General features: G+C 44.2%; 1 pseudogene; it reads right to left on the bottom strand.

Annotated features, from left to right (window-relative positions):
* Window positions 1-46,133: 46,133 nt before the first annotated feature.
* On the bottom strand, window positions 46,134-46,306 carry LOC122546966 (U2 spliceosomal RNA; annotated as a pseudogene).
* Between the last annotated feature and the right edge of the window lie 25,783 nt (window positions 46,307-72,089).

Genomic DNA, 72,089 nt, shown 5'->3' with positions numbered 1-72,089 from the left:
TTCAGTACAACAGAAGATGCTTTATTATCGGAGTGCAGTGCAAAATTCTCCATGTCCCTGAAAGTAGTCGTGTGTCTACTTGTGGTGACACTTCTCTTAAATCTCTGCTCTACATACAAAGGCAGTACTTTTCATGGGAATAATACAAAAGGTCTCTCAGCCACATGGTTGATTGTCGTTACATTGTTTAAGATGGGCAATTATCATTTTACAAGGCCCGGTGAATGTCGATGTCCTGCGATAACGAGTGAATGGATTAAAGTGACTGATTATCGGATTCTTCATGATCATGTGTCAATGGGAAGAGATTACAAATGAAGGGTTTTGACTGTTTTCAACTGGGAATTCACATCCCTATGCTAATACGGAGAGGAAGCAAGATAATGGGAGCAGGAGGCAGTTTAACAGGGTTGCGGCCAAGGCTATCAGTCTTGGCTGGGGAGGACAAATACCTTTACCTGAGGCTGCAGAGGAATCCACATGTATGGCGGCAATGGATTACTTCTCTAAGATTCCGTTATCCTACTGAGATGTTCTGTCTATTCAGTAAGTGATAATGTAGTGAGTCTGTTTCACAGTGGAGTGTTTAACTCTTGAGTGCCCAGTGTGTCTTGAAAGAGAATTAAAACATTGAACTGATCCCTTTTTGGCTTTATAATGTCCTCACCACAGTCAGTGACAGCAAACTCCTCCTGTCTGATATAAACCAGCCCCTCACTCACTGACACCAATCACCCCCTGTCGAATATAAACCACCCCACAGGCACAAATCTCCCCATGTCTGATTTCACCCTGACCCACAGACAGTGACAACATTTTCCTCCAATCTGATATAAACCATCCCCACAGTCACTGACACCAATCTCCCCCTGTCTGATATAAACCAGATCCACAGTCACTGACACCAATCTCCCCCTGTCTGATATAAACCAGACCCACAGTCACTGACACCAACCTCCCCCTGTCTGATATAAACCAGACCCACAGTCCCTGACACCAATCTCCCCTTCTCTGATATAAACCAGACGCACAGTCCCAGACACCAATCTCTCCTTGTCTGATATAAACCAGACCGACAGTCACTGACACCAATCTCTCCTTGTCTGATATAAACCAGCCCCACAGTCACTGACCGCAATCTCCCCCTGTCTGATATAATCCAGCCTCACAGTCACTGACACCAATCACCTCCTCTCTGACGTAAACCAGTCCCACAGTCACTGACACCAATCTCCCCCTGTCTGATGCAAACCAGCCCCACAGTCACTGACACCAATCTCGCCCCGTCTGATATAAACCAGCCCCACAGTCACTGACACCAATCTCCCCCTGCCTGATATAAACCAGCCCCACAGTCTCTGACACCAATCTCCCCCTGTCTGATATAAACCAGCCCCACAGTCACTGACGCCAATCTCCCGCTGTCTGATATAAACCAGCCCCACAGTCACTGACACCAATCTCCTCCTGTCTGATATAAACCAGCCCCACAGTCACTGACACCAATCTCCCCCTGTCTGATATAAACCAGCCCCACAGTCACTGACAGCAATCTTCCCCTGTCTGATATAATCCAGCCCAATAGTCACTGACACCAATCACCTCCTGTCTGACAAAAACCAGCCCCACACTCACTGACACCAATCCCCCCCTGTCTGATATAAACCAGCCCCACAGTCACTGACACAAATCTCCCCCCGTCTGATATAAACCAGCCCCACAGTCACTGACACCTATCTCCCCCGAGGTAAAAACAATGACTGCAGATGCTGGAAACCAGATTCTGGATCAGTGGTGCTGGAAGAGCACAGCAATTCAGGCAGCATCCGAAGACAGGCAAAATCGACGTTTCGGGCAAAAGACCTTCATCAGGAATAATTCCTGATGAAGGGCTTTTGCCCGAAACGTCGATTTTGCCTGCCTTCGGATGCTGCCTGAATTGCTGTGCTCTTCCAGCACCACTGATCCAGAACCAATCTCCCCCTGTCTGATATAAACCAGACCCACATTCACTGACGCCAATCTCCTCTAGTCTGATATAAGCCAGCTCCACAGTCACTGACGCCAATCTCGTCCTGTCTGACATAAACCAGCTCCACAGTCACTGACGCCAATCTCCCCCTGTCTGACATAAACCAGCCCCACAGTCACTGACACCAATTTCTGGATGTCTGATATAAACCAGCCCCACAGACACTAACACCAATCTTCCGCTGTCTGATATAAACCAGACTCACAGTCACTGACACCAATCTCCCCCTGTCTGATATGAACCATGCCCACACTCACTGACACCAATTTCCCCTTGTCTGATATAAACCAGACCCACAGACACTGACACCAATTTCCCCTTGTCTGATATAAACCAGACCCACAGACACTGACACCAATCTCCCCCTGTCTGATATATACCAGTCCATAGTCACTGACACCAATTTCCTCCTGTCTGATATAAACCAGTCCCACATCACTGACACCAATCTCCCCCTGTCTGATTTAAACCAGTCCCATATCACTGACACCAACCTCCCCCTGTCTGATATAAACCAGACCCACATTCCCTGACACCAATCTCCTCCTGTCTGATATTTACCAGTCCATAGTCACTGACACCAATTTCCTGCTGTCTGATATAAACCAGTCCCACATCACTGACACCGTTCTCCCCCTGTCTGATTTAAACCAGTCCCACATCACTGACAACAACCTCCCCCTGTCTGATATAATCCAGCCCTACAGTCACTGACACCAATCTCCCCCGTCTGATATAAACCAGACCCACAGTTAATGACACCAATCTACCCCTGTCTGATATAAACAAGACACACAGTCCCTGACACCAATCACCCCCCCGTCTGATATAAACCAGCTCCACAGTCCCTGACACCAATCACCGGCCGTCCGATATCAACTAGCTCCACAGACACTGACACCAATTTCCTCCTGTCTGATATAAACCAGTCCCACATCACTGACACCAATCTCCGCCTGTCTGATATAAACCAGCCCCACAGTCACTGACACCAATCTCCCCCGTCTGACATAAACCAGCCCCACAGTCACAGACACCAATCACCCCCTGTCTGATATAATCCAGCCCCACAGTTACTGACACCAGTTTCCTCCTGTCTGATATAAACAAGCCCCACAGTCACAGACACCAATCTCCCCCTGTCTGATATAATCCAGCCCCAGAGTCACTAACACCATTGTCCCCCTGTCTGATATAAACCGGCCCCACAATCACTGAAGCCAATCTCCTCATGTCTGATATAAACCAGCCCACAGTTACTGACACCAATCTCCCCCTGTCTGATATACTCCAGCCCCAGAGTCACTGACACCAATCTCCCCTTGTCTGATATAAACCAGACCCACTGTCCCTGACACCGATCTCCCCCTGTCTGATATAAACCAGACCCACCTTCCCTGACACCAAGCTCCCCCTGTCTGATATCAACCAGCTCCACAGTCACTGACACCAACCTCCCCCTGTCTGATATAATCCAGCCCGACTATCACTGACACCAATCTCCCCCTGTCTGATATAAACCAGCTCCACAGTCACTGACGCCAATCTCCTCCTGTCTGACATAAACCAGCCCCTTTTTCACTGACGCCAATCTCCCTCTGTCTGACATAAACCAGCCCCACAGTCACTGACGCCAATCTCCCCCTGTCTAATATAAACCAGCTCCACAGTCATTGACGCGAATCTCCCGCCGTCTGATATAAACCAGCTCACATTTTAAAATGTTTAATGTTCACTTTTAGGGTTAAAGAATGAAATTGATATTTTTAAAAAAAAATTATGGAATTTGGGAGTCCTCTGTCCCTTTAACAGATTACGAGTCAAGGTGAGTTTTTCTGCTTTTGGTTTAAATTGCAGAAGGGCTGAAGGACCTTTTACTGTGCTGTAGATCTCTGTAACTCTACGCTGTCCAGGTTGTGTGTGCTGCGAATGATGCAAAGCTTTTCCGAGGCTGTGCATCTGGTTGTAACGCACCTGCTTCCACGTTCAAACACCGAGAGCATTTAGTTCCTGATTAATTGTGTTGTACCAGATTTTGACTGTTTTTGGTTTGGTTTGAGTTGCGTTTCTCTGGCTCTCTCCTGATCCCCTGGAAAAGAAGTTTATAAATGTGATCACTGTCAGGACAGGAGAGAAGTTCAAATCATTCCAGTGCTGGTGAATTATTTGTCCTTGTCCTGTTCACCCCCCCCCCCCCCCCCCAGAGCTGTGAATGCCTGTCCCTTCCCCCCACCCCAGGCTCTCCCTCTTCCCTGGGTCAGTCCCACAGGCCCCTCCCATTCTCCACTGTCTCCGTCACTTGCACCGCAGGCCCCGCCCGCTCGCTGTGCGTCACCAGGAAAAAGGCGCATACGCCTCGTCCCAAACAAAATGGCGGCCACGGCCAAGCTCCCGGGAATTATACTCAGGGCTGAAACCGCGGGACCCGCTAATTCTTATTCGGTTCGCGGGACCTTTACTGGATATTACCAAGACGGATCGCACCACCTCTCCCACCGCTGGCTCTATTATTCCTACGGGACCACCCCCTCCCCGCCATTATCTGGAGACTGAAAAAGGGGCCTTCAGTCAATTTGCGCATGCTCCAACAGACTCAATCCAGCGCCTGCGCACTGGTGTCCTTTGGGGGGGGGGGTGCGTAGACATCGCGCGCCCTCTTCAGGAATGTCCTAGAACTTCATCCTGCAGCCAGGTTTCAGGGATGACCATTCAGTCAGACTGTGGTCTTCTCACTCACTTTCCTTCTCTTTAATTAGCTTCACAGATTATGTGAAGGGGACAATCTGTGGTCAGGAAACAGAACCAGGTATCATATTAGAACTGGAAAGATTGATTGTTATTTTATGATTTGAATATTGTTCAACTCTGAACTTGGAAGGAGAAAACACCAAGTGAGGAGAAACTGTGCACCTGTCCTGTGTGTGGATGAAATCATCTGAACTGTCAAGACATAATCACAGTCATGCTGGGGAGAAAGGATGGAAATATGAGGATGGTGAAGGAGGATTCAAATCCCCACCTCAACTGGAAATTCAGCAATGCACTCACACTGAGGAAAGGCCATTCATCTGCTCCAAGTGTGGGAAGGGATTCACTCAGTCTTCCCAACTGCAGGCAGACCATAGAGTTCACCCAGATAAAAGACCTTTTAAAATGACAAGACTGTGGAAAATGCCATAGAAATTCTGGGCACCTGATGTGCCATTGACGTATTCGAACAGAGGAGAGACCATTCAGGAGTTCTCACTGCGGCATTAAGTTCAGGCAATCATTTCAACTCACTACACACCAGCGAGATCACACTGGGTAGAGGCTGAGAACCTGCTCTCACTGCGGCGTTCCGTCATCCAGCTGCAGATATATTGGCAAACCCAGACTGTTCCCCTGAGCCGAATGAGAAGGCATTCTGTACCATATCCTATGTGCAAAAACACCGGTGAGTTCACACAAGCGTGAGACTATTTCGTTACGCTGTGTTTAGGGAAGGATTTACTCACTCTTCTGCCCTACTGGGTGGCCAGTGAGTTCACACTGAGACCAGGCCTTTTAAATGTCCAGACTGTGGGAATTGCTTTAAAGGTTCCAGGGAACTGATGTCCCACCAACATGTTCACAATGATGAGAAACCTTTCTGGGGCTCTCACTGCAGGACCAGGTTCAGTCAATCATCTGACATCAAACATCAGTGAGTTCATACCAGGGAGAGGCCATTCACCTGCTCCGTGTGTAAGAAGGGTTTGCTCACTCATTCAACCTGCTGAGACACCGACGTTTTCATAAGGAAATACAGCAATGACATTGTGCTGTTAACCACACCCAGGCCCAAGCCATGTTCACTGAGTCTGTTTATGCTCAGGTTAATTAACCCGTGTGAGACAGGTTTAATATTTTGGATAAAAGTCAAATAAATTAGTTTTGCATTAGATATAATGAGCCATTTTAGCATCTCTGACGCAAGTTAGTTCCTTTTTGAAGGGATCACCCACACTGTGGCATTTCACCATTGGCCCTACTGAAGGTTGAAGGTTCATGGATTAAGAACTCCAGAAATGGACTGGAGGACAGTCAAGTTTCTGTATTGTAAGGAATAGCTGGTGAGAAATAAGAGAAAACCTGACTGAAGTCTGGGCTTTCCTTGTCAGTGTACGTCTGGGGTGAATGATACCTGACTCCCTGATCTGTCTGACATTCAACCAGTTTGGTACAAGGTGGGCTCAGTTTCTTCGAGAATATGACAAATATTCCTCACAACTGAAGGCAACAAATGTAGCCATTAGAGTAGAGGGAAGATCTTTTAAAAAAAAGCTAGTGAATTATTGTTATAGAACTGAACAAAACCGAAATGTTGCTAAAAGAAAAACAAAATTGAACATTTCTGCCCTGCACTCGTCAGGATTAGAAGACAAGTAAGCAAACTGAAACAGGGAATACCAATTGATGAGTGATAAGGATTGACATGGAGGTGGAATAAAAACTATCAGGATTTGGGTAATCCAAGATGGAGGATGGGAAAAGGTTTGGCTGTAAGAACTGCTCGCTTTTGGAGTATTTTCGGTGTTGGAAGTGAGTTCCTCGAATTCCACAAGCAGTAATTACTGTTTTTAAGCTGTTGCATTGTTTTGGAAGTTTGGGAGAAAAGATCAAAATAATGACAATTTAAAAAGGAGGAAGTGAACAAAGGTAGTGACCACATGGTCAGGGAGAGAGAGAGAGAGAGAGAGAGAGAGAGAGAGAGAGAGAGAGAGAGAGAGAGAAAGAAAGAAATTTACACTGCTAACTGACACAGCAGTGAATCTGCACAGTTACTACCTTTGCTGTTTGAGTTCAAGTGTTTCCAGATATTGGAGTACGTTGAAGACAAATTGACAAACAATGAAATTCACAGCTGACATTCGAGGAACCTATGTTGGAGAGCACACAGCACAGGAGCAGATAAATGCATGGTTTTTAAGTGTAATATTGCTGTCATTTTTAATAGTGAGTGTTTTTTTTGAGATCTGTCCTTTGATTAAAATTTAAAAATATGAAACATAGATACTAAATTAGACTGGATTACTTTTTTTTTAGTGCATAAGACTATGCTATTTTCTGTAGGTTGTTAAGGTACAAAGATGGCCTTGAGTGGAGTGATGTGCTCTTCCTGTCAGCTGTTGGAGATTAGGGAGAGTTTCCTTAATACTGATGATTATGTCAGCAGTAAGTGTGTTTGGTTCTGAATCCTATCAGATCGCATCGATCAGTTGGAGCGGCAGTTTGAGGCAATGAGGAATTTACAGGAACAAGGGGCATCTGATGGATGGTAGTTTTAAGGAAGGGAGAAAAAGCAGGAAAATTAGGACAGGGAGGCAGTTAGTGCAAGAGTCTCCTGTGGCTAACCCCATCTCAAACAAATATGTTGTTTTGGAAAATATAGGGGGTGATTGCCTTTCAGGAGAACGCAGCATGAACAGCCAAGTTTCTGGGACCTTTACAGGCTGTAATGTAACGAGGGGTATGTCAGGTACCAAGCGATCGATTGTGAGAGGGGACTCTCTAGTCAGAGGCACAGACAGATGTTTCTACGGCCGACAGCGAGAAATCAGAATGGTGTGTTGCCTCCCTGTTTCCAGGATCAAGGCAGACTATTCTCAAAGGGCAGTGGGACCAGCAGCAGGTCACTGTGCACACTGGAACCAATGACACAGGAAGGAAGAAGGATGAGATGCTGAAGAGAGAAGATAGAAAGTTAGGCAGGAACTTTGAAAGGAGGTCCTCGAGGGAAGTAATATCTGGATTACTCCTGATGCTGTGCGCTAGTGAGGCTAGGAATAGGAGGATCGAGCAGATGAACGTCTAGGAAAAAGTGAAGACTGCAGATGTTGGAGATCAGAGTCGAGAACGTGGTGCTGGAAAAGCACAACAGGTCAGGCAGCATTTGAGCAGAAGGAGAATCGACATTTTAGGAAAAAGCCCTTCATCAGGAATGAGGCTGTGAGCCAAGGGGTGGAGAGATAAATGGGAATGGCGTGGACATGGGGAAAGGTAGATGAGAGTGCATTAGATGGATGGAGTTGGGGGTAAAGGTGAAAGATCGGAGGGGAGGGTGGATTGGATAGGTTGGAAGGAAGATTGACAGATAGGACAGGTCATGAGGGTGGTGCCGATTTTGAAGGTTGGGGCTGGGATTGGGGGGATGGTGAGGGGGTGGGAAAATGAGGAAACTGGTGAAATCCACATTGATAGTGTGTGGTTGCAATGTCACAAGGCAGAATGTGAGGCATTATTTCTCCAGGTGTCGATTGGTTTTGGGTTTAGTGATAGAGGAGGCCCAGGAACTGCATGTCCTCGGCGGAGTGGGTGGGGGAGTTGACAGGTTTTCAGCCACAGTGGTGGGGTTGGTTGGTGCGCCTGTCCCAGAGATGTTCTCTGAAGCGCTCAGCAAGTAGGTGACCTGTATCCCCGATATAGAGGAGACTGCATCGGGAGCAATGGATACAGTAAATGACATGTGTGGAAGTGCAGCGAAAGCTCTGATGGATGTGGAAGGCTGCTTTGGGGCATTTGGGAAGTGAGAGTTGCGTTTGGGGGCACAGGTTTTGCAATTCCTGTGGTGAGAGAGGGAAGTGCCAGGAGGGGAGGGTGGATTGGTGGGACGTGGGGTGTGGACCTGACAAGGGAGTGGCGGAGGGAATGATGTTTACGGAAAGCAGATAAGGGTGTGGAGGGAAATACACCTCTGGTGCTGGGGTCCATTTGTAGGTGGCGGAAATGGCGGAGGATGATCAAATGTATCCGAAGGTTGGTGGGGTGGAAGGTGAAGATCAGGGGGGATCCTGTCCTTGTTTAGCTGTGGGAGCCGGTGGGTTTGTAGAAGATGTCAGTGTTGAGTCAGTCAATGTTGATTGAGATGGAGCGTTCCAGGAAGGGGAGGGAAGGTGGTATCCGAGATTAATGTGTTGCTGCGGAGCTGGTGTATGGGAGAAAGATTCACATTTTAGATCATTGGAAGCTCTTCTTGGGTAGGAGTGACCCATATAAGAGGGATGAATTGCACCTGAATTGAAAAGGGACTAATATACTGGCAGGGAGATTGCTGCAAATGCTTGGGAGGAATTAAATTAATAAATTGGGCAGGGGGATGGGACCCAGGGCGATAGTGAGGAAAGAGATCAATCTGACACTGGTACAGTTGGGAAAAGGAGCAAGTCAAACAGTCAGGGCAGGCAGGAACGACGCAGAGAACAACGTAGGACTGATAAATCAAACTGCATTTTCATCAATGCAAGAGACCTAGCAGGGAAGGCAGATGAACTCAGGGCATGGTTAGGAACGTGGGTCTGGGATATCAGAGCAATTGCAGAAATGCCGCTCAAGGATGGGCAGGACTGGCAGCTTCATGTTCCAAGATACAAATACTACAGGAAGGATAGAAAGGGAGGCAGGAGAGGAGGAGGAGTGCCATTTTTGATTAGGGATAACATTATGACTGTAATTAGGGAGGATATTCCTGGGAATACATCCGGGAAGTCATTTGGGTGGAAGTGAGAAATAAGAAAGGGACTATTACCAATTTGAGATTGTACTATAGAGCTCCACATAATCAGTGGGGAAGTGAGTAACAAATTTGTAAGGAGATCTCAGTTATCTATAAGAATAATAAGGTATTATGGTAGGGACTTTTAACATTCTAAATGTAGACTGGAACTGGAATAGTGCAAAGGGTTTAGATTAGATTAGATAAGGTTAGATTAGATTAGATTAGATTACTTACATTGTGGAATACAGGACCTTCGGCTCAACAAGTCCACACCGATCCTCCGAAGAGCAACCCATCCAGACCCATTCCCTTACGTTTACCCCTTCACATAACACTACAGGCAATTTAGCGTGGCCAATTCACCTAACATGCACATCTTTGGACTGTGGGAGGAAACCAGAGCACCCGAGGAGTGGAATTTGTTAAGTGTGTACACGAAGATATTCTGATTCAGTATGTGGATGTACCTACCAGAGAAGGTGCAAAGCTTGGGAAATAAGGCAGGGCAGGTGTCAGTGGGGGACCACTTTGGTGCCATCGACCATAATTATATTAGTTTTAAAATAGGACTGGCAAAGGATAGACAGGATCTAACTGTTAAAGTTCTAAATTGGATAAAGGACAATTTTGGCATTATGAGGCAAGAACTTTGAAAATGTGATTACATGCGGATTTTTGCAGGTAAAGGGATGGTTGGAAAATGTGTAGGCTTTAAAAATGAGATAATGAGACAGTATGTTCCTATTGGGGTGCAAGGCAAGGCTGGTAGGTGTGGGGAATGCTGGATGACTCGAGAAATTGAAGGTTTGCTCAAGAAAGGGAAGGAAGCATACGTCAGGTACAGACAGTAGAGATTGAGTGAATTCTTCAAGTATAAGGGCAGTAGGAGTATACTTAAGAGTGAAATCAGGAGGGCAAAAAGGGGGCATGAGATAGATTTTGCAAATGGGGTTAAGGAGAATCCAAGATGATTCTACAAAAAAAAGCATTTAGGACAAAAGGGTAACTAGGGAGAGAATAGGGCCCTTCAAAGATCAGCAAGGCAGCCTATGTGACAAACTGCAAGAGATGGGATGGGGATATTAAAGGAGTATTTGCGGCAGTGTTTACTGTGGAGAAGGGCATGGAAGAAATAGAATGTGGGGAAATAGATAGTGACATCTTGAAAAATGTCCATATTACAAAGGAGAAGGTGCTGGATGTCTTAAAAGAGATAAATGTGGGTAAATCCCCAGGACATGATCAGGTGTACGCTTGAACTCTGTGGGAAGCTAGGGAAGTGATTGCTGGAACCATTGCTGAGATATTTTTATCACCGATAGTCACGATGAGGTGCTGGAAGGCAGCAGTTTGACTAACATGATGCCACTATTTAGGAAAGGTGGTATGGAAAGCTAGTGTGCTATAGCCCAGTGAGCCTGTTATCGTTTAGGGCGGGGTGGGGGGAGGTGCGTTGCAGTTGAAGGGAATCCTGAGGGACAGGATTTACATGTATTTGGAAAGGCAATGACTGATTAGGGATAGTCAATATGGCTTTGTGCATGGGAAATCAAGTCTCTCAAACTTGATTGAGTTTTTTGAGTAAGGAGCAAAGAGATTTGATGAGAGCAGAGCAGGAGGCGTGATTTATATGAACCTCAGTAAGGCGTTCGACAAGGTTCCCCATGGGAGACTGGCTAGCAAGGTTAGATCTCATAGAATACAGGGAGAACTAGAAACTTAGATACAGAACTGGCTTGAAGGTAGAAGACAGAGGATGGTGGTGGATGTTTGATTTTCAGACTGGAGGCCTGTGACCTGTGATGTGCCACAAGGATCAGTGCTGGATCCACTGCTTTTCATCATTACATTTAAGATTTGGATGTGAACATAGAAGGTATATGTAGTAAGTTTGCAGATGACACCAACATTGTCGGTGTAATGGACAGCGAAGAAGGTTACCTCAAAGTATAACAGGATCTTGATCAGATGGGACAATGGGCCAAAGGTTGGTAGATGGAGTTTAATTTAGATAAATGCAAGGTGCTGCATTTTGGAAAGGCAAATCAGGGCTGGGCTTACACACTTCATGGTAATTTCCTGGGGAGTGTTGTTGATCAAAGAAACCTTGGAGTTCATAGTTCTGTGGAAGTGTAGTCCCAGGAAGACAGCATAGTGAAGAAGGCATTGAGTATGCTTCCCTTTGTTGGTCAGAGCATTGAGTATTGGAGTTCGGAGGTCATGTTGCAGCTATACAGGGCAATGGTAGGCCACTGTTAGAATATTGCGTGCAATTTCCCTCGTAAAGGAAGGATGCTGTGAAACTTGAAAGGTTTCAGAAAAGATATACAAGGATGTTGCCAGGGTTGGACGGTTTGAGCGACAAGGAAAGGCTGAAGAAGCTGCAGCTGTTTTCCCTGGAGCGTCGGTGGCTGAGGGGTGACCTTACAGAGGTTTGTAAAATCATTGAGGCATGGATAGGATAAATAAGGTTTTCTTTGTCTAAAGGCAAATGTGACATTGATGTTCCAGGTGTGATGCAACTGGTTAAACCACTCTGCATTAAGCCTCACAGAATTCACTTAAGCACTACGGTTGAAACACAAATAAAAGAAAGTGGCATTAAGAATAACTAAACGATCGGAAAACATAACCTACTACTTGATACAGTAACTTACTAATTTCCTGTTCCAATGTTGTAATATCTCATAAACACACCCCTTGGCAAAAACGTAAATTCAAACTCATATTCGTACAGGCAGGAGAGAACAACATCCAGAGAAATGCCCGAGTGCTCAGTTAGGAATCATTTACTGAAGCTTGCAACCTTCTGATACTCAAAACATCTTGGGAATGCTACAGCTAGACCAAAACTGGAAGAACCTGAACTGGCCACTCCTTTTCCATTGTTAAACTTTTTTAAAGAAAAAGCTACAAACACTCTGGACTTTTCGGCACCTCTGCCCTTACAATCTCTCTTCAAAAAAACACAGGACAAAATAACATATTTAAGATAACAGCATCCTCACATCACCACACTCCCACTCCCCCTGCCCCGACTCACACACACAAACAGTCTTTCGCTATCTCTCTCTCACACACACACGCAGATGCATGGTCTCTCTCTCTCTCTGTCTCTCTGACTCAATCTCTTACACACACACGCTCAGGCACAGTGTTTTTCTCTCTCTCTTACACACAGAGACACACACACTCAGATATGGTCTTTCTCTCTCTCTCTCTCTCTCTCACACACACACACACTGAACTATTATCTTTTATTTATTGTATTGTAATTGTACTGCAATATTAATAAGAGACAAGGATGATTTCATTTTAAAAACCTTAGTCTTAATCTATTATTACAGTTGCATCAACTGTAACCATGCAAGTATTCACGACAGCATCCTGTTTCTGTCCATTTACTCCTGCCACCAAATCCCTCCATCTTACATTATCCAAGTTGTGACAAGACTTCCGCATATACATTTTCTCATCCTGCCACGTGTAACATTTTCAAATTGAATGGCTGCAGTGACAAGCTCCATGTAAACCATCTGGAAGTGCAGCCCTTACATTTCTCCAAAAGCTTTAATGGGTTATGATCAGTACAGACAATTGACCAAGACCCATTACTGACAATACAAATGTTGAAATGTTGGAACACCAAGCTCAAGGTCTCCTTCTCAATCGTGGAATACTTCTCATGAATATTCAATTTCCTGAAGAAATACCCAATGGGGCTTTCTATCTTCTCATTGTCATCTTGTTAGAATACAGCACCAACACTCATATCACTCACATCAGTAGCCATCTTGAGTAGCTTTGTGCAATTCGGCGTAGCTAACACTGGGGCAATGGTTAACACAGCTTTCAGGTTGGCACATGCCTTCTGACATTCTACTGTCCACTGAAATTTCCTGCACTTCTTCAATTAGTCAATCAGTGGAGCAACCACGCTATTACAATTTGGTACAAACTTCTGGTAAACCTTTTCACTCCCAGAAGTCATAGTCCTGCTGTCGTTGTCAATGGCATGGTCGGGGCCATCTGCCTATGCCTGACAACATGACCGAGGAACATGCCTCGGACTTTGGAGAATTCTAACACAAGCCCTTCCTGAAGTAGGGCTTATGGCCGAAACGTCGATTCTCCTGTTCCTTGGATGCTGCCTGACCTGCTGCGCTTTTCCAGCAACACATTTTCAGCTCTGATCTCCAGCATCTGCAGCCCTCACTTTCTCTCGAATTCACACTTAGCCAGGTTTATCACCAGCCTGCCTCCCAAAGTCAATTGAAAACTTCCAATAAATGCTGCAAATGTTCCTTCCGTGTGTGACTAAAAGATCACAACGTTGTCGATGTACACCGTACAATTGGATAACCCAGAAATTACTTTATTAGTTAGCCTTTCAAATGTGGCTGGCGCATTTTCCAAATCAAATTGCATGACTTAAATGAATTGGATGCGAGCAATAAGAGGTACAGTTAATAAGTTTGCAGATGACACCAAAATTTTAGGTGTCGTGGACAGCGAAGAGGGTTACCTCAGATTACAACAGGATCTGGACCAGATGGGCCAATAGGCTGAGAAGTGGCAGATGGAGTTTAATTTGGATAAATGTGAGGTGCTGCATTTTGGAAAAGCAAATCTTAGCAGGACTTGTACACTAAATGATAAGGTCCGAGGGAGTGTTACTGAACAAAGAAACCTTGGAGTGAAGGATCATAGCTCCTTGAAAATGGAGTTGCAGGTAGGTAGGATAGTGAAGGTGGTGTTTGGTATGCTTTCCTTTATTGGTCAGTGTATTGAGTACAGAGTTGGGAGGTCATGTTGCAGCTGTACAGGACAAGGGTTAGGCCACTGTTGGAATATTGTGTGCAATTCTGGTCTTCTTCCTATTGGAAAGATGTTGTGAACCTTGAAAATGTTCAGAAAAGATTTACAAGGATGTTGCCAGGGTTGGAGGATTTGAGCTATGGAGAGAGGCTGAATAGGCTGGGGCTGTTTTCCCTGGAGCGTTGGAGGCTGAGGGGTGACCTTATAGAGGTTTACAAAATTATGAGGGGCATTGATAGGATAAATAGACAAAGTATTTTCCCTGGGGTTAGGGAGTCCAGAACTAGAGGGCATAGGTATAGGGTGAGAGAGGAAAGATATTAAAGAGACCTAAGGGGAAACGTTTTCACACAGAGGGTGGTACGTGTATGGAATGAGCTGCCAGAGGAAGTGGTGGAGGCTGGTACAATTGCAACATTTAAAAGGCATCTGGATTGATATATGAATAGGAAGGGTTTAGAGGGATATGGGACGGGCGCTGGCAGCTGGGACAAGTTTGGGTTGGGATATCTGGTCGGCATGGACGGATTGGACGGAAGGGTCAGTTTCCATGCTGTACATCTCTATGACTCTATGACTTTAAGTTGGTAATGTCCATTCATTGTTACAAAAGTCAAAATTGTCTTCACTCCTTCGGATAAAGGTACCTGCCAGTATCCTCTGGGCAAGTCCAAATTACATATATAAGTTGCTTGATCTACCTTTTCAATACAGTTTTCTCAATGTCGAATTGGATATGAATCAGACGCTGCAAGTGCATTAACTTTGCAATAGGCTGCACGCAATCATCTGGTTGTGGCACCATTACTATGACTGAGCTCCAATTGCTGCAACTCCCTTTCATGCTGTTCTTTTGGAACATGCGTTCAAGTTGTCTTTGAACCTATACCAACTTTCTTTGGTGTAAATCTATAAGGATATTGCTTAATTGGAACAGCATTTCCTATATCTATATCATGCATAATTAAATTAGTATTTCCCAGCTTATTCCCACATATCTCACTATGCAATATTAATAACTCTTTCAGGTCACTTTGATTTCTGGTGGAAGGTACCTCAATAATTTATACCAAATTTTGAGAACATCCTCATTGTCCATTTTAATTTGAGGAAAGTCCAATTCAGAAACCTGTGAACTCACTTCGTCACGCGTGTTGTATCCAGTAACACATTATCTTTTTATTTTCCTTCTCGATTGTTATGGAACAGACCAAACCCCTTGAAGCATTTCAAAAAGTTAGCCCAGACCCTAACTTTGCTATTCGTTTTGGGAAGGTGTACAGTTGATATTCAAGGAGAGAATCAGCTGGTTAAGCCACCTCATTGTAATCCAAACAGGATTTATTTAGAAGATTACTGAATGAAACACAAAGAACAGAAACAGAACACCGAATAACTTATCCTATCCTAAAACCTAACAGTGTATCCGTTCCAAGATATTTGCAACATCCCCACAAGCACCCTTTGGCACACAAGGTCATATCAAACATAAGTTATCACAGGACAGACACCTGAGAGAGGTTACCAACCTGGACCTGCTTCTTTGGGTCCAGCAGTCTTTCTTCACACGACTGCTAAAAGAAACTAAACCAGAGTTAAGCTGAGCTGGGAGAACTGGCCGCTCCCCTTTCAATATACAAGTGTTTGTTTTCTAACATTGAAAGCATTCTGCCTGAGGCAGTATCTGTTAGCTATTGTCAAATTGGCCCTGAAACCCTTCCAAACTCAGACTTTTCCGAACCTGTGTTTTTATGACCTCCAGAAGAAAAAAGACCGAATGACAACCTAACCTTGTTAAAGTAACAGCTTTGTCACAGTATCAAATTATAATTTGAGCATATTCACATGACACACTGAGATTGCTTTCTACCTGCAGTAGAATTATCAAATAATTCACCTCACTCAACTTTATTTCACTTTGATAAGTTCCACTAAATCTTGCTTTTATAGTTTCAAGTGTAAGTAACACTAACATTTTATCCATGTTCAAAAAATTGCAAATTTTCAATCTCTTCTCTGCTTCCTGCTTCATCACGTGCTGTGCAACGTTTAAATGCTATCTAGCTAACTCCCACTCAATTTAATCATTCCCTAAAATTTGATACACAGTTCAATTATGTGGTAGCTGAACTCGAACTCACTAATTTCTCCTTATTTAATTTCAGTGGTCCTCTCAGCTCATGCCCCAACACTCATTCAAATGGACTGAATGAGGCAGATTCATTTAGTTCATAGAACATAGAACAATACAGCACAGAACAGGCCCTTCGGTCCACGATGTTGTGCCGAACATTTGTCCTAGCTTAAGCACCCATCCATGTACCTATCCAATTGCCGCTTAAAGGTCACCAAAGATTCTGACTCTACCACTCCCACAGGCAGCGCATTCCATGCCCCACCAGTCTCTGGGTAAAGAACCCACCCCTGAAGTCTCCCCTATACCTTCCACCCTTCACCTTAAATTTATGTCCCCTTGTAACACTCTGTTGTACCCGGGGCAGAGTGCAGTGGAGGCTGGGACATCCCTATTGGCAAGATGTGCAAATGGAATTCCTTTATTCAGTTGGTTGGATTATCTTGAATATAAGCCCTCAATATGGTCTTTTCTAAATTTGCTAATGGTCTTTGAAGTTTGATGCAACCTTTCTAACACTCCCTGCCATAAATTTGATGTAAAATTTGATCCTTGATCTGGTTGTATCTCTGTGGGTAGTCTTTATTGAGTTAAACACTGGAGTAACTCTTCTACAATCTTCTAGCAGTGGTATTGCACAAATTGAATAGCCCCTGCAAATCTAATGGGCTCATCTATTATTGTTAACAAATACTGATTCCCACTTTTTGTTTTATGTAGGGGACCTACTGAATCAGTTAAGACCCTTGTAAGACCATAAGACCATAAGGCATAGGTGCGGAAATAAGGCCATTCGGCCCATCGAGTCCACTCCGCCATTCAATCATGGCTGATGGGCATTTCAACTCCACTTACCCGCATTCTCCCCGTAGCCCTTAATTCCTTGTGACATCAAGAATTTGTCAATCTCTCTCTTGAAGACATTTAGTGTCCCAGCCTCCACTGCACTCTGCGGCAATGAATTCCATAGGCCCACCACTCTCTGGCTGAAGAAATGTCTCCGCATTTCTGTTCTGAATTTACTGCCTCTAATTCTAAGGCTGTATCCACGGGTCCTAGTCTCCTCGCCTAACGGAAACAATTTCCTAGCGTCCTGCCTGTCTAAGCGATGTATTATCTTGTAAGTTTTTATTAGATCTCCCCTTAATCTTCTAAACTCCAATGAATACAATCCCAGGATCCTCAGCCGTTCCTCGTATGTTAGATCTACCATTCCAGGGATCATCCGTGTGAACCTCGACTGGACACGCTCCAGTGCCAGTATGTCCTTCCTGAGGTTTGGGGAACAACACTTGCCACAGTACTCCAAATGGGGCCTACCCAGAGCTTTATAAAGTATCAGTAGCACAACAGTGCTTTTATATTCCAACCCTCTTGACATAAATGACAACATTGTATTCGCTTTCTTAATCACGGACTCAACCTGCATGTTTACCTTTAGAGAATCCTCAACTAGCACTCCCAGATCCCTTTGTACTTTGGCTTTATGAATTTTCTCACCGTTTAGAAAGTAGTCCATGCTTGTATTCTTTTTTCCAAAATGCAAGACCTCACATTTGCTCACATTGAATTCCATGAGCCAATTTCCTGGACCACTCTTCCAAACTGTCTAGATGCTTCTGCAGCTTCCCCACTTCCTCAGTACTACCTGCCTGTCCACCTAACTTTGTATCATCGGCAAACTTCGCTAGAATGCCCCCGGTCCCTTTATCCGTATCATTAATATATAACGTGAACAGCTGCGGCCCCAACACCGAACCCTGCGGGACACCGCTTGTCAATGGCTGCCATTCTGAAAAAGAACCTTTTATCCCATCTCTCTGCCTTCTGTCAGACAGCCAATCCTCAATCCATACCAGTAGCTCACCTCGAACATCATGGGCCCTCACCTTGCTCAGCAGCCTCCCGTGTGGCACCTTATCAAAGGCCTTTTGGAAGTCTAGGTAGACGATATCCACTGGGTTTCCCTGGTCTAACCTACTTGTCATCTCTTCAAAGAATTGTAAAAGGTTCCTCAAATGCAGGGATGGGTATTAATGTGCTGGTTTTATTCCTGCCTGAGGTTTTCCAGGTGCATGACATGTATGACATTTCTATTAACTTTAAACTCCATCTTAATGCAGTCTAGGCCAGTAAAAATGTTCTTGTATTTTGGTGAGTTTTATCACTCTTACAATGACCTACATGTAGCTCAGGTGCTACATGCCACACCTCCTTTCTATAAGCTCCTGGTAATGAATTTCTGCCACTTTCCCATCTGCCTGAATATGTGATCGTCTCCATGTCCTCATCAAGACATAATTTTTAGGTTAGTAACATTTGGGAATGCTTTCAGATTCTACTTCTGTGTATGCTTTTCAATATATTGCTTCAGTGTTTCATCTTTCCGTTGTAGCTCAGGTAATTTCTCTGAACTGAAAATATCCATTTGTTCGTCATCTGTTCTTGTTTTGTCTAAGCCATTCAATCAAATCTGGTCTCTGATAATTCTGCTTGAACTTGCTTATCTGCACTCTTTGTTTTCTTCTCCTGTGTCAACTGGTGGCTTTGTGACTTTGTTATCAGTCTGTTTATGTTCTCCAATTTGTTTCATGATTCGCATAACAATGATGTTCATTGTATTTTATTTAGAGCATGAGATAATCCATCCACAAGAATGTTCTATTATGGCGTTCTATTAGAGTGAGAACTAACTTTTCACTGCCGAATTCTAACAGCAGACCTTGTCCCAACAATAATCTTCACTTATGACTGAAAAGTCAATGTTTCTGGCAGGACACTCCATGAAAAGCTTATGCCCCAAACGTTGAATCTTCTCCTTGGATATACTGCCTGACCCGCTGTGCTTTTTCAGCGCCACGATTTTTGACTCTGAGCTGCAGTCCTTTCTTACTCCTTTTCCCTTTGTTGTCTGGTCTGGAATAATCTGAGAGGTACAGATGCCCTTGCAAGGAGTTTTGTGGTCCTGGAACATGCAGAGGGAGGAGTGAAAGGGCTGTTGTATAGAGAAATGCAGAGTTTGTTGGGTTGAATTGAGATGTGGGCGAGGGTATCCCAGTTGGAATGCTGAGATTTGGAGGTGACATGACAAATTCTTGAATTCTGTGTCCTCTCAAATGGAGAGTCCCTAAATCATCCAACAAGTGTGTCTTGGGCATGTTGACAGAATGGAAACATGTGACTTGTGAATTTACTTCCTGCATGGTGAGATTCCTACAGCCAGGCAGCCAGTGATGGACCAAAGGGTCCGCTTCAGGAATGCTATGGTATGACAGCCCTGAACATCGACTAGACATGGTGAGAGTCCCTATTGGCTGAGAGAAATGAATGGGAAGATTTCCATTGGTTTGACATGAGCTATAAGGGTGACCTTAGACGTTAAAACTAAAGACAATAACTCATAATGACACTCGTTAATTGTTAGTGAGAAATTGGTGATAGAAGCTGTCCCTTATGAATCAGACTTTTCATCAAGAAGCAAAGTTACATTGCATGGAGGCACGCAATCTGAAATACATCAGAGCACCTTCCAGCAACTGGAGCATGCTGGTGGCCTCTGGCAAAGAAAGTATTTTCAAGGAAATATGATGTGCTTCACATGGCTACAGACACAGAAATGTACATGCACACATACACACGCGTACACACAGATACCACACACACAGACATATACCCATACAGAGACACAAGAGACACAGATATGCACACAACCCCACACATAGACACACACAGACACACACGCACATACAACCACACAGAGACAGACACATACATACACAGATACACGCACACGGACACATGCACACACAGGCACACACCACCACACAGACACACAGACACACAGAATTGCAGACACACACACAATCACAGAAAAAAATGACGTATTGTGTTAAGAATGAGCAAAGCTGCACTTCAATCATCACATCTTGACACTTGGGAGGCGATGTGTCATTGAAATTTGAGAGGTTATGTCTCCATATTATTTTTCCGGTGGGAGGATGAGTGATATTTTGAGTTAAATGGGGAAGCACTAATACTGTCCATGGGTTTCTCAGGGCAATATCCTCTTAAAAATAGAAGATAGGAGCAGGAGGAGGCCATTCAGCCCTTTGAGCCTGCTTTGCCCTTATCATGATCATGACTCATCGTCCAACTCAACAACCTCATCCTGTTTACTCCCCTTTGAACCCATTTGTCTTAAATGCTATATTGAGCCGCATCTTCAATACATTCAATGTCTTAGCATCAACTAATTCCTGTGATAATGAATTCCACAGGCTCATCAGTCTTTGGGTGAAGAAATGTCTCCCTCATCTCTCTCCTAAATGATCCACCCCAAATCTTCAGTCTGTGTCCCCTGATTCTAGACACCCCCACCATCAGGAGCATCCTCCCTGGATCTACCCTGTCTCATCCTGTTAGAATGAGATCCACTCCCATTCGTTTAAATTCCAGCGAATACAATCCTAAGCTGGACAATCTATCCTCGTATGTTATTTCCAAGCAAGAACACCCTTCCTCAGAAAATGAGACCAAAACTGCACACAGTGTTTGAGGTGTGGCCTCACTAAGGCTCTGTATAACTGTAACAACACATCCCTGCTCCTGTGCTTGAAACATCTCACAATGAAGGCCAATATAGCATTTGCCTTCATTACTGCCTGCTGCACCCGCATGCTTACCTTCAGCGACTGGTGCACAAGGACATGTAGACCGTGCAGCACACTCTCCTCTCCCAATTTACAGCCAGACAGGTAGTAATCCACCACCTTGCTCTTGTTTCCAAAGTGAATAACCTGACATTTATCCAAAATAACTGCATCTGCCATTGATTTGCCCACTCACCAAATCTGTCCAGACCATGCCATAGGGTCTCTGCATCCTCGTCACAGTTCACCCTCCTATCCAACTTGGTATCATCTGCAAACCTTAAGATATTAAGAGATTGTATAGAGATATTTCTCTATACAACAGCCCTTTCACTCCTTCATTCAAATCATTAAAATAACTGCTAATAGCTAGGGTCCCTGTGGCACCCCACTAGCTACTGGATGCCAATTTGAAACGGACCCTTAAGCCCTACTCGGTTTCCTCTCTACCCATCTGTTTTCTATCTATCTCAGTACACCTACCCCAATCCCATGCGCATTAATACTGTACAGTGATGTCTTAAGTGGGACATTATCAAACACTTTCTTAAAGCCCAAATATACCATATTGACCAGTGCCCCTTTGTCGATTCTGATAGTTACATCTTCACAGAATTCCAATAGATTTGACAAGCATGATTTCCCCTCCATAAATCCATGCTGACTCTCTTTGATCTTGCCACGGCTTTCTCAATGCTCTGCCATAAAGTACTTGATAAATGATTTGTTAATTCTCCCCACTACTGATCTGAAGCTCACTGGTCTATAATTCCCTGGTTTCTCTGTACCTCTCTTTCTGAGTATTGGAGTGGCAATAGCTGCCCTCCAATCTGCAAGGACTGTACCAAAAATTAATGATTCCTGACAACCAAAGCATCCACTATTTCTAAAAATCTGGGATGTAGATTTATCAGGCCCTGAGGATTTATCGGGTTCAATCCCCTCAATTTCCCAGCAGCATTTCTCTATTAATATTGACCTCCCTCAGTTCTATCCTCTCACTAAATCTTGCATTCTCCAGGATTTCTGGTACTTGATTTGTATCTTCGAGTCAGAGGGTCCTACAGCACAGAGAGACGTCGTTTAGCCCAAACTGGTCCATACTGACCAAAATCTCCACCCATGCTAACCCCATTTCCCTGCATTTGGTCCACATCCTTCTAACCCTTTCCTATCCATGTATTTGTCAAAATGCCGTTAAATGTTGTTAACGTACCCACCTCAACCACTTCCGCTGGCAGCTCATTGCCTATTCGTGCCAGCCTCTGTGTAATCAAATTGCCCCTCAGGTTCCCTTTTGTACTTTTTCCCTCTAAACTTAAACTAATGCCATCTAATCATCGACTCCCCAACCAAAGCAAAAAAGACTGAGTGTATGCCTCTCATAATTTTGTACAGTTCTGTAAGGTCCCCTCTCAGTCTCCTAGACTGCCAAGAAAAGAAGTTCGAGCTTGTTCAGCCTCTCCTTATAACTCAGACCACTGAGTGCGAGCAACATCCTTATAAATTTCTTCTGCACTCTTTCCAGTTTAATAACATCCTTCCTCGAGCAAGGTGACCAATACTGAACACATGCTCCAACTGCAGCCTCACCAACCTCCTGTACAACTGTCCTTTTTTGTGAAGACAGAACTAAAGTATGTATTCAGTTGCTCAGCTGTTCCTTTGTCCTTTGTTATACATTTCCCCATTTCTATCTGTGGGGACCTGCATTTGTCTTCACCAATCTCTTTCTCTTCACGTACTGTAGAACCTTGTAGTGTCAGTCTTCATGTTCCCTGTAAGCTTACTTTCCTTATTACTGTGTTTTCCCCATCTTAATCAATCCCTTGGTCCTTCTTTGCTGAATTCGAAACTGCTTTCAAACATCAGACGTATTATTCTTCTTGGCCAATCTCTATGCTTCTTCCTTCAATTGGATACTATCTAATTTCCTTTTGGCCCTGTTACCCATTTTGCTTTTGTGCCAGACAGGAATAAATAGTTGTTGCAGTTCCCCCATGATTTTGTTGAATATTTGCCAATGCCTATCTACTGTCGCACCTTTAAGCAACTTCCACTAATCTATCAACGCCAACTCATGCCTTATATACCTTCATAGATTCCTTTATTAAAATTCAGAACCCTAGTCTCCAAATCAGCTGGCTCACTCTCCATCCTGATAAAAAAAGTTGTATCATGTCATGGTTGCTCTTCCCCAAGGAGCCACACACAGCTAGATTGGCAATGATTCCCTTCTCATTACACAGTACCCAGTCTAAGATGGCCTGCTCACTAGTTGGTTCATCCACATGTTGGTTCAGAAAACCATCCCATATGTAGGCCAGGAATTCCCCCAAGTAGACATTGTGGCTAATTTGATTTGTCCAATCTGGATGCAGATTAAAATCACCCATGATCACAGATGTCTCCATATCATTAGCTTGGCTAATTTCCTGTTTAAGGAGAAAGTGAGGACTGCAGATGCTGGAGATCAGAGCTGAAAATGTGTTGCTGGAAAAGCGCAGCAGGTCAGGCAGCATCCAAGGAGCAGGAGAATCGATGTTTCGGGCATACGCCCTTCTTCAGGAATGAGGAAATTGTGTCCAGTAGGCTAAGATAAAACGTAGGGAGCAGGGACTTGGGGAGGGTCGTTGGAAGTGTGATAGGTGGAAGGAGGTCAAGGTGAGGGTGATAGGCCGGAGTGGGGGTGGGGGCGGAGAGGTCAGGAAGAAGATTGCAGGTTAGGAAGGCGGTGCTGATTTCGAGGGTTGGGACTGAGACAAGGTGGGGGGAGGGGAAATGAGGAAACTGGCGAAAAGTGAGTTCATCCCTTGTGCTTGGAGAGTTCCTAGGCGGAAGATGAGGCGTTCTTCCTCCAGCCGTCGTGTTGCTATGGTCTGGTGATGGAAGAGTCCAAGGACCTGCATGTCCTTGGTGGAGTGGGAGGGGGAGTTGAACTGTTGAGCCATGGGGTGGTTGGGGTGGTTGGTCCGGGTGTCCCAGAGGTGTTCTCCACATGTAGGCGACCTGTCTCCCCAATATAGAGGAGGCCACATCGGGTGCAGCAGATGCAATAGATGATGTGTGTGGAGGTGCAGGTGAATTTGTGGCGGATATGGAAGGATCCCTTGGGGCCTTGGAGGGAAGTAAGGGGGTAGGTGTTGGCGGAAGTTTTGCATTTCTTGCGGTTGCAGGGCAAGGTGCCGGGAGTGGAGGTTGGGTTGGTGGGGGGAGTGGACCTGACAAGGGAGTCACGGAGGGAGTGGTATTTTCGGAACGCTGATAGGGGAGGGGAGGGAAATATATACCTGGTGGTGCGGTCCGCTTGGAGGTGGCGGAAATGACGACGGATGATACGATGTATATGGAGGTTGGTGGGGTGGTAGGTGAGGGCCAGTGGGGTTCTGTCCTGGTGGTGATTGGAGGGGCGGGGCTCAAGGGCGGAGGAGCGGGAAGTGGAGGTGATGCGGTGGAGGGCATCATCGAATTTCCTGTTTAATACTATTCCAACATGACCACTGCAGTCTGGGGGTCTCTGTATGACACCCACTAATGTTTTTGTCCTTTGGTATTTCATAGCTCCACCCACACAGACTCCACATTGTCGAAGCTAATGTCCGAAAAAGAGATGAGCAAAAATACGTGACCAGGAATTGAGATATTTCTGCTCAAATATTGATCTTGGTTTGATGCTAATTAGCCTTGACAATGCTTCTCCAGCAGTTGGAAGTGAGGGCTGATAGTAGATCCTTCACCCAACACCTTCACTCATAAAACGTTAAGGCACACAAAAGATTGATTGAGGGTACTTAGTTTAACATCATTTATTGAAAAAAATGGTCGAATGTTTAAAAAAGGATGTTACAGCAGAAAACTGAGAATGGCTTTATAAAATGGAAATCTTGCCTGATAAAAGTATCGGAATTCTTGGAGAAAATGGAGGAAACCGTGATTGTAATATGTTTTGATTTTCTGAAGGTGTTTGATAGCACCCATGCATAAGATTACTGAATAAGATAGGAGCCTTGGCTTTGGAGGTACTGTATTAACACGGAGAGAGGATCTTTGAAATCCCAATCAGAAAAGTTTGATTAAGAGTTTTATTTTACAGAATGTCAATCTGTGGAGTACCATATAAATCTGTTCTGGGGACAAACAAAATTTACAAAGTATTTTGATGACTTAGATGAGGAAAGTGAGAAGATTGTAGGCAAGTTTGCGAATGACTCAAAAATTGGAGCAGAGACAAGTGGTGAGCATGACACAAAAAGAAGTTTGCGGAGGGACACAGATAGGACAAGAGAGTGAACAAGGAGCTCTGCATAATAATGTAATGTGGATTAAATAAATGAAAACAGACATAAACAGTGAAGTTATGCATTTTAACGGGCAAGATAGAGATTGAATTCAGAAATCTACAGGGAGTCAGCATCTCCGAACCACAAAAAGTTAGCTTTTAATTTCAACTGTCAGTTAGGATGGCAAATGTCATGTTGGGGTTTGTTTACAAACTAATGGAATATTGAGATTAGGAACAGTCAGATAGAGCAGCTAATGTGTGGCTGAGGAGCTGCTGCAGGGGTTAGGATTCCCATTTTTCAATCACTGGGATCTCTTCAGGGATAGAAATGACCTGTATAAGAGGGAGCTGAATTGGAAGGGGACCGATTTTCTTGTGGGGAAATTTGCTAGCAGTATGCTGAAGGTTTTAAGCTAGTAAGGGGGATGGTGGGAACCAACAAGATAGTGAGAAAGAGAAATGTTTGAGGTGAGATGTGGTGAGCAATTCTAGGGGTCAAGGCAGACAACAGTTTGGCAAGAGCGGGGTAAGACTGCGAAACTGCATTTACTTCGATGTAAGAGGCCTGACATGTGAGACAGATGAACATGGGGCATAGATGGGAATGTGGGACAAGGATATCATTATCATTACAGAAATATGGCTCCGGGATGAACAGGACTGGCAGCTTAATGTTCCAGGAGATAGTTGCTGTAGAATGTATAGACAGAGGAGCAAGAGAGGAGATGAAGTGATGTTTTTGGTTAGAAAGAACATTACAGCTGGATGTAGAGAGGATATTTCTCGGAGACTGCCCAGTGAAGTTATATGGATGAAAATTAAAAATAAGAAAGAGGTGATGACCTTGTTGGGATTGTAAAATGGGCTTCCTAATAGTCAGTGGGAAATTTACAAGCGAGTATGTAATCTGTAAGAAAAAAGGATAATGGTAGGGAACTTTAACTTTCCAAACAGAGTTTGAGGTAGTGTTAAGATCTTGGAATGTGGAGACATTGGTTAAGTGTGTACAAGAAACCGTTGTTATTCAATATGTGGATGCACCTTCTGGACAGTTTCGCAATTCTTGGCCTTCTGTTGGGAACCAAGGCAGGGCAAGTGACTCAGGTGTCCATAGGGGCAGGCTTCAGGGAAAGTGATCATAATTCTATTGGTTTAATAATAATGATGAGAAAGGATAACATTGATTTAAAAATGAAAGTTTCAAATTAGAGTGTGGCCAGTTTTGATGGTATTCGACTTTGAGAAGTTGGTTGGGGGAGGTTATTCACAGGTAAAGGGATGGCTGACAAGTGGGAGGCCTTTAAGAATGAGACAAACAGAGTTCGGTGATGGTATGTTTCTGGTTGTGTGAAGGGCAAGGCGTGGGAAAAGCTCAATGATGGGGGAAATTGCAACTCCTGTCCAGAAAAAGAAGGGGGCATTCATCAGATATAGACAGCTGGGATTGAGTGATCCTGAGAAGGGTATAAGGGCAGTAGGAGTATACTTAAACAGGAAATCATAAGGGAAAAAGGGACATAAAATTGCTTTGGCAAAAAGAATTAAGGAGAATCCGAAAAGATTCTAAAATTATTTTAAGTTTAAAAGAATAACTAAGGAGAGAATACAGCCCTTAAAGATCAACATGGCTTTCCATGCATGGAACCACAGGAGATGGCAGAGACACTAAGCAAGTATTTTGTATCAATATTTACAGTAGACAGGAGCATGGAAGCTAAGAAACTTGGGAAATAAATAATGTGATCTTAAAATGAGTTCATTTTACAGAAAAGGAGGTGTTGGAGGTCTTAAAGTAGAAAAATGGAAATAAATCCTGGAGACCTGATCAGGTATTTCCCAGAACTTTGTGGGAAGCTAGGGAAGAGATTCCTGGACCCCTTGCTGAGATATTTGTATTGTTGATAATCATAGATGAGATGCCAGAAGACTGGAGAGTGACTAATGTGGCAGCATTATTGAAGAAAGTTGTATGGAGAAACAAGGGAACCATAAACTGGTGAGCCCTTCACACCAGAGATGCTGCCAGACCTTCTGAGCATTTCCAGCAGTTTCTGCTTTTGTTTCTGATACACAGCATCCACAGTTCTTCCCGTTTTTATTTAGTAGTTAGAGAGCATTACGTTTTGAATTGGAAGCCTGTTAGAACATAACAACATCCGAACATAAGAAATACAATCAGGAGTAGGCCATCTGACTCCATGAGTCAGTTCTGCCTTTCAATAATATCGTGGATCATCTTTCAATGGACTGAGACTCCACTTACCCACCGCTCACTATAACCCTTCATTCCTTTACTCTTCACAAATCTATCTTCACCTTTAAATCATTCAACAGGTTAGCCTCAGCTGCTTCACTAGGCAGGGGATTCCACAGATTCACAACCCTTTCGGTAAAGACGTTGGCTTGACCAGCTATCCTTAGTAGCCACACACGCAGATGACAAGCAACATGAGTTCGACTGCGACAACACTACTATTGGGACAAGCCAAACAGAGAACAGCCAGGGAATTCCTAGAGGCATGGCATTCATCCACAGATTCAATCAATAAGCACATCGACCTGGCCCAAACACAACGGCCACTGCAGCGGACAGCTGGAACTGACAACCAGAAGCGGCAGATACAAACCACTATAAATGCCAGAGGAAACATCACAGAAGCACTTCACAGGAGGCTCCCAAGCACTGAGGATGTCACCTAGACAGGGGATGAAACGTCTGCAATACAAATTCCCAGCTCGGCGAACAGAACCACAACAACGAGCACCCGAGCTACAAATCTTCTCACAAACTTTGAGCCTCCCTGCTTCTGTCTTATCTATTGCATTTATAATTTTACAATCCCCTCCCTCATTCTTCTGAATTCCAATGACCATAATCCCAGTCTGCTCATAAGCCAACCCCCTCATTTCCAAAATCAACGTAGTCAAACTCCTCAGCAAACCCCACCCCAGTGCCATCTCATGGAAGGCGATGAAAAGTGTACAGAGTACACCAGGCGTGGCCACACCAGTGCCCTATACAGCTGCAGCAGAAAGTCCTAATTTTAAACTCTATCCACTGGCAATGAAGGACATTATTCCATTTGTCTTCCTAATTAGCTACTGGACTTGCAAACCAGACTTTTGTGTTTCATGCACAGGAACACCCAGGTCCCCCTGCACAGCAGCATTCTGTAATTTTTCACCATTTTAAAGTAGACCACTTTGTTATTATTCCTATCAAAATGGATGACCTCATGTTTACTAACATTGTCCTCCATCTGCCAGACCCTTGCCCACTCCCTTTACCTGTCTATATCCTTCTGCACACTTTGCTCTATCACTCATTTAAGTGGCTTCTGCGAACTACAACACACTACACTTGGTCTCTAACTCGAAGCAATCTCCCTGAATTGTAAATAATTGCAGTCCCAACAATTATAAACAGTTGCATACTCATTCACTGATTCCTGAGACACATCACTAGCCACTGATTGTCAACCAGAAAAACACCCACTTATCCCCAGTTTTTGGGTTCTGTTAGTTAACCATTCTTCTGTCCATGCTTATGCATTGCCCATAACACTGTGCATCTTTATCTTATGCAGCATCCTTTTGTGCAGCACTTTGCTGAATGCCTTTTGGAAATCCAGATACACCACGTTCACCAGTTCCCCATTGTCTACCACGGTCATTATAATCTCAAAGAATTCCAATAAATCAGTTAAAGATGACTTGCCTTTCATGAACCCATGATTCATTAAATAAATGTAGGTGTTGCATTTTTGTAAGTCAAACCAGGACAGGACTTATATAATTAATGGCTGGGCCTTGGGGGGGTTTTGCTGAGCAAAGAAACCAAAGGGTGCAGATGCATCATTCCTTGAAAGTGGAGTTGCAGGGAGACAGGGTGGGGAAAAAGGTGTTTGGCATGTTTTCATTCATTGGTCATAATATTAAGTGTAGGAGTCGAGATGTCATGTCTCAGCTGTACAGAACATTTGTGAGGCCACATTTAGAATTATTATAGACAAATCTGGCTCACCGTTTCTATGAAGGATTTTGTGAAAGTTGAGAGGGTGTAGAAAAGATTTCCAAGAATGATGCTGGAACTGGAGTGTTTAAGGTATAAGCTGAGGCTGAATAGGCTGGGGCTTCTCTTTTCCCTGCAGTGAGAGAAAAGGAGGCAAAGGAGTGGCCTGAACAAGACTTATAAAATCATGCGGGGCATTGATATGCTGAATAGCTAAGGCCTTTTTCCTCGAGCGGGGGAGTCCAAAACGAGAGGACAGCGGTTTAACGTGAGAGGAGATACGTTTGAAAGGAATCTGAGGGGTAACCTTTTCACGTGTATGTGTGGGAAAAGCTGCCAGCGGTAGTGGTGGAGGCAGGTTCAATTACTGCATTTAAAAGGCACCTGGATGGGTGTATAAACAGGTAACATTTAGAGGAAGATTGGCCAAATGTTTGGCAAATGGTACTCAGTCAGATTGGGACATCTGGTCAGTGCAGTTGGACCGAAGGGTCTGTTTCTGTGCTGGATATCTGTATGACTATAATGTTTGTTAAAACTGAAAAGAACCTGTATTCTTACCACAGCTGGAATACTATGACCTGTTCTTGGGACTCATATCACAAAGAAAAGGTACACTGGAGAGAGAGAGACAATCCACATGAGGTTCAGTCGACTGATCCTGAAGATGGAGGGACTGTCTTGAGAGTAGAGATTGAGTCGTTTGGGCCTGTACTCATTAGAACACAGAAGATTCAGTACTGACATTCTGAAACATCTATTATTTTCAGGAAACTTGATGGTGTAAATGCAGAAATGTTGTTTCCCCTTGTGGGAGAGTTTCGGACCAGGGAGTAGAATCTCTGAATTAGAGGTCACAAATTTCGGGCAGAAGAGAATTTTGTCTCCCAGAATGTAGAGAATTTGTGGAATTCTTTACCACAGAAGACTGTCGAGGTTGGGTCATTCAGTATTTTGAAGGCGGAAATGGACAGATTTGGATTTGGGAATTGAATCGATGCTGACAGTTAAAACACTGGAAAGTGGAGGTGAGGGTTATCAGCTCAGTCATGATGTCATTGTTTGGAAGACCAAACCCCATTGGCTGAACAGGCTGCTTCTGGTTCTCTATCATTGACCTTTGCTCTAAGTTAGTCTTTTCAGAATTATCTCGGCCTCATTTCAATTAACCTCCATTTCATGTTTGAAGCCCGGCTGCTTTTCTCCCTGTTTGATGGCATGGCATTCTGCCTCGAATGCAGTGATTGCATTTATAGTCCTCCAGTTCTGTTGAATATTTGTCAAACACAACCACAACTGTCACAGAAAAGGTTAAAGACAGATCAAAACTACATTTAAACTACCATATCAAACGCATTGTCGGTATGCATTGCATGGAAAACACACATTGCATATTAAATCTCTCTCAGCACTTATCCAATAAACACTGCAAGGGTTGTTCATAGATGATTTGCTTATGTGTGTATGTATGTCTGTGCCTGTAGATGATAATCTACTTGTATAACAAAGTTTCGATGCATCGTGTTGTTCCCTTTTCATTCTGGTATCAAGCATTTCAAAATCAGAATGACAGTGGGTAGGAGTTCAAGCCCCTTTACACGGCTACATCAAATGTTTTCTGTGATTGTACAGCTCATGTAATGTGCTGGGTAAAACTCCCTCTATATTGTGCTGTCCAATGCAAACATGTCAAATACATTTTGGTTTGGACACAGTGTAGAGCTGCATCCAGGATTCCCTAAAAAAAAACCCTCCAAGAGCAGGTACAACACAGAGTCGACACAGAATAAATCACCCTCTACAATATTAAACATTCCATGAGATGTGCAGTAAAAGTTAATTATAGACTAAATATGCATTGCACTGAACCATTAAACATTCCTCAGTCAAGAATAATACTGCTGAGTTACAACGAAAACACTATCACAGTAAAATCTTTCCGATCAAGCATTTCCAGATCACTCAATACTCAGACAGACTTTTGAGAAAATCTGGTTGTACTGACTCAAATATCTCGAAAGAAATGGATGAATTTGGCTGAGAGCATATGTTGGTGAGCTTCATGTTATTAAGCAAAACGTTGTCCGATTGTGGAGAGGCAAAACAAGGCATCAGATATAAAGGAAAATGGGGGGAGGCAGGAGGGGAAGAGAGAAAAAGAGAGACAGAAATATTAGCTGTGCCAATGTATCACTTAATTATAGTTTCTTTTTGACTAAACATGACAATTGATACCTCTGTCATTCAACAATCATACAACTTATGTGTTAAAAAGTCCTAAGTTCAATTAGTATTGGAATCCATTGAGTTATTTGCATTTTTTCCACAATTCGTGGGTGCTGTGCTTGTGGGGAAATATAAATTGCGGTTTTGTTGTTCTGTAATTTATTCTGAGAATTCTATTTCTGTATTTATTTACATAAATGCTAAATTGGTTTCAAGGAAGTGATGGTGACAGCAAAGCCAGATGAAAGAAGTGATTTGTTGGTAAGATTCAAATCGAAATACGTTTATTTTAATAATGTTGACCATTTTCAGAAGTGAATACAAATTTATGAAGACAAATTGTAACAGATTTTATTTATTTCTGGATGATAAACACAATTTAAAACTTTGATTTAGGTTAAAAATTCAGTGCTGAAAATTCTGCAATTAAACTTCAATGTTGAACTGGATCTACTCGGAATGTCGCTGCTGAAAATGTGTTGCTTATGCCCGGAATGTCGATTCTCCTGCTCCTTGGATGCTCCCTGACCTGCTGCACTTTAGCAACACATTTTCAGCTCTGATCTGCAGTCCTCCCTTTCTCCTACTCTGAATGTCCCACTAATGTATATTGTAGTCCGTTTAGACGGTGCAACATCACTCAAAGTACATTTTAGAATATTCACGTGAAATACTTGAAATGACATCAGGAACTGTGCAACAATTACATTTAATTGATATAGTTGTTGTGAGGTTTTGTTAAATGTATTACTTTCTGTTAAGGGTCAGCAATGAGTCCCTACCCCCAATTGCCCATTGAATAAGTTGCTAAAGCCACTTCAGAACACAGTCAATTACTTCCCAGTGGGTCTGGAATCTCATGTTGGCCAGACCATGGAAAGGTGATAGATGCCTTGTCATTCGTGAACCAGCTGTTTTTGTATTTTTTCCTTTGACTCGGGTTACATGGTCACCATTGGCTTTCTTTCCAATTCCAGGCTTTCTTAGAATTCAAATTTCACTCTGGGCAAACGATGGTATTCCAAACCCCGTCCATTCAGCATCAAACTGGAGATTGGGAATATTGGTGTCATGGTGTCACCGCTGTGATCCTAATAATGGGAATGCACAGAAAGCGGTCACAAACAGAAATGCAATCAATCTGACACTTTACCTCATGAACAAATATTGGAGTGCAATACTGGCAAGAACTCTCCTGCTGTTCACAGCAACGTCACAGGAGACTTTGCATCCAATCATCAATCTAAACTGTGTACCGGACTCTGTCTGAAGAGCCTGACTCACCATAATTTGCATTTTTTGAATTCTTCACTGACTTATGAGAAAGTTAGTCACATATCCCAAGAAGGTGGTCATCAGCTACCTTTTTGAAGACCTGCCATCTTGCTCGGCTAATTATGGTTGATCTTTCTTAAGAAGCTTTATTACAACCAATAGACAATAGACAATAAACAATAGGTGCAGGAGTAGGCCATTCAGCCATTCAAGCCTGCACTGCCATTCAATATAATCATGGCTGATCATTCCTAATCAGTATCCTGTTCCTACCTTATCTCCATAACCCTTGATTCCACTATCTTTGAGAGCTCTATCCAACTCTTTCTTAAATGAATCCAGAGAATGGGCCTCCACTGCCCTCTGGGGCAGAGCATTCCACACAGCCACCACTCTCTGGGTGAAAAAGTTTCTCCTGAGCTCTTTCCTAAATGGTCTACCCCGTATTTTTAAGCTGTGTCCTCTGATTCGGCACTCACCTATCAGTGGAAATATGTTTCCTATTGCCAGAGTGTCCAATCCTTTCATAATCTTATACGTCTCAACCAGATCCCCTCTCAGTCTTCGAAACTCAAGGGTATACAAGCCCAGTCGCTTCAGTCTTTCAGTGTAAGGTAATTCTGCCATTCCAGGAATTGACCTCGTGAATCTACGTTGCACTCCCTCAATAGCCAGAATGTCTTTTCCCAAATTTGGAGACCAGAATTGCACACAGTACTCCAGGTGTGGTCTCACCAGGGCCCTGTACAGCTGCAGAAGCACCTCTTTGCTTCTATACTCAATTCCTCTTGTTATGAAGGCCAGCATGCTATTAGCCGTCTTCACTACCTGCTGTACCTGCATGCTTGCCTTCATTGACTGGTGTACAAGAACACCCAGATATCTCTGTACCGCCCCTTTACATAAATTGATTCCATTGAGGTAGTAGTCTGCCTTCCTGTTCTTGCCACCAAAGTGGATAACCATACATTTATCCACATTAAACTGCATCTTCCATGCATCTGCCCACTCACTTATCTTGTCCAGGTCACCCTGTAATCTCCTAACATTCTCATCACATTTCACCCTGCCACCCAGCTTTGTATCATCAGCAAATTTGCTAATGTTATTTCTGATACCATCTTCTATATCATTAACATATATTGAAAAAAAGCTGCGGTCCCAGCACGGATCCCTGCGGTACCCCACTGGTCACTGCCTGCCATTCCGAAATGGAGCCGTTTATCACTACCCTTTGTTTCCTATTAGCCAACCAATTTTCAATCCAATATAGTACTTTGCCCCCAATACCATGCACCCTAATTTTACTCACTAACCTCCTGTGTGGGACCTTATCAAAAGCTTTCCGCAAGTCCAGGTCCACTACATCTATTGGATCTCCCTCGTCCAACTTCAGAGTTACATCCTCAAAAACTTCAAGAAGATTAGACAAGCATGATTTCCCCTTCTTAAATCCATGCTGACTCTGTCCTATCCTGTTACTACTATCCAGATGTGCAGTAATTTCATTCTTTATAATAGACTCCAGCATCTTTCCCACCACTGAGGTCAGACTAACTGGTCTATAATTTCCTGCTTTCTCTCGCCCACCTTTCTTAACAAGTGGTATAACATTAGCCACCCTCCAATCCTCAGGAACCGACCCCGAATCTATTGAACTCTGGAAAATAATCACCAACACATCCACGATTTCCCGAGCCACCTCCTTCAGTACCCTGGGATGCAGACCATCAGGCCCTGGAGACTTATCATTCTTCAGACCTAACAGTCTCTCCAACACCAAATCCTGGCAAATATAAATTCCCTTAAGTTCAGGTCTTTCAGCCACTGTTACCTCAGGGAGATTGCTTGTGTCTTCCCCAGTGAACACAGATCAGAAGTACCCACTTAATTTCTCTGCCATTTCTTTGTTCCTAGTAATATATTCCCCTGCTTCTGTCTTCAAAGGCCCAATTTTTGTCCTAAACATTTTTTTGCGTTGCACATACCTAAAAAAGCTTTTGCTATCCTCCTTAATATTCTTGGCCAGTTTACCTTCGTACCTCATTTTTCCTTTGCGTATTTCCTTCTTAGTAATCCTCTGTTGCTCTTTAAAAGCTTCCCAGTCCTCAGTTTTCCCACTTATCTTAGCTATGTTATACTTTTTCTCTTTTAACTTTATATGTTTCTTTACTTCCCTCGTCAGCCACGGCCGCCCATGCCTCCTCCTGGGATCTTTCTTCCTTTTAGGAATGAACTGATCCTGCAACTTCTGCATTATACACAAAATATCCGCCATTGTTCCTCCACGTTCATCCCTGCTAAGGTATTGCACCATTGAACTTTGGCCAGTTCCTACCTCATAGCTCCATAGTTCCCTTTATTAAATAGAAGTACTGTCACTTCCGACTGTACCCTCTCCCTCTCAAATTGCAGATTGAAGCTTATTGTATTATGGTCACTACTTCCCAATGGCTCCTTCACTTCGAGGTCTCTGACCAATTCTGGTTCTTTACACAATACCAGATCCAGATTTGTCTTCTCCCTGGTCGGCTGCAGCACCAGCCCCTCTAAGAATCCATCTCTGAGGCACTCCACAAAGTCTCTTTCTTGAGGACCAATACCATCCTGATTCTCCCAGTCTACCTGCATGTTAAAATCCCCCATAACAACTGTAGTGACATCTTTGCGACAGGCCAATTTGCTTTGGCTGAGACGACTGCCCTCTAACAAGCAGAGCCATCTTTCAATGTGTGAGGTATGACTGCAGGCAGCAGGGAGGTTGTCACCTGATACCCATTGAACCCAGTTTTGCTAGGCTCCATAATATCACCCTCTGTCGAATGTGACCTTAATGTGAAGGGCTGTCACTCTCCCCTCATATCTGGAATTCAGTTCTTTGTCCATGTTTAAATCAAGTCTGTAATTCAGACATGAGCTGAGTAGGCCTTGCGTAACCCACATTTCCGCAGGTTATTGCTGAGCTAGTGCTGCTTGATAGCACCTCCCTACATCTAACTCATGATTGAGCATGGACTGATGGGGCAGTAATTCGCCAGGGTGGTTTGACCTATTTTTCTGTGCACAGGACGTGCCTGACCTATTTTCCACATTGTCCATGCCAGTGTTTTAGCTGTACCGGGATTGCTTGGCTAGCACAAGTCATCAGTATTATTGCCAGAACTTTGTCAGGCTCCATAGCATTTGCAGTAACCCCTGCCGCACCCCCCACCCCACCCCACCGGCCAACAGTGTCTTGATTTCACATGGAGAGAAGCGAATTCCCTGCTGACAGGTATCTGTGATATTGGTGATCTACGAAAGATGCCGAGATGGATCACACAATTGGCACTTCTGGCTGAAGATTGCTGTGAATGCTTCAGCCTTAACTTTTGTGCTGATGTGTTGTGCTCTCCAAAGCAGAGCAAGGAAATATCTGTGGAGCTTATTCCTTCAATGAGTTGTTTAATTATCAACTTTAATTCATGTCTTGATGTGGTAGCACCGTGGGCTCAGACCCCTGTTTCCTGAATGAATGGTCGAGGCACAATATCTCCAGACTATAACTCCAACCCCCACTCCATAATGTGGATATTCACAACAGAAGATCGCTTATCCTTTGTATTGTGTAGATTCCAACAATGCATCGTATATTCGCTTAAATTGTTAGTCTCGAAAATGCTTTACTTCACAGACTTTAGGATATAATGTTCTGGTTTCAATTCTTCTCTCCGACAGGCAAGGCCATCGATGTCACACTGGCTTTCCTCCTCACTAATTGCAAAACCAAACGTTTTTCACCTCATCTTTGAACTTACTGATCAAAATTGCTACATTCTTGACTAGACCGTTCATATACGCTGCAAACATCAAAGGATCCAGCAACCAGTCATGTAGTAAGCCACTGGACACAATATGTCTTCACAATGACTACCTTCGACCATTACCTTCTGCCAACAAATAAACCTTCGAATCATTTGCCAAACTGCACCAGATCCCATGAACCCTTACCATATTAAACATGCAAGAGCTAGTCAAAAACCTGATTGAAGTCAAGAAGCATTGCACTCGACTTTTTACACTCGATGTCACATCTCATTGCCTCTCCGGAAAACAGAATCAACCACTTCCGATATGATATCACTTCCACCAAAACCATGCTGAATTTTATTGCTTAAACCTTACAATTCCAACTTTTAATGAATGCTGTCTCTTAGATTTACTTATTAACTTCCCTCAAGCTTTCTACTTTTAAACATAGGTTTATGAGTGAAACTACACATTGTCACTTAGCTCCTTTCACCCGATGTCAACTCTTCTTATCTCTCTGACAGATAATTTGCTCTAGCTGAAATAATCTTGTGTCTCTTCTGTTTCATTCTGGGAAATGGGAATGGTATTGAATACAGTGTTGAAACCAACAGCAATCTGTCCGTTTGTTCTTGACACTGTCAGTGTGTGTTCCCCATCAGAGACAGGAAGACTTTGTGCTGATAATACGGAAAGTAGCGCCTGATGTACCATTCTCAGCTGGCACACAACTTCCTGTTTCTATGTGCCAGCAGCAAGCCACACATCTCACTTCTGATCAGAAAATAAACCCAGGGGATGCAATCTGGCGGAAACATCTGCCAATGTGGCCTATATCAGGACACCGAGTATGAAGTGATTACATTGAAGTGACATTTGCAAATTGACCTTTCGATCTCTGTTTCACGGTCTGATTCCAGGACATCATTGGACGAGTCTCTCGACCATCTAACAAGCTCATTCGATTCACTAACTCTGGGACATATCGACATGCATCTTGTCATGTCTTTGATCTTGTACTACTTGTTACTCTCTTTTCAGATTTAATGTTCCCAGTTTTTGATTCTGTCTTCTGTATCCATCACCTTCCCAGCCGAATACATTCTGTTTGATCTGTTTCCTAAATTTTGATCAACTAAACAAATAATACAGTTTTGTACAGACAGGTATGTTGGTGTGTCAGATTAACAGAATCAATATATGGAGAGATCACCTTGGCTGTATCTAACTCTGGCCGACATTGAATTCAAATAAAGCACAGCACTGTATGGTTTCAATCTTTGCAAATCCTCTCTCTTTGAAAGAGCTTGTTCTAACGGTTAATTATTTTCTTGATTATTTCAGAAACTATGACTAAAAATTCCTATTTTTAACAAAGTTTCAAATATTATTAAAAGTTGCAGCCCTGGCATTTCCTGCAGTGAACTTTGTGGTGTTTAAATGTTCTGGTCAAAATGTGCTTCAAGCAGAAGACTTAAACATTGGTTTCTCCGAGTTCCCAGCCATTGCACTTGCAGTTCCATAATAACTGCAAGCTATTGCTAAGCCCCAGAGAGAACAGAATGTCCAGGCCCCGTACACATCCAAGCGCCATGATGTAGGCCTCGAAGCCCTCCGTTTCTTCCTGTCACGCCAAGCCAAGCAGTACATGCTCAACCTCAACTATATTTCCTTTCAATCCTCCCACTTCCTCCAAACGAAAGGGGTCGCCATGGACACCTGTATGGACCCTAGCTATGCCTGCCTCTTCGTCAGATATGTGGAACAGTCAATCTTCCACAGCTACACCGGTATCATTGCCCATCTTTACCACCGCTACATTGATGACTGTATCAATGCCACCTCATGCTACCACTAGGAGGTTGAACAGTTCATCAACTTTACTAAAACCTTCCACCCTGACCTAAACTTCACAGGGACCATCTCGGACACCTCCCTCCCTTTCCTAGACCTCTCCACCTCTATCTCCAGTGACCGACTAAACATTTACTGGAAGCCCACTGGCTCCCACAGCTACCTGGGCTACACTCCTCCCACCCAACCTCCTGTACAAATGCCATCCCTTATTGTCAATACCTCTGCCTCCACCGAACCTGCTCCCAGGAGGACCAGTTCCTCCATAAAACATCCCGGATAACCTCCTTTTTCACAGACTGCAATTTCCCCTCCCATGTGGTCGACGATGCCCTTGAACACCCTCCCTCCAATCGCAACAGGGAGCCCTCCTGGCCCTCACCTTCCACCGCACCAACCTTGCATGCATCATATCATCCACCGCTGCTTCCACCACCTGTAAACAGACCCCATCACTCGGGGTATATTTCTCTCCCTACCCCTATCTGCATTCCGGAGAAACCATTCCCTCCGCGACTCCCTCGTCAGGTCCATGCCCCTCCACCAGCCCACTCCCCACCCCGTCACCTTCCCTTGCCATCACAGGAAGTGCAAAACCTGCGGCCACACCTCCCCCCTCACCTCCGACAAGGCCCCAAATGATCCTACCACATCCCGGAGAAATTTATCTATACTTCCACAAATGTCATCCACTGTGTCTGTTCCACCTGCTGTGGTCTCTTCTACATCAGGGAGACAGGACACTAACTTGCGGATCATTTCAGAGAACATCTCTGGGACACCCGTGCCAACCAACCCCACGGCCCCGTGGCTGACCACTTTAACTCCCTCTCCCACTCCACCAAGAACAGGCCAGTAACATTCTGTTCATTTCCAATGAATAAATACAAAATAACCGAGCCTGAATTTGGGATGATATTAACAGGATTTATTTTGATCTAAGCATGAACAGATTATTTTGACAAAACAGGTGTAGAGATGCACTTCCTGAAAAAGCAGCTCAAGTGGTATAAGCTGGCACCAAACCGAGTTTGGTCAATACTGAGGCAAAAATACAGCATACAGTCTTGAGTGAAATAAATAAAGAAACTGTGTTAGCTCCGGAACAAGATAGAGTGTATTAAATATGAACAAAGACACAAGTATTTTAGGATATAATAGAAAAGTAATTTATAGTATATTGAAATGCAAACAGAGATGTGAATTTGTGTCTCGACATTCTTCCTAGCTAAATTAATCATTTCAGAAATGCCTTTGTTAAATTTCATGAATCATTCGTTGGTCCATTCCACGAACCTTGCGAGGTCCTTGTTAAATTCTGAACCATCGCCTTCCAGGTTCACAGTGGTTGCGAGTTTCATGCCAATGTCTTAGTTAAAAATTTAAAGCAATCACAGCTCCAAACATTTACAAAATATCACTATGGATCTTCCTGGAATCCAAAAAAATTGTCCCTTTGATCAATGATTTCAAACAATTACTCACATATCTGTTGTGAAGGAGGTTTTCAAATAACTTGAAGTGCAAATGGTTCACATCAGTCGGAATACAGTAACATTTCATGTGTTACCCCACACAAAAAGAAATCAAGCAATATTCACGAGTTGCTCTCAGCAAGTCTATGATGGACTGTTTTATCAAACAAAATCATTTCCAATGTTATGAGCGCTCGTCTATCTTCTGTGCAATGGTCTGAATTTTAAGTTGTGTCTGACTGCAGATGAAACTGGCTGATCTGGGTAAAAGTACAGTTTGTGCCTTTCACGTTGTTAATGTATATTGCTGACTTTAGTTAAATAACGTGATGTTGTCCCAGGCATCGTCTGGCACCATTAATTAGACCATTAATTTCCACATCACTAGCCAGACTATCAGGTGGAGTGCATTGATCTCATTGAAACGAATGCTTGGAATATTTCCGGTATGAATCATGTGAAGTGAAGCCTCTGAACGAGACATAGAACATAGCACAATACTGCACAGAACAGGCCCTTCGGCCCACGATGTTGTGCCGAACATTTGTCCTAGCTTAAGCACCCATCCATGTACCTATCCAATTGCCGCTTAAAGGTCACCAATGATTCTGACTCTGCCGTTCCCACAGGCAGCGCATCCCATGCCCCCACCACTCTCTGGGTAAAGAACCTACCCCTGACATCCCCCCTATACCTTCCACACTTCTCCTTAAATTAATGTCCCCTTGTCACACTCTGTTGTACCCGGGGAAAAAGTTTCTGTCTATCTATTCCCCTGATCATCTTATAAACCTCTATCAAGTCACCCCTCTTCCTTCGCCTTTCCAATGAGAAAAGGCCTCGCACTCTCAACCTGTCCTCGTACGTCCTATTCTCCATTCCAGGCAACATCCTGGTGACAAAGCAGCAAAGATTTCTTTTATATTTCAAAAGTATACTTTATTCATAAAATAATTTGATGGTCTGTACAGTTGGTCATGCCATACATATGTAAACATGTACATACAGAAATCAAACCTTATCATTTTTATACATGTCTGTACACTTTTTGATCATATGCCCATATAATTAGCTGAGGCGTCAGCAGAGCCCAAATGACTGCATGGGCCCCCTGTACTTCGTGAGGCAGGCAGACTTTACACAGTGGTCTTTCCCCACCGTGCCTTGGCGGCAGCTGCCCCAAGCTTCAGCGGTCCCTCAACACGTAGTCCTGGACCATGGAATGTGCCAGTCTGCAACACTCAGTCGGGGTCAACTCCTACAGCTGGAAGATCAGCAGGTTTCCGACCACCCAGAGAGCGTCCTTCACCGAGTTGATGATCCTCCAGGCACAGTTGATGTTCGTCTCGGTGTGCATCCCGGGCACAGACCGTAGAGCACGGAGTCCCGCGTCACGGCGCTGCTCGGGACGAACCTCGACAAACACCACTGCATTACTCTCCAGACTTCCTATGCGTAGGCACATTCCAGAAGGAGGTGGGTGACAGTCTCGTCCCCCCCCCCCCCCCCGCAGCCGCTTCGAGAGCAGCGTGCGGTGCGGCTGAGAGTCCGGGCGTGCATAAAGGATTTCACAGGAAGAGCCCTTCTCACCACCAGCCAAGCCATGTCTTGGTGCTTGTTGGAAAGTTCTGGCGATGAGGCATTCTGCCAAATGGCTTTGACAGTCTGCTCAGGGAACCGCTCGATAGGATCCGCCCTCTCCTTTTCCCGAAGGGTCTCAAGGACACTACATGCTGACCACTTCCTAATGGACTTGTGGTCAAAGGTGTTTTTCTTGAGACATTTCTCCACGAAGGACAGGTGATACGGTACGGTCCAACTACTCGGAGCGTTCCGCGGCAGCGAGGCCAGGTCCATCCTTCGCAACACCGGGGACAAATAGAACCTCAGTACGTAGTGACACTTGGTGTTTGCGTACCGGGGATCCACGCACAGCTTGATGCAGCCACACACAAAGGTGGCCATCAGGGTGAGGGTGGCATTGGGTGTATTTTTTCCCACGTTGCCCAGATCTTCATACAGTGAGTCCCTTCGGACCCGGTCCATCTTTGACCTCCATATAAATTGGAAGATGGCCCGGGTGACTGCAGCGGCACAGGTTCTGGGAATAGGCCAGACCTGTACAACGTATAACAGCAATGACAGTGCCTCACACCTGATGACCAGGTTTTTTCCCGCGATGGAGAGCGACCGTAGCTTCCATCTGCCCAGTTTCTGCCCCACTTTGCTGATACGCTCCTCCCAAGACTTGGCGCACGCCCCAGCACCTCCGAACCAAATACCCAGCACCTTCAGGTGGTCGGTCCTGATGGTGAAGGGGATCGAGGATTGGTCGGCCCAGTTCCCGAAGAGCATGGCCTCGCTCTTGCCTCGGGTTACCTTGGCCCCCGAGGCCCGTTCGAACTGGTCACAAATGCACATGAGTCTGTGTACGGACAGTGGATCCGAGCAGAAAACGGCGACGTCATCCATGTACAGGGAGGCCTTAACCTGCAGGCCCCCGCCTCCAGGAATAGTCACCCCTCTCAGGCTCGCATCCTTCCTGATGGACTCGGCAAATGGCTCTATGCAGCACACAAACAAGGCAGGAGAGAGGGGGCAGCCCTGCCTGACTCCAGATCTGACTGGGAAGTTATCTGATTCCCGTTGATTGAGACTGCACTGACAGTGTTGGTGTAGAGCAGTCTGATCCAATTGCAGATTCCCTCCCCAAAGCCCATTTTGGAGAGAACATCTCTCATATACCTGTGTGATATCCTGTCAAAGGCTTTCTCCTGGTCCAGGCTGATCAGGCACGTGTCCAACCCTCTGTCCTGCACGTAGGCGATCGTATCCCTGAGGAGTGCGAGACTCTCAGCGATCTTCCTGCCCGGCACAGCACAGGTTTGGTCAGGGTGAATCACCGACCCTAGAGCAGACCTGACCCGGTTGGCGATTACGTTTGACAGAATTTTGTAATCTGCATTCAACAGTGAGATTGGTCTCCAATTTTTGAGTTCCTCCCTCTCCCGCTTCCGCTTGTAGACGAGGGTGATGATGCCTTTCCTCATGGATTCACTCATGGTACCTGCCCGAAGCATACTGACATACACCTCCAGCAGGTCCTGGCCAATCAAGTCCCACAGAGCGGAATAGAGCTCGACTGGTAAGCCGTCGCTTCCGGGAGTTTTGTTCTTTTTGAAGGACTCGGGGGCCTTGGTCAGCTCGTCCAGAGATAGCGGCTGGTCCAGCCTCTCCCGTGTTCTGTCGTCTAAGACCTCCGTGATAGAGGACAGGAACGACTGGGAGGCCGTGCTGTCGGTCGGCTTCGCGTCATACAGACTGGCATAGAAGGATTTACTGATCCTCATGACGTCAGCCTGAGATGACGTTAGCGAGCCATCTTCTTCCTTCAGGCTGCTGAGCACAGAGCTCTCTTTGTGCACCCTCTGGAAGAAGAAACGTGAGCACGTCTCGTCCTGCTCCACCGAGCGGACCCTGGACCGGAAGATTATCTTGGAGGCCTCCGAAGCAAAGAGCGAGGCTTGCTGGCCCTTCACCTCCTTGAGGTCCTCCGTGACATCCATCCCCATCGTCTGCAGCAGGAGCAGGTCCTACATACTTTCCTGGAGCTGGGACAGTTTTCCCCGCCTCTCTCTCGCCTCCTGAACACCTTTGAGGATGAAGAACCTATTGATGTTCCCTTTTACTGTTTCCCACCAGTCCGCTGGGGACTCAAAGAGGGGCTTCACGGTTCTCCAACCTGCGTGGTCCCTCTTGAGCTCCTCAATGTTGCCCTGGGTCAACATCTTGGTGCTGAAAATGTGTTGCTGGAAAAGCGCAGCAGGTCAGGCAGCATCCAGGGAACAGGAGAATCGACGTTTCGGGCATAAGCCCTTCTTCTTATGCCCAAAACGTCGATTCTCCTGTTCCCTGGATGCTGCCTGACCTGCTGCGCTTTTCCAGCAACACATTTTCAACTCTGATCGCCAGCATCTGCAGTCCTCACTCTCTCCTCAACAGCTTGGTGTTCAGCTTCCACGTTCCCTTACCAGCCCGCTGCTCGTCCTGTAGGTGACAGTCGGCCAGCAGGAGGCAGTGGTCGGAGAAGAACACCGGCTTGACGTCGGTGGATCTGACCGAGAGCGTTCGGGACACAAACAGGTAATCTATCCTTGAGCGGATGGACCCGTCTGCCCGTGACCAGGTGTATCTACGCTGTGCTCCGTCTGCAGGGGTGTTGAAGACCTCGTGCAGCTTGGCATCTTTTACCGTGTCCATCAGGGCTCTGGACGTGGTGTCCAGTTTACTGTCCCCCCCGCCGGATCGTCCATCTGCATCAATGATACAGTTGAAGTCTCCGGCCAGAATGACCGGCCTGGATGTAGCCAGCAACAGTGGAAGCTGCTGCAGGACGGCCAACCGTTCACTCTTACCCACTGGGGTGTACACATTAATCAGTCTCAGGGGAGCATTCCTGTACATGATGTCGGCGACGAGGAGGCGCCCGCCCACCACCTCCTTAACCTCGGAGATGGTGAAGTTGCCTCCTCTCAACAGGATACCCAGGCCGGAGGCGCGGCTATCATTGTATGTCAGGTAACCTCCAATAACTTGTCCACAACTGACGTCAGGCTCACCGGTCTATAGTTCCGGAAAACAGCAGGATATAGGATAGAGAACAGCAGACCCTGTGAAAATATAGAGAACAGCAGTCACGTTGTACAATGCAGAGAACATGAGTCCCTGTCTATAATATAGAGAACAGCAATCCCTCTGTCTATTAGCAGCGCATGTGTATGACATAGAGAACAACAGTACCTGTGTATAAGAAAGAGAACAGCAGTTTCTGTGTCTTATCTGGAGAACAGCAGTACCTGTGTATAATACAGGGAACAGCTGTTCCTGTGTATAATATGGACAAGAGCTGACCCTGTGTCTCATATACACAGGGACTGCTGTTCTCTATCTTCTACACAGGTGCTGCTGTTCTCTATATTATACACAGTGACTGCTGTTCTCTATATTATACACAGCGACTGCTACTCTCTATAAGGTAGAGAACAGCAGTCCCTGTGTATAATATAGACAATAGCTGTCCCTGTGTATCACATAGAGAGTAGCAGTCACTCTGCAAAATGTAGAGATCAGCAGTTCTTTTCCCTGGAGTCGGGGAGTCCAGAACTAGAGGCCATAGGTTTAGCATGAAAGGGGAAAAAATTCAACGGGATGAAAGGGGCAACTTTCTCATGCAGAGGGTGGTGCGTGTATGGAATGAGATGCCAGAGGAAGTGGTGGAGGCATTTAAATTAAACTAAATTACAGCATTTAAAAGGCATCTGGATGGATATATGAACAGGAAGAATTTAGAAGGATATGGGCCAATGCTGGCAAATGGGACTAGATTAGGATATCTGGTTAGCATAGACAAGTTGGACTGAAGGATCTGTTTCTGTGCTGCACATCTCTCTGATTCTGTGCTTTAAATACATCAGATGCCGTTTGTCTGCTTCACATTGTTCTCAAAATCTCTCATTTAATACATCAAAGTGATTCTTATCATCATCAAAATCTGAATTGTTGATTACTTCAATAGCTTCATGTTCTCCATTTTGTTTTCTGAAATGCCGTTTGCCATTAGGTAGAGCTGGTGGGCAACTTTGTTTTACTTTTGAGGTAAAAACAATGATGCTGGAATCGACGATTCGGGCAAAAGCCCTTCATCAGGAATAAAGCTTTATTCCTGATGAACGGCTTTTGCCCGAAATGTCGATTTCGAAGCTCCTTGGATGCTGCCTGAACTGCTGTGCTCTTACAGCACCATTAATCCAGAATTTGTTTTACTTTTGTGGTTCGGAATTGGAGTTGGTGGGAAGGGGTGGCATGTACCAGGGATGAAGAGATAACACTGAGAGTGAGTGCTGAACATAACACGCTGAAAGACACAGGCAAATCGGATTGTAGAACAAGTTGATTTGCACGAAGGCAAGTCTGACTTGACTAACGAAAACTGTCCGTACTCGGAACATAAGGAATAAAGCAAAAGCATAACAAAAAGAGGATAAACAAAGCTGCTTTTCAGATTCTTTAATGAGGGGCACACCATTCCCAGAAACACTGCAATACTGGGACGATGCGTGGAGTTAGTGGAGCAAGCTCCTAACACAACTCCTTCCTGCAAAAATCAGATTAATATTCAGTCCCTTAGTCAGGGACATATCAGATATTAACACTGACAAGAACTTTTTTTTTAATTTCAAAATATACTTTATTCATAGAAATAAATCTTCGGTACTTGTACAATTTGTCATGTCGTTCATAGATATATACATTGCATGTCATAAAGAACAGATTGAATTACTCGAATTTACAGTTATCCTATTTACAGTTCCCTTTATTAACCATCCAGTCTCTTATTATTTAGCTGTGGCTTCAGCTGAACCTACCTACTGAGTGGGTGCCCTGTTATACAATAGCAAAGGAAACTTCTTTAACGCTCAGTTTATTGTCCCTTTAACTGTCCTATCTCTGGGGTAGCTGTCTGCATCCCCATGGTGAGCAAGAACTGCTGGACTTTCGCTGGGCTGAGGTAGCTATCCAGCTCCTCACTGGGGTCATTTACCCACTCTGGAGTCATTGAGCCAAGGCATGGTTCCGCACCGTCCAGTTCTGTGTCTGACAATGGGACTGTCAGAGGATCATAGCTCTCAGTTACCTGTAGTTGTGGGAAAGTGGGTACCCCCTGGTTCTCACTGGGTGGAGGGTGGACTTCAGGTGGTCTGTTGTTTCCTGGTTGGGTGGAAATGCCCTCCTCTTTATCTACGGCACTCTGTCTCTTCTTCTGGTGGTGATGACGTTCTTTGCGCCCGTCTTCCCCATCCGAAGAGCTGTCCGTCCCTCCCTCGTGCAGCTGTCTTTTCCCCCTTTGCTGGGAGGCTTTGGGGGCCTGGCCGGATTTTCTCTTCCTGTTTTTAACAGGTATCCACTCCTCTGCCTGCTCGATTACCTCCTCCTCCATTGCTTCCATCTGCCAAGCTAGAGCTAGGATCAGCTGCTGTGTCTCTCCGCTGGCTGCCACCTCCTCTACTCCAGCCTGTTCTTCGTTCTGGGTGCCACCAGACTCTGTTTCCCTGCTGTCTGGGTGGACGTTACTGGTCTTTGGGGGTCCACGGCTCGCATTGTCACCTCCAGCCATCTGTGCGTAAGTGGGGACCCCCTGTCTTGGGCAGGTCTTGTACATGTGGCCCGCCTCTCCGCACAGGTTGCAGCTCTTTTCTTCCTGACAGTCCTTAGTCAGGGACATATCAGATAACACTGACAAGAACTTTTTTTTTTATTTCAAAAATATACTTTATTCATAAAATAATTTGATGGTCTGTACAATTGGTCATGCCATACATATGTAAACATGTACATACAGAGATCAAAACTTATCATTTTTATACAGGTCTGTACATTTTTGATCATATGCCCATATAATTAGCTGAGGCGTCAGCAGAGCCCAAATGACTGCATGGGCCCCCTGTTCTTCGTTCGACAGGCAGACTTTACACAGTGGTCTTTCCCCACCGCGCCTTGGCGGCAGCTGCCCCAAGCTTCAGCGCATCCCTCAACACGTAGTCCTGGACCATGGAATGTGCCAGTCTGCAACACTCAGTCGGGATCAACTCCTTCAGCTGGAAGATCAGCAGGTTTCGGACCACCCAGAGAGCGTCCTTCACCGAATTGATGATCCTCCAGGCACAGTTGATGTTCGTCTCGGTGTGCGTCCCGGGGAACAGATGGTAGAGCACGGAGTCCCGCGTCACGGTGCTGCTCGGGACGAACCTCGACAAACACCACTGCATTCCTCTCCAGACTTCCTCTGCGTAGGCACATTCCAGAAGGAGGTGTGTGACAGTCTCGTCTCCCCCCCCCCCCCCGCAGCCGCTTCGAGGGCAGCGTGCGGTGCGGCTGAGAGTCCGGGCGTGCATAAAGGATCTCACAGGCAGAGCCCTTCTCACCACCAGCCAAGCCATGTCTTGGTGCTTGTTGGAAAGTTCTGGCGATGAGGCATTCTGCCAAATGGCTTTGACAGTCTGCTCAGGGAACCGCTCGATAGGATCCGCCCTCTCCTTTTCCCGAAGGGTCTCAAGGACACTACGTGCTGACCACTTCCTAATGGACTTGTGGTCAAAGGTGTTTTTCTTGATAAATTTCTCCACGAAGGACAGGTGATACGGAACGGTCCAACTACTTGGAGCGTTCCGCGGCAGCGAGGCCAGGCCCATCCTTCGCAACACCGGGGACAGGTAGAACCTCAGTACGTAGTGACACTTGGTGTTTGCGTACCGGGGATCCACGCACAGCTTGATGCAGCCACACACAAAGGTGGCCATCAGGGTGAGGGTGGCATTGGGTGTATTTTCCCCCCGTTGCCCAGACCTTTATACAGTGAGTCCCTTCGGACCCGGTCCATTTTTGACCTCCATATAAACTGGAAGATGGCCCGGGTGACTGCAGCGGCACAAGTTCTGGGAATAGGCCAGACCTGTGCCACCTATAATAGCAATGACAGTGCCTCACACCTGATGACCAGGTTTTTTCCCGCGATGGAGAGCGACCGTAGCTTCCATCTGCCCAGTTTCTGCCTCACTTTGCTGATACGCTCCTCCCAAGACTTGGCGCACCCCCCAGCCCCTCCGAACCAAATACCCAGCACCTTCAGGTGGTCGGTCCTGATGGTGAAGGGGATCGAGGATTGGTCGGCCCAGTTCCCGAAGAGCATGGCCTCGCTCTTGCCTCGGTTTACCTCGGCCCCTGAGGCCCGTTCGAACTGGTCACAAATGCACATGAGTCTGCGCACGGACAGCGGATCCGAGCAGTAAACGGCGACGTCATCCATGTACAGGGAGGCCTTAACCTGCAGACCCCCGCTGCCAGGAATAGTCACCCCTCTCAGGCTCGCATCCTTCCTGATGGACTCGGCAAATGGCTCTATGCAGCTCACAAACAAGGCAGGAGAGAGGGGGCAGCCCTGCCTGACTCCAGATCTGACTGGGAAGTTATCTGATTCCCACCCGTTGATTGAGACTGCACTGACAATGTTGGTGTAGAGCAGTCTGATCCATTTGCAGATTCCCTCCCCAAAGCCCATTTTGGAGAGAACATCTCTCATATACCTGTGTGATATCCTGTCAAAGGCTTTCTCCTGGTCCAGGCTGATCAGGCACGTGTCCAACCCTCTGTCCTGCACGTAGGCGATCGTATCCCTGAGGAGTGCGATACTCTCAGTGATCTTCCTGCCCGGCACAGCACAGGTTTGGTCAGGGTGAATCACCGACCCGAGAGCAGACCTGACCCGGTTGGCGATTACCTTTGACAGAATTTTGTAATCTGCATTCAAGAGTGAGATTGGTCTCCAATTTTTGAGTTCCTCCCTCTCCCGCTTGTAGACGAGGGTGATGATGCCTTTCCTCATGGATTCACTCATGGTACCTGCCCGAAGCATACTGACATACACCTCCAGCAGGTCCTGGCCAATCAAGTCCCACAAAGCAGAGTAGAGCTCGACCGGTAAGCCGTCGCTTCCGGGAGTTTTATTCTTTTCGAAGGACTCGAGGGACTTGGTCAGCTCGTCCAGAGATAGCAGCTGGTCCAGCCTCACACTGACAAGAACAGAACTACTAATGATCTTAACCAAAAGGCCGAGAAGCGATACTTGCCGCATCCATGACCACCTTAGGACCCAGCCGCTTCCTACATTTCTACCAGCCTGACTGTGACCAAAGACCTATAGCTCACAGCTGACAGTTTCATTGCTGCCTAGTTATGTCCAGATCTTCTAACCAGAGTAAACGATCCATTTATCCAGGTGAATTCATCTCATCTTTTCTATGAACCTGTTTGATAGTGAATATAGATGAGCAGTAATGTACCAATCAGCTGCGCTGGGGCTGAGTGTAGGTCACTAACAAGCCGGTCGTGTGTCTCTGACAGAGTATCAATGAGATTGCAGCAACCCACTGGGACAGAGCTGTGCACAGAGAATGGTGCAGCACAGAGGGAGGTACTGCAGCCCCTCATTGTTTGCATCAGCTGTCACTCTGTATGGGCTCCTTCCCTAGTCCCACTCGCCATGCTTTTCCACATGCAGGCCCTGCAAATCTCTCTGCAGATAATCATTTAACTCTCTCCTGAAAGCCATGATTGAATCCGGCTCCAATGGTCCCTCAGGCAGTGCACAGCCAATAGTAACCACTCAATGAAGATGGTAGGGATTACCTACATACCTTGATGAAATGGGACACTTCGTTAAAAACAATTAACCCCTACCCCGCCCTCAGCCCCATGTATTCCCTTAATATATGACATGATTTGGAGATGCCGGTGTTGGACTGGGGTGTACAAAGTTAAAAATCACACAACACCAGGTTATAGCCCAACAGGTTTAATTCTGTCGGACTATAACCTTGTGTTGTTTGAATTTTAACTTGATATATGCAATTGCCTGGAGTTTGTGCTGTTCCATTCTCTGGTATAAACGACCTGAACTGTTAATGCTAACAATTCCTGCCTCTCTACAAGGCAAATCAAGACAAACAATTGAAACGGGTTCTAATTCTGATCGAGTACTATCATTGTCTGGAAATATTAGGTGACTGTTCTGAACGGAAATCCTTAGACTAATCGATCCATCTTGTGTTATGTGAACTCTGGCCTCCAAACCATTAAACTCTGCCAACCCCGTCAATTGAAATGAACAGAAACATGGTGGACCTGAAGTTTGATCGAGTGAATCAGCAACAAATGATTTGGCTTTGACTCCAAATATTCCAATTGCAATTTGCTACGTTAGAATTGCGAATCAAGATTCACAGAGTCATGGAGTTGTACAGCACGGAAATAGACACTTTGTTTAAGTGGCTGGCATCCATCAGATAACTTCGATAAACCTAGTCCCAGTTGCCAGCATTTGGCCAACAACCCTCTGAATCCTTCCTATTCATATACCCATCCAGATGCTTTTCAAGTGTTGTAATTGTACCCGCCTTACAAACATCCACTCCATCCACCACCGACGCTGAGTAGCATCAAGATGCACTGCAAACGTTTACCAAACATCCTTCGACAACACCTTCCAAACCGACAACTACTTCCACTTCGAAGGACACCTCCAATTTTGGTGTAATTTGCAAATTTACTAAATATACCTCCTACTGAGACACTCAGAAACACATACATGTGCACAGACAGGCACCCATACACATACACAAAGACACACATACACAAACATGCACAGGCAGGCAGTCACACACACATTTTCACAGATATTGCCAAGGACAGCAAAAGTGAAGACTTTAATAATAGAATTCCTTTTTTCCTAAAACTAAATGACAAATTGGTAAATGTTTAGGAATGTGTGAGTTTACTGGAAATTCGTGCATAATTTGAGCTGGATATCTGTGCCTTTAACAAATTTGTAAACTAAACAAACAAAAAAGTGGTCTGCTTAGCACAATGTGAGACTGCTTTTGAAAGGATGAAGGCTGGACTGTATTCCCATTGAAATAAAGACCAGCAATATGTTAAAAAAATCCAAAGAACTGTGGTTGCTGGAAATCAGAAACAAATTCAGAAAATTGATCGAGTAACTCAGCAAGTCTGGCAGCATTTGTGGAGAGAAAACAGAGTTAACATTTTGGGTCCAATGACTCTTCTTCAGTACTGCGTTTTTCCAGCAATTTCTGATTTGGTTTCATCATTTCATTTGCCTTCCCTATTACCCACTCAACTCCGATGTCAGCTTTTTCTGATTCACAGATGAGGAATCCCAAATCCCTCTGTTCTGTAGCTATCTGCTGTGACCAATGGAGTGCCACAAAGCTTGGTGCTGGGTCCTTTACTTTTTGTCATTTACATAAATGGTTTGGATGCAGCATAAGACGTACAGTTAGTAAGTTTGCAGATGACACCAAAATTGGAGGTGTGGTGGACAGCGAAGAGGGTTACCTCAGATTACAATGGGATCTTGATCAGATGGGCCAATGGCGCTGAGACGTGGCAGATGAAGTTTAATTCAGATAAATGCGAGGTGCTGCATTTTGGGAAAGCAAATCTTAGCAGGACTTATACACTTAATGGTAAGGTCCTAGGGAGTGTTGTTGAACAAAGAGACCTTGGAGTGCAGGTTCAGAACTCCTTGAAAGTGGAGTCGCAGGTAGTTAGGATAGCGAAGAAAGCGTTTGGTATGCTTTCTTTTATTCGTCAGAGTAATGAGTCCGGGAGTTGGGAGGGCATGTTGCGGCTGTAGAGGACATTGGTTAGGCCACTGTTGGAATATTGTGTGCAATTCTGGTCTCCTTCCTATTGGAAAGATGTTGTGAAACATGAAGGGGTTCAGAAAAGATGTACAAGGATATTGCCATGGTTGGAGGATTTAAGCGATGAGGAGTGGCTGAACAGGCTGAGGCTGTTTTCCCTGGAGCATCAGAGGCTGAGGGGTGACCTTATAGAGGTTTATAAAATCATGAGGGGCATGGATAGGATAAATAGACACAGACTTTTCCTTGGAGTGGGGGAGTCCAGAACTAAAGGGCATAAGTTTAGCGTGAGAGGGGAAAGATATAAAAGAGACCTAAGGTCAATGTTTTCACACAGAGGGTGGCACATGTATGGAATGAGCCGCCAGAGGAAGTGGTGGAGGCTGGTACAATTGCAACATTTAAAAGGCATCTGCATGGGTATATGAATAGGAAGGGTTTGGAGGGATATAGGCTGGGTGCTGGCAGGCAGAACTAGATTGGGTTGGGATATCTGGTCAGCATGGACGGATTGGACTGAAGGGTCTGTTTCTGTGCTGTACATCTCTATGATTCTATGACTCTATATGGAGAGACAGAAGGGGTGATACTGTTGGACACCCACAGCAGTGCACAAGCAGCAGATGTTTTTTGGAGAAAACATCAAAGATTGTGAATCTCTCTCATTGCACATATGTTTCCTTCTTGGAAGAATGTCTTTGGAGAGACAAAGGAATTTTGCCTGACCCCTTGCAATATTGTCCCTGAGAAATGAAGAGAAGGAAATGAACATGCTCAGTGCTGCTCTGATCCTCTCCACCTTTGAATCTTTTTTCATTTCGACATTGTGAGAGTACACCAATAAACATTGTAAGCTGCAAAAAGTACAATTAAATTCACTCTGTCTCCTCATGAAATGGTTCAGTCAGAGATGTCTGGATACAACTGCAATGGAAACACTCTACTTAATGTGTGTAATGTCAGGAATACTGCTCAAAGATACATCATTTCCACATTGCAGAGGGAGCATAGTACTTACCCACCGAGCATGTTCCACACTGAGGGACCTCAGTTCAATTGCAATCCTCATCACAGCAGGTGTGTGTGTGTGTGTTTCTTTGTCTCTCTCTGTATGTGAATGCGTTTCTGTGTTTGTGTGTGTTTTTTTTGTGTGCATGGATGGTACTGTTGGCTTGGATTTTGCTGTGAGCTACTGCTCTCCGTCTCTCCCTCACTGTCTGAATCTTGTGATCTACAATGTCCTCAGGGAGGGACTTCCAGGATTTTGACCCATCACCAGTGAATGATAAGTTACATATTTCCAAGTCAGGATGGTGATTGGCTTGGAGGGGAATGTGCTGGGGCTGGTGTTCCCATGTATCTGCTGCCCTTGTCCTTTTAGATTGAAGTGGTCATTGGTTTGGACAGTGATGCATAAGGAGTTGGCTGTTTGTCACATTAGCATGGGGACTTGAATTGTTACCGAGCAGTGAGATCATGTATTTAATGATCTTTTTATGATCAACTCTTCTATTTAATTTCTTCAGAACCCTGCGAAGGATTTCATTTTGATGGAGACTTACAGAAGGTTGCAAGTTAATAGGAGTTACCCAATGGGTAATTCCATTTTCCTGCCCAATTTCATTGGATTGTGCGATAATGGGGAATCCAAAGGTTCCCAACTCAACTCTGTCCTTGCACAGGGATAAAAACTCTCTGTCAGGGATGTGATACAATACTCCACAGGTGCTTGGATGAGGGGTCAGCTTCAACAACATTCAAGAAGCTTGACACCATCCAGGATAAAGCAGCTACTTGATTGTCAAACAGGCACTACTACCACCACTGACGGTCACATCAGCAGTGTGTACCATCTACAAGATGCACTGCAGGCGTTCACCAAAGATCCTCAGATCCTTGACCATTTCTATCTAAAAGGACAAGGCCAGCAGACACATGGGAACATGAGGGCGGCACAGTGGTTAGCACTGCTGCCTCACAGCGCCAGAGACCCGGGTTCAATTCCCGCCTCAGACAACTGAATGTGTGGAGTTTGCACATTCTCCCCGTGTCTGCGTGGGTTTCCTCTGGGTGCTCCGGTTTCTTCCCTCAGTCCAAAGATGTGCAGGTCAGGTGAATTGGCCATGCTAAGTTGCCCGTAGTGTTAGGTAAGGGGTAAAGGTAGGGGTATGGGTGGGTTGCACTTCGGTGGGTCGGTGTGGACTTGTTGGGCCGAAGGGCCTGTTTCCACACTGTAAGTAATCTAATCTAATCTAAACACCATCCCCTACACGTTCCACTCCAAATCACTCACCATCCTGACTTGGAAATATGTCACTGATTATTCACTGTCGCTGGATCAGATTCCTGGAATTCCCTGCCTAAGGACATTTTTTGTCATCCAACAGCACATGGACTGCAGTAAGAACACACCTCACCACCACATTCTCAAGGGGCAATTAGCGATGGGTAATAAATGGTGACCCAGCCAGCAACAACCGTATTTCACAAGTGAATGAAGAAAATCATTTCATGGTCTGGAAATAATAGGACCCTTCTGACAGCTTCGCTGAGGAGTTTCATTTATTCGCAACGCAGGGAAATCGTGTGACACTAACTGTCATATTGATCTTCACTCTGATCCCAGACAATGTTGCTGCGTAAATAAATGTGTTTATGCTACAACTTAGGAGCTGCAGCATGTAACCAGCTTTCCTAAAGTGATACAGAAAAGGTGAGAAGTTGATGGTATTGATTCCTTGAATGGCATTATATAAGAAATCTACAACAGCGATTAACCACAGGAAGATGAAACTGCCAGAGATGGTGAAGAGCAAAACCACAGCCTTCCTTCTGCTCTCCATCTCTGGATCTCTGTGATTCTTTCCTTTGCTCTCACCCTTCAGCCTCTTCCTGACTCAACTGGTCACTAAAATGTGTCTGACTGTAAGAGCATTGTGCAACAGAATCAAAGCAAATGGCAGTAAAAGGGTCAAAACTGGATCAAACCAATCTAATGCTACCCACCAAGTCTCAGTATGGGAGCCTGATTTTGTTTTACAGTCAAATGGAACATTGTTGATTCTTCTCCGAGGCTCATATTGAAAAGAGAAGGGGATGTTTTTTTCAAATAAAGCAGGGTGCAGGTTGTTGTTAGAAGCACAGTCGCAGTTTTCTCAGTGCAATATTTTGTTTTCAGTGTCTGACAACAAATGGCCACAAATCGGTCAAAGGAGAAAGTGATGGTCAACCACACAGAGCAGTCCATGGTAGCATGTATCAGGATTGCAGTGACACTACACACTGGTGTGATGCCCAGGAAAGACAGTGGGAAATAAGAAAAGCGAAATCTCCACAGTATAGCATCAGTAACAATGACCATCAGATCGGCAGCTGCCATAAGTACCAGATAGCGAGTAGTGCAAGGGGAAAGACCACAGTTTCCCTGGGAAAGGATTGCAATTGCCATCAAATTAACTGTGGAAGACAAGTGGGAAAATACAGTGAATTACTGAGCAGAAACTCCCCCAACCCAATCCAGGGAACAACAATAAGATTTTACCAGCAAACATCGTGGCAATGTGTGAGTGGAAGTGGTTGGGGTTGAGTGAGATTTAATTTTAAAACGTTCACACCCACCTCAGATTGTCCTCCAGCCCAGTCACTCCAGAGATTATGGAGTTTGGACAAAGACTGAGCTGACACTCCCTCCTAGGAGAGCAGAAGGAAGTCTGTGCTTTTTGTTTGGTTGCAAGCTCACTATTTGAATGAGTGCAATACATTCTTAAAGATGTCATCTCTAAATCTGATGCAGAATCCCATCAGAAACCTTTCTCCCTCCTCAGTCATTATACTGGCAATTGGGCTGTCGATTGGACTATCAATAACAAAACCTCTTCCCTTCTCCCTGGATCAAGTCATTTCCTGAGAAAATTCGTAAAGCCATAGTACAGAGGGATCTGGGAGTGCTAGTTGAGGATTCTCTAAAGGTAAATATGCAGGTTGGCTCCGTGATTAAGAAAGTGAATGCAATGTTGTCAATTATCTCAAGAGGGTTGGATTTTAAAAGCACTGTTGTGCTACTGAGACTTTATAAAGCTCTGGTTAGGCCCCATTTGGAGTACTGTGTCCAGTTTTGGTCCCCACACCTCAGGAAGGACATACTTGCACTGGAGCATATCCGGCGGAGATTCACACGGATGATCCCTGGAATGGTAGGTGTAATATATGAGGATCCTGGGATTGTATTCATTGGAGTTTAGAAGATTAAGGGGAGATCTAATAGAAACGTACAAGATAATACATGGCTTGGAGAAGCTGGATGCTAGGAAATTGTTTCCATTAGGCGAGGAGACTAGGACCCGTGGACACAGCCTTAGAATTACAGGGGGTAAATTCAGAACAGAAATGCGGAGACTTTTCTTCAGCCAGAGAGTGGTGGGCCTGTGGAATTCATTGCCACAGGGTGCAGTGGAGGCTGGGACGCTAAATGTCTTCAAGGCAGAAATTGATAAATTCTCGATGTCACAAGGAATTAAGGGCTACGGGGAGAATTTGGGTAAGTGGAGTTGAAATGCCCATCAGCCATGATTGAATGGCAGAGTGGACTCGATGGGCTGATTGGCCTTACTTCCACTCCTATGTCTATGGTCTTATGGTCTTAGCATTGGACCAAATCCTAATTGCAGCCACAATAGGGCCAGGGAACAGGTCATCAGAACATGCATAAGATTTCAAACAAGAATAACAGAGCATGCAGGTCTCCCTTAGTGACAATGTGTGAATGTCACAACACTGTGATATTTACAAAGCAGAGTTAACTTCTCGTGCCTGGCTACCCTTCTTCACAACTAACTTGCCCGATCTCTCCTCATACCCTCACACCGTATGAAACTGGAACAGATGACAGAACACTGAGATCAGAGAATGCTGCAGCAGCAGGGATTTTGGGAGTCTCTGTCAGTGGAGAATTGTACCGAGAATGCTGCTCAGTGAATTTCCGTCACTGTTCCAGAGTCTGGATAAGGCTGACCAGTCAGTGAGCTGGAGACATTATTGTTCATAAGATAAAACCAGAGAGCAAATTAAAACAACTTCAGTTCTCATAAGTGAGAGATGATCTGTCCCTTCAGGCAGTTGACTAGCTCCTTGTTTGAGACTCTGAGCTGATGCATTCCCAGAGACGCTGCCTTCTCCTGTGCGGATCTCCATGGGGAGATCGACGTGACAGCGTTCCTCAGCTTTGTTGCTGTTTTTTCAAATTTCTGTCAATCAACAAACTAATTACAATAACAAGTTTAATCCAAAAATGAAGGAGTGTTGCTGCTCAGTACTTTGTAATGAAATAACAAAAACAGAATCTGGAACCTTCTAATGATAACACTGTCCACTCAAACACCCTGGGTCCCATCCCGAGATCATAAAATATTTCAACCAATGCCTCATCCGGAACAGTTTATTCCAGTTTGAAATTATGTCTCAGAACTGTCCTTCTGCATTCTCGGGTCGGAGCTGCCCTCTTTAAACAAGAACATTTTACTCTGATTGAAATGGGAATCTTCTCACACACTGAATGTGTGCATTGCTGCCAAGGTCAGGATTTATTCCCCATTCCCTATTTCCCAGGATCCGGCGTCACATGAAGGACCAAGGGAGTAGAACACACTGCCTTTCCTGAGGGAAGGTGACTCAGTGAACACGTTGGGCTTCCTACAATGGAGACTGAGCTCTCTCTTCACATCACTGCCCAACTGCATACACCACTGACCTCTCTGACCGTATTGTCACTGCCTATTCAGATACTTTACTGATTTCTCTGACCTTACTGTCACTGTCCAACCCGATACTCACTGACCTCTCTGACCTTACTGACACTCCCTATCCACATCCATCACTCTAGCATTGCAGCTACAACAGCTAACAAGGAAGGCAAATGGAATTTTGATCGTTATTATGAAAGGAGTACAAAAGTTGGGAAGTGTAGCTGAAAGAATACAAGGCATTAGTGCAAACTCAGCTGGAAATTGCAAACAATGAGGCAAAAGTGAGGACTGCAGATGCTGGATATCTGAGTCTAGATTAGAGTGGTGTTGGAAAAGCACAGCAGGTCAGGGCAGCATCTGAGGAGCAGGAAAATCAACATTTCGGGCAAAAACCCTTCATCGGTCATTCCTGATGAAGGGCTTTTGCACGAAAGGTCGATTTTCCTGCCCCTCGGATGCTGCCTGTCCTACTGTGCTTTTCCAGCGCCACTCTAATCTAGACCGTGCATTGCAAACAATGTCTGTCTCTTTACTTGTGAAAGGATATAATTGCATTGGAGGCTGTTCAGAGGAAGATCATGAGATAACTCCAGGGATGAAGATGTTGTCTCATTCCTCCTTCAAACAAGTTTGACAACTTGTCGAATGTTCTTCATGAATGTGCCCAGGTGTCACGCAACACTAAAACGGTCAAACAGTCTGAACACAAGCCGATACCAATATAAACAGTCCCTTCTTCATTATGTAATTGTTACAATACCCTTTCAGTATGGACATACTGCCTCGAATTCTATTTGGCCCCTTAAGCTTACAATACTTCCCAAGTCCCACTCTCTCCCTGTCTCTCTCTCTTACACATATACACCCTCTCTCCCTCTCACTCTCTCCCCCTTTTTCTCTCTCTATCTCTCTCTCCATCTCTGGGTCTACAAAGCTGCTTTCTCTCTCTCTCTCTCTCTGTGTGTGTTCCCCCACCCCGCGCTCTCTCTCTCGCTCTCTGGATGGTCAGCTAGCCTCTGCCTTTTGCTGTGCTGGTTTCCTTGTGATGCATCCAGAAGATTCAAAGAACCGATCTTCAGGTGAACCCTGATTTTGTACGGTTTTGGATGGTTTTCTGGAACTTTGTATAGTTCTGGCCACTCAGGAGAATTGGTCAATATTTTGAAACTTTGCCAATCATTTGGACGGCTTGCTACTGTTTGTTTCTTTGTGTAGCAGGACCTGGTGCCTTTCTGTTTAGGTCCTCCACTGTTCGGTGAGTAAGTTGTTGTGGATGTGTCTGTCCAGGATAACTGTCACCTTTCATATTATGCTGGTGTCATTACCAACTGGCTGCTATGTTCATGCTGTGACTGGTGTGTGGGTTTTATGACTGGAGAGTTTTACTTATCCAATATACCCAGAATTTCTTGCTGTTGGCTAAGTTGACCACCTCTCCGAGTTTTAGAAGCCAGTAGGCTGCTACCATTTCCCCTTTTCAAATGGAAATATGTTGATGCAATTTTACAAACCTAATTGTAAAACTTGGTTCTGTTTGTTGTCGGGGCAGCCAGCTGTTTGTACAAAAACCATTCGGTATATTGGTCAAACCACTCGTCATTCATCTGAGAAGGGATATCATAGAATCATAGAAGTGAATCATAGAATCCCTTCAGTGTGGAGGCAGGCCATTCAGCCCATTGAGTGCACACTGACCCTCTGAAGAGATTCTGGTTAATTGTCTTGGAGTGACCCTCCAGGTTGGTTACTAAGTGATTTCTAGCCTGATTCTCCATGGGCTGTCCCATGGTCTCCTGTTGATTGTCTGTGTTCAGTTCTTCTCGGGCTCGGTTAACTTGTTGGCTCAGGATCCTGAGTTTATTTTCCAAATTCGCCAAGTCAAGGCCATTGACCGGTGACACTCCTGCCCCGTGTGCTTTGGCCAGATTATTAAAGGGTTTCCTTCTCTTTGGTCAGTTAACTGTCGGTCTGGTTATTCCCACATATTTCCCTGTCCCTCATCACGTTATCCCGTGGGTCAGTTGGGAATGCAATCATTTTAATGGTGAAGGACCCCACTCCAGTAACTGTAACCCTGATGTTATGATTAGGGTTGGTATTAGTCTGTGGTGAATGTTATTGAACAGGGTTTTCCCTGGGAGTTTAATGACTAGTCCATTGTGAGGGTCCGGTGAGTGAGGGACAAGCCTTCACTCCTGGTCTCAGCCCGTTTTTAATTTTGTTCCCAAGGAATTCTCCCTGGCAGGCCTTCCCGGGACACCGCTGTTCTGTACTTTATACACACGGACTGCTGTTCTCTATATTGTACACATTGGCTGTTTTTCTTTGTATTATACACAGTGACTGTTGTTCCCAATATTAGACACAGGGATAGCTGTTCCTCAGATGAGACACAGAGACTCATGTTCTCTATATTATACATAGGGATTGCTGTTCTCTGTATTATACATGCAGACTGCTGTTGTCTATAATATAAGCAGTTACTGCTGTTCTCTTGGTTGTACACAGGGACTGCTGTTGTCTATATTTCACACATTGGCTATTTTTCTTTGTATTATACACAGTGACTATTGTTCCCAATATTAGACACAGGGACAGCTGTTCCTTATATGAGACACAGGGATTGCTGTTCTCTGTGTTATACACAGCTACTGCTATTCTCTATCTTCTACACTGTGGCTGCTGTTCTCTGTACTACACACAGGGATGCATGTTCTCTGTATCTATAATGTAAGCAGGGAAAGCTGTTTTCTGGAGAAGTTACGGGCACTGCTTTTCTCTATATTATACACAGAGACAGCTGTTCTCTATATTGTATGCAGGGACTGCTCTACTCTTTATTATACACAGGGGTTGTGGTTCTCTCTGTTATACATATGGACAGCTGTTCTCTGTATTATACACAGGGTCACATGTTCATTATATTAAACACAGCATCTGCCGTTCTATGTTCCATAGACAAGTATATTATAGTCACATGGACAGCTGTTGTCTATATTATACACAGGGCCTGCTGCTCTCTATATGATACACAGGGACTGCTGTTGTCTATATTATACACAGGGCCTGCTGCTCTCTATATGATACACAGGGACAGCTGTTGTCTACATTATACATAGGGACTGCTGTTCTACATATCATACACAGGTTTTCTGTATTAGACACAGGGATTCCTGTACTTCTAAAAAAACACAGGGACTGCTTTTCTCTCAATTATACACAGGGACAGCTGTTCTCTGCATTGTGCACAGGGACTGCTGTTCTCTATATTGTATGCCGGGACTGCTGTACTCTTTTTTATACACATAGACAGCTGTTCTATATTAAACACATGGACAGCTGTTCTCTGTATTATATACAAGGACAGTTGTTGTCTATATTGTACACAGGGCCTGCTGCTCTCTATATGATACACAGGGACTGCTGTTGTCCATATTATACACGGGGACTGCTGTTCTCTGTATTATACACAGCTGCTGCTTTTCTCTGTATTATACACATGGATTGCTGTTCTCTACATTATACAGAGCGACTGCTGCTCTTGATGTAAGACACAGGTCCAACTGTTGTCAATATTTTAAACAGGGACTGATGTTCCCTAAATTGTCCACAGGGACTGCTGTTTACATTACATTACATTACATTACAGTGTGGAAACAGGCCCTTCGGCCCAACAAGTCCACACCGACCCGCCGAAGCGAAACCCACCCATACCCCTACATTTACCCCTTACCTAACACTACGGGCAATTTAGCATGGCCAATTCACCTGACCCTGCACATCTTTGGACTGTGGGAGGAAACCGGAGCACCCGGAGGAAACCCACGCAGACACGGGGAGAACGTGCAAACTCCACACAGTCAGTCGCCTGAGGCGGGAATTGAACCCGGGTCTCAGGCGCTGTGAGGCAGCAGTGCTAACCACTGTGCCACTGTGCCGCATGTCTAATATAGAGAACAACAGTCTCTGTGTGTATATAATACACTGGGACTGCTGTTCTGTTTCTTGTACACAGGGACTGCTGTTCTCTGTATTAGACATGGGAACAGCTGTTCTCTCTATGATCCACAGGGACTGCTGTACTGTTTATTGCAGCTGTTCTCTATATGATTCACAGGGACTGCTGTGATCCATATTACACACAGGGACTGCTGTTCTCTATGTTATACACAGGGACTGCTGTACTCTCTTCTACGCAAGGAGTGCTGTTCTTTCTGTTATACACAGTGACATTTATTCTTATAGTAGACACAGGGACTGCTATTACCAACATGAGACACATGGTCTGCTGTCCTCCAGTGCATGTCGGACACATGTTCTCGATATTGTACACAGGGACTGCTGTTCTCATTATTAAACACAGAGACTGCAGTTCTCTGTATTGTACACAGACAGTGCTGTTCTCGAAAATAATCACAGAAACTGGTGTTTTCTATGTTATACACAGGGACAGCTGTTCTCTTTATTAAATACGGGGACTGCTGTTCTCTATATTTAACACAGGGACAACTGTTTTGTTTATTATAAATAGAGACTGCTGTTCTCTATACTATCCACAGGGACAGATGTCTGTGTTATACACTGGGACTGCCATTCTCTATATTAGACATAGGAACTGCTGTGCTCTATATTATACACAGGGACTGCTGTTCTCTATATTAGACATGGGGACTGCTCTTCTCTATATTATACACAGGAACTGCTATTCTCTAAATTAGACATGGGAACTGCTGTTCTCTATATTATACACAGGGACAGCTGTTCTCTATATTATACTCAGGGACTGCTGTTCTCTTTCTTAGACATGGGAACTGCTGTTCTCTATATTATACACAGGGACTGTTGTTCTCTATATTATACTCAGGGACTGCTGTTCTCTATATTTGACATGGGAACTGCTGTTCAATATATTATACACAGCAACTGCTATTCTCTATATTATACACAGGAACTGCTGTTCTATATATTATACACAGGTACTGCTATTCTCTAAATTAGACACAGGGACTGCTGTTCTCTATATTATACACAGGGACTGCTGTTCTCTGTATTAGACATGGGAACTGCTGTTCTCTATATTATGCACAGGAACTGCTGTTCTCTATATTAGAGATGGGAACTTCTGTTCGGTATATTATACACAGGGACTGCTGTTCTCCATATTAGACATGGGAACTGCTGTTTTCTACATTATACACAGGGACTGCTGTTCTCCATATTAGACATGGGAAGTGCTGTTCTCTATATTATACACAGGGACAGGTGTTTTCTATATTAGACCCAGGGACAGCTGTTTTATATATTACACACAGGGACTGCTGTTCTCTATATTAGACACAGGGATTGCTGTTCTCTATATTAGACATGGGAACTGCTGTTCTCTATATTATACACAAGCACTGATGTTCTCTATATTAGTCATGGGAACTGCTGTTCTCTATATTGTACACAGGGACTGCTGTTCCCTATATTGTACTCATGGACAGCTGTTCCCTATGTTAGACATGGGAACTGCTGTTCTCTATATTATACACAGGAAGTGCTGTTCTCTATATTAGACATGGAAAGTGCTGTTCTCTATATTATACACAGGGACAGGTGTTTTCTATATTAGACCCAGGGACAGCTGTTTAATATAATACACACAGGGACTGCTGTTCTCCATATTAGACATGGGAAGTGCTGTTCTCTATATTATACACAGGAACTGCTGTTCTCTATATTAGACATGGAAAGTTCTGTTCTCTATATTATACACAGGGACAGGTGTTTTATATATTAGACCCAGGGACAGCTGTTTTATATATTACACACAGGGACTGCTGTTCTCTATATTAGACACATGGATTGCTGTTCTCTATATTAGACATGGGAACTGCTGTTCTCTATATTAGACATGGGAACTGCTGTTCTATATATTATACACAGGAACTGCTGTTCTCTATATTATACTCAGGGACTGCTGTTCTCTTTCTTAGACATGGGAACTGCTGTTCTCTATATTATACACAGGGACTGTTGTTCTCTATATTATACTCAGGGACTGCTGTTCTCTCTATTTGACATGGGAACTGCTGTTCAATATATTATACACAGCAACTGCTATTCTCTATATTATACACAGGAACTGCTGTTCTATATATTATACACAGGTACTGCTATTCTCTAAATTAGACACAGGGACTGCTGTTCTCTATATTATACACAGGGACTGCTGTTCTCTATATTAGATATGGGAACTGCTGTTCTCTATATTATACACAGGAACTGCTGTTCTCTGTATTAGACATGGGAACTGCTGTTCTCTATATTATGCACAGGAACTGCTGTTCTCTATATTAGAGATGGGAACTTCTGTTCGGTATATTATACACAGGAATTGCTGTTCTCTATTATACACAGGGACTGCTGTTCTCCATATTAGACATGGGAACTGCTGTTCTCTACATTATACACAGGGACTGCTGTTCTCCATATTAGACATGGGAAGTGCTGTTCTCTATATTATACACAGGGACAGGTGTTTTCTATATTAGACCCAGGGACAGCTGTTTTATATATTACACACAGGGACTGATGTTCTCTATATTTGACACAGGGATTGCTGTTCTCTATATTAGACATGGGAACTGCTGTTCTCTATATTATACACAAGCACTGATGTTCTCGACATTAGTCATTGGAACTGCTGTTCTCTATATTGTACACAGGGACTGCTGTTCCCTATATTGTACTCATGCACAGCTGTTCCCTATGTTAGACATGGGAACTGCTGTTCTCTATATTATACACAGGAAGTGCTGTTCTCTATATTAGACATGGAAAGTGCTGTTCTCTATATTATACACAGGGACAGGTGTTTTCTATATTAGACCCAGGGACAGCTGTTTAATATAATACACACAGGGACTGCTGTTCTCCATATTAGACATGGGAAGTGCTGTTCTCTATATTATACACAGGAACTGCTGTTCTCTATATTAGACATGGAAAGTTCTGTTCTCTATATTATACACAGAGACAGGTGTTTTCTATATTAGACCCAGGGACAGCTGTTTTATATATTACACACAGGGACTGCTGTTCTCTATATTAGACACATGGATTGCTGTTCTCTGTATTAGACATGGGAACTGCTGTTCTCTATATTAGACATGGGAACTGCTGTTCTCTATATTATACACAGGCACTGATGTTCTCTATACTAGTCATGGGAACTGCTGTTCACTATATTATACACAGCAACTGCTGTTCTACAAATTAGACATCGGAAATGCTGTTCGCTATATTATACACAGGGACAACTGTTCTCTATATTAGACATGGGAACTGCTGCACTCCATATTATATACAGGGACTGCTGTCCTCTATATTAGACATGGGAACGGCTGTTTTCTATATGATACACAGGAACTGCTGTTTTCTATACTATACACAGGGACTGCTGTTCTCTATATTAGACATGGGAACGGCTGTTTTCTATATGATACACAGGAACTGCTGTTTTCTATACTATACACAGGGACTGCTGTTCTCTATATTAGACATGGGAACGGCTGTTTTCTATATGATACACAGGAACTGCTGTTTTCTATACTATACACAGGGACAACTGTTCTCTATATTAGACATGGGAACAGCTGCACTCCATATTATATACAGGGACTGCTGTCCTCTATATTAGACGTGGGAACGGCTGTTTTCTATAGGATACACAGGAACTGCTGTTTTCTATACTATACACAGGGACAACTGTTCTCTATATTAGACATGGGAACTGCTGCACTCCATATTATATAAAGGGACTGCTGTCCTCTATATCAGACATGGGAACTGCTGTTTTCTATATGATACACAGGAACTGCTGTTTTCTATACTATACACAGGGACAACTGTTCTCTATATTAGACATGGGAACTGCTGCACTCCATATTATATACAGGGACTGCTGTCCTCTATATTAGACGTGGGAACGGCTGTTTTCTATAGGATACACAGGAACTGCTGTTTTCTATACTATACACAGGGACAACTGTTCTCTATATTAGACATGGGAACTGCTGCACTCCATATTATATAAAGGGACTGCTGTCCTCTATATCAGACATGGGAACTGCTGTTTTCTATATGATACACAGGAACTGCTGTTTTCTATACTATACACAGGGACTGCTGTTCACTTATATTAGACATAGGAACTGCTGTTCTCTATATTGTACACATTGACAGCTGTTCTCTATATTATACATGGGATCTGCTGTTCTCTTTATGATACACAGGTACTGGTGTTCTCTATATTAGACATGGGAACTGCTGTCCTCTATATTAGACACAGGGACTGCTGTTCTCTATATTAGACAGAAGGACTGCTGTTCCCTATATTATACACAGGGTCTGCTCTTCTCATGGACTGCTGTTCCCTATGTTAGACATGGGAACTGCTGTTCTCTATATTAGACACAGGGACTGCTGTTCTCTATATTATACACAGGAACTGCTGTTCTCTATATTATACACAGGATCTGCTGTTCTCTATATTGTACTCAGGGACTGCTGTTCTCAATATTAGTCATGGGAACTGCTGTTTTCTATATTATACTAAGGGACGGCTGTTCTCTCTATTCGACATGGGAACTGCTGTTCACTATATTATGCACAGCAACTGCTGTTCTCTATATTATACACAGGAGCTGCTGTTCTCTATATTATACACAGGAACTGTTATTCTCATAAATAAGACATGTGAACTGCTGTTCTCTGTAGTATACACAGGGACAGCTGTTCTCTGTAATTGACATGGGAACTGCTGTTCACTATATTAGACATGGGAACTGCTGTTCTCTACATTATACACAGGGACTGCTGTTCTCCATATTATACATGGGAACTTCTGTTCTCTGTATTATACACAGGGACTGTTGTTCTCTATATTAGACAAGGGAACAGCTGTTTACTATATTAGACGCAGTGACTGCTGCTCTCTATATTAGACATGGGAACAGCTGTTCTCTATATTATACACAGGGACTGCTGTTGTCTATATTTTGCACAGGAACTGCTGTTCTCTATAATAGACATGGAAACTGCTGTTCTCAATATTATTAACAGGGACCGCTGTTCTCTATATTATACACAGGAAATGCTGTTCTCTATATTATACATAGGGACCGCTGTTCACTTTCTTAGACATGGGAACTGCTGTTCTCAAACTTATACACAGGGACTGCTGTTCTCTATATTAGACATGGGAACTGCTGTTCTCTTTATTATACACAGGTATTGCCGTTCTCTATATTAGACCCTTGAACTGCTGTTCTCTATATTATACACAGGGACTGCTGTTCTCTATATTAGACATGGGAACTGCTGATCTCTATATTACACACAGGAACTGCTGTCTCTATATTAGACACAGGGACTGCTGTTCTGTATATTATACATGGGATCTGCTGTTCTCTATTATACACAGGTACTGCTGTTCTCTACATTAGACACAGAGACTGTTGTTCTCTATATTTGACATGGGAACTGCTGTTCTCTACATTATACGCAGGGACTGCTGTTCTCTATATTTGACATGGGAACTGCTGTTCTCGATATTATACAAAGGGACTGCTGTTCTCCATATTTGACATGTGAACTGCTGTTCTCGAAATTATGCACAGGGACTGCTGTTCTTCATATTTGACATGTGAACTGCTGTTCTCTATATTATACACAGGCACTGATGTTCTCTATACTAGTCATGGGAACTGCTGTTCTCTATATTATACACAGGGACTGCTGTTCTCTATATTATACTCATGGACTGCTGTTCTCAATATTAGACATGGGAACTGCTGTTCACTATATCATACACAGCAACTGCTGTTCTCTATATTATACACAGGAACTGCTGTTCTCCAAATTAGACATCGGAACTGCTGTTCGCTATATTATACACAGGGACAACTGTTCTCTATATTAGGAATGGGAACTGCTGCACTCCATATTATATACAGGGACTGCTGTCCTCTATATCAGACATGGGAACGGCTGTTTTCTATATGATACACAGGAACTGCTGTTTTCTATACTATACACAGGGACTGCTGTTCTCTATATTAGACATGGGAACTGCTGTTTTCTATATGATACACAGGAACTGCTGTTTTCTATACTATACACAGGGACAACTGTTCTCTATATTAGACATGGGAACTGCTGCACTCCATATTATATACAGGGACTGCTGTCCTCTATATCAGACATGGGAACGGCTGTTTTCTATATGATACACAGGAACTGCTGTTTTCTATACTATACACAGGGACTGCTGTTCTCTATATTAGACATGGGAACTGCTGTTTTCTATATGATACACAGGAACTGCTGTTTTCTATACTATACACAGGGACAGCTGTTCACTTGTATTAGACATAGGAACTGCTGTTCTCTATATTGTACACATTGACAGATGTTCTCTATATTATACATGGGATCTGCTGTTCTCTTTATGATACACAGGTACTGGTGTTCTGTATATTAGACATGGGAACTGCTGTTCTTCATATTAAACACAGAGACTGCTGTTCTCTATATTAGACATCGGAACTGCTGTTCACGAAATTATGCACAGTCACTGCTGTTCTCTATATTATACACAGGAACTGCTGTTCCCTATATTATACACAGGGTCTGCTCTTCTCATGGACTGCTGTTCCCTATGTTAGACATGGGAACTGCTGTTCTCTATATTGTACTCAGGGACTGCTGTTCTCTATATTATACACAGGATCTGCTGTTCTCTATATTGTACTCAGGGACTGCTGTTCTCTCTATTCGACATGGGAACTGCTGTTCACTATATTATGCACAGCAACTGCTGTTCTCTATATTATACACAGGAACTGCTGTTCTCTATATTATACACAGGAACTGTTATTCTCTAAATTAGACATGTGAACTGCTGTCCTCTATATTAGACACAAGGACTGCTGTTCTCTATATTATACACAGGGTCTGCTCTTCTCATGGACTGCTGTTCCCTATGTTAGACATGGGAACTGCTGTTCTCTATATTAGACACTGCTGTTCTCTATATTAGACATGGGAACTGCTGTCCTCTGTTTTAGACACAGGGACTTCTCTTCTCTATATTAGACAGAAGGACTGCTGTTCCCTATATGAAACACAGGGTCTGCTCTTCTCATGGACTGCTGTTCCCTATGTTAGACATGGGAACTGCTGTTCTCTATATTAGACACAGGAACTGCTGTTCTCTATATTATACACAGGATCTGCTGTTCTCTTTCTTGTACTCAGGGACTGCTGTTCTCAATATTAGTCATGGGAACTGCTGTTCTCCATATTATACTCAGGGACAGCTGTTCTCTATATTAGACATGGGAACTGCTGTTCTCTATATTGTACACAGGGACTGCAGTTCTCTATATTAGTAATGGGAACTGATGTTCTCTATATTATACACAGGTACTGCTGTTCTTTATATTAGACACAAATACTGCTGTTCTCTATTTTATACATGGGATCTGCTGTTCTCTGTATTATACACAGGTACTGCTGTTCTCTATATTAGACACAGGGACTGCTGTTCTCTATATTATGCACAGCAACTGCTGTTCTCTACATTATACACAGGAACTGCTGTTCTCTATAATATACACAGGAACTGTTATTCTCTAAATTAGACATGTGAACTGCTGTTCTCTGTATTGTACACAGGGACAGCTGTTCTCTGTAATTGACATGGGAACTGCTGTTCTCTATATTATACGCAGGGACTGCTGTTGCCTATATTTTGCACAGGAAGTGCTATATTCGACATGGGAGCTGCTGTTCTCTGTACTAAACATCGGAACTGCTGTTCTCTATATTATACGCAGGGACTGCTGTTCTCTCTCTTAGACATGGGATCTACTGTTCTCTGTATTATACACAGGTACTGCTGTTCTCTATATTAGACACAGGGACTGCTGTTCTCTATATTAGACATGGGAACTGCTGTTCACGAAATTATGCACAGGGACAGCTGTTCTCTATATTAGACATGGGAACTGCTGTTCTCTATATTGTACACAGGGACTGCAGTTCTCTATATTAGTAATGGGAACTGATGTTCTCTATATTATACACAGGTACTGCTGTTCTTTATATTAGACACAGGGACTGCTGTTCTCTATATTATACATGGGATCTGCTGTTCTCTGTATTATACACAGGTACTGCTGTTCTCTATATTAGACACAGGGACTGCTGTTCTCTATATTATACACAGGATCTGCTGTTCTCTATATTGTACTCAGGGACTGCTGTTCTCGATATTAGTCTTGGGAACTGCTGTTCTCTACATTATACTCAGGGACTGCTGTTCTCTCTATTAGACATGGGAACTGCTGTTCACTATATTATGCACAGCAACTGCTGTTCTCTATATTATACACAGGAACTGCTGTTCTCTATATTATACACAGGAACTGTTATTCTCTAAATTAAACATGTGAACTGTTGTTCTCTGTATTATACGCAGGGACAGCTGTTCTCTGTAATTGACATGGGAACTGCTGTTCTCTATATTATACGCAGGGACTGCTGTTTCCTATATTTTGCCCAGGAAGTGCTATATTCGACATGGGAGCTGCTGTTCTCTGTATTAAACATTGGAACTGCTATTCTCTATATTAAACGCAGGGACTGCTGTTCTCTTTATTAGACATGGGAACTGCTGTTCTCTGTATTATACACAGGGACAGCTGTTCTCTATATTATACACAGGAACTGTTATTCTCTAAATTAGACATGTGAACTGCTGTTCTCTGTATTATACGCAGGGACAGCTGTTCTCTGTAATTGACATGGGAACTGCTGTTCTCTATATTATACGCAGGGACTGCTGTTGCCTATATTTTGCCCAGGAAGTGCTATATTCGACATGGGAGCTGCTGTTCTCTGTATTAAACATCGGAACTGCTGTTCTCTATATTATACACAGGGACTGCTGTTCTCTCTATTAGACATGGGAACTGCTGTTCACTATATTATGCACAGCAACTGCTGTTCTCTATATTATACACAGGAACTGCTGTTCTCTATATTATACACAGGAACTGTTATTCTCTAAATTAGACATGTGAACTGCTGTTCTCTATATTATACACAGGGACAGCTGTTCTCTATATTAGACATGGGAACTGCTGTTCTCTATATTGTACACAGGGACTGCAGTTCTCTATATTAGTCATGGGAACTGATGCTCTCTATATTATACACAGGTACTGCTGTTCTCTATATTAGGAATGGGTACTGCTGTTCACTATATTATGCACAGGGACAGCTGTTCTCGATATTAGATACAGGGACTGCAGTTCTCTATATTATACACAGGAACTGCTGTTTTCTATAATATACACAGGGACTGCTATTCTCTATATTAGACATTGGAACTGCTGTGCTCTATATTATACACAGGGACTGCTGTTCTCTATATTAGGCATGGGAACTGCTGTTCCCTATATTATATACAGGGTCTGCTGTTCTCTATATTAGACATGGGAACTGCTGTTCTCTATATTATACACATGGACTGCTGTTCTCTATATTCGACATGGGATCTGCTGCACTCCATATTAGACATGGGATCTGCTGTTCTCTATATTATACACAGAAACTGTTGTTCTCTATATTAGACATGGGAAATGCTGTTCTCTATACAGGAGTAGTGCCAGAAGACTGGAGGATAGCAAATGTGGTTCCCTTGTTCAAAAAGGGGAGTAGGGATAACCCTAGTAACTATAGGCCGGTGAGTCTCACTTCTGTTGTGGGCAAAGTCTTAGAGAGAATTGTAAGGGATAGGATTTATGCACATCTAGATAGGAATAATGTGATCAAGGATAGTCAGCATGGTTTTGTGAAGGGCAGGTCGTGCCTCACAAACCTTATTGAATTCTTTGAAAAGGTGACGAAGGAGGTTGATGAGGGGAAAGCGGTAGATGTGGTATATATGGAT

This window comes from Chiloscyllium plagiosum, unplaced genomic scaffold (genome assembly GCF_037043375.1).
Source record: "Chiloscyllium plagiosum isolate Xiang-an unplaced genomic scaffold, Cpla_swu_hap1 HiC_scaffold_31, whole genome shotgun sequence".
Classification (NCBI taxonomy): domain Eukaryota; kingdom Metazoa; phylum Chordata; class Chondrichthyes; order Orectolobiformes; family Hemiscylliidae; genus Chiloscyllium; species Chiloscyllium plagiosum.
The sequence above is the reverse complement of the archived record's forward strand: the minus strand, read 5'-3'. Positions and strand labels throughout refer to the sequence as shown.